The sequence below is a fragment of the Maniola hyperantus genome, chromosome 23 (assembly GCF_902806685.2).
Source record: "Maniola hyperantus chromosome 23, iAphHyp1.2, whole genome shotgun sequence".
Lineage (NCBI taxonomy): Eukaryota > Metazoa > Arthropoda > Insecta > Lepidoptera > Nymphalidae > Maniola > Maniola hyperantus.
The window spans coordinates 8,937,605-8,998,552 of record NC_048558.1 but is presented as its reverse complement, the minus strand read 5'-3'; the positions used below and the strand labels follow the sequence as shown (position 1 = coordinate 8,998,552).

Genomic DNA, 60,948 nt, shown 5'->3' with positions numbered 1-60,948 from the left:
AACCTTATATAACCTACCAGACCTTCCTGCCAAATTTCATGATTCTAGGTCAACGGGAAGTACCCTGTAGGTTTCTTGACAGACAGACGGACAGACAGACAAACAGACAGACAACAAAGTGATCCTATAAGGGTTCCGTTTTTACTTTTGAGGTACGGAACCCTAAAAACATGTCTTATGGTCATATACCATCCCACCTAATAATAATAATTGTTAAGAACTCTGCACTTGAAATTGTAGACGAATATGTATACCTGGGTCACACAAAATCCAGCTAAATAGATAGGTCCAATTTCGAGAAAGCATTAACCGTCGAATCTGAGTAATAGAAGGAACCAGAGTAACCGACCGAACAGTGGATTGCGAAGCTGAAGTGACAATGGACATGGTACATTATTCGAAAAACCGCTGGATCATTAATAATTTATCATTTACATAAACTTCAATTGTTTGATTTTATGATATTTTTGGAGCATAGGTATTTATAATAGATATAGCGTACAGAGTAAATATTTTTTAGGTTTGTATAAAGAGATCAATTTGATCCTGCTTTTTTATTAGAATGAAAATGAAACAGAAATTTGGGAAATCCAGAAACCCATGGTCGCCCTCGCAAACGGAGCTTTTCTACGCGTTATGCAACGTGTTTCAGTCGGCACACGCAGTTTAGCCAGTTAGTCAGTTCCCCGCGCCGAATATCAACACAAGTGCCCTTTTAGTGTTGTATTGTGTTGTGCTTTTTTGGAGGTTATTTACTGCGGTTAACGATATATTATTAATAGGTTAATCACGCGTACTGCGCCATCTATTGGTTTATCATTGTTTTTGTGATGACGTTTTTATAGTCAAGCTTTTACTTTTTTATTGAGTTCTTTAAAGTGGTGTTTATGTTGCGATTTAATTTAAATTAATTTTGAAATATTGTATTTTTTATAAATATTTTTGTTTCTTTCATTAATCAGGTTCTTTGAAGTTACCATTTTGGTTTTAAACTTTTTAATTAATCAAATTATTTTTTGTTGCTCCGATATTTAAATAACAATATGGCATAAAATAATTTTGAAAAATAAATTGCTGTAGGTACGGTACCTACCTACCTCACAGGTTTTAATATATTTTTATACCCTCTTTTTCCATAATAATATATGTATCTTTTTCAAAATATATTAGGTACGCGACAAGTCGAGATGGCAATCGCGGAGGGTACGCCCCGCACACCCGCACGCGCCACCTGTCACCCGTGCTAACCCGGTGCGGGCGAGCGCGCGTGTGAGGGGCGTCTCCCGCCTCATACCCTGATTGCCATCTCAACCTGTATATACCTATTATAAAGGATTAAATGTAGGTCTTTAGTATTTTAAAAAAACAATAGTACAGCAGCTAGCTATACCTACCTTCCTATTGTTCGTACGACATCGACACATACTTTTTTGTTTTAGTCAATGAAGCCACTCATTATGCAAATCAGTATGCAAATAATACTATCTAGACTAACTAACAGGAATTAGTTAGTCACTTGTAGGTACACGTTTTATTCTTTAACAATGGCTACGTCTGCACATGACCTAGCTACTCGTATAAGTCATCTCAGATCTCATTACAAAAAAGCTTTGTAGAACGTAGACTAACATTTTCGTTCTTTCGGAATTTAGATACCTAACTGCGTATTAGGTAGGATGGCAATGTTCATACCCTTCCGAGTATGCTTATTTTTATGCCGAAAAACTAAAGAGTTCCCACGGGATTTTTAAAAAACGTAAATCCAAGCGAACAAAATTATTATCTAGTATAGTAATAAATAAGAAGAAATAAATCTACTTATTGTCAAAACTGCTTACCTTAGGCAAGGTTTTTTTAAATTAGATTTTAGAAGATTATAAAAAACAAGGGATATTTTCCTCACTATTTCAGGTTTTAAAAACCCTTAAGTAATAACCACTCTTAACTTTCTGTAAGTACCTAAAAAGACTCTAGCACAAAGTCTGATTTAAAAAAATCTACTGCTCCTTGGAAGGGCGTGAACAGCACATCTTAGTTATGAGATTTTCAAGGAACACTCTCTGAAAAGTACCTCATTGTACGACATAGATTGTTGTTTTATGGATTTAAAAACGGCTGTAACTGAAATCTAAACATCGATTCACGTAAACAATTCAGACTCCGCCCGGCAACCGTTTACGCGTTATTTTCAGCTGGAAAACTGCAATACAAATGTTAATCTTATTCCTCCATTCATAGAGATTAAAATCCTCTGCATTAACAATAGGAATTTGGGCTAGAACAACGTCTAAGTACCTAAATATCCGATTTACTGGGGTTTGCATTTGATGTCAGTTCTTTTTCTGATTGAAAATTCAAATAGAAACTTTGATCAGTTGATAATAAGCTTCATAATTAAAAAGCTCGTGTTTTTGGCTCAAAAACAAAATATTACTCATGTGTATAGTTTGTGTTAAAAAAAAGTGCTTTGAGCGTCACTATTCGTCATTGTACCCTAGTTGTCGAGAAATCGAGAAGTGAAAAAATTTTGTACAGGAAAACAACTGTTCTAAGGCGCCACGCACACCGGTAGAACCGAGGCGTTATGGCTTTCTAGATAACTCAAACTAAGCTTTATTTCCTTTGGTCTACAGGCGGCGGTACACGCCAAGTCCAACCGCGCTTTTGCATGGCGCGAGACCTCCGCGTTTCATTTTAATTATACTAATTTCAACCCTATGACAAAATCTATAAAGCTGAGTGTAACTATGTAGTTATCAAAAAGACATAACTCAGACGCCATCTGCATGCATCGGCCCAGAGACTGTACAAAAAAACTTACACTCAACTATATCCTTTAAATATAGACTAGATGACCTATTCAATGTTTTAAATTGTAGTATTAGATCTAGATACGAAAGAACCTGTAAAAGAATACGAACTCTAAGCTAACAGTGAAGTGAAAACAGTGTTATATCGAAAAGTGACAATCAGTAACAATGATGACAATAAGTGAGAGTCAATTCTCTTCAAATAAGAGGTCCAGCATCCACAAGATCAATGACAGAGTGGTCCATAGAGACAGCTTCGATGACGTCACTAGCTCATCCAGTGTCAACAGCTCCCTCGTCACAAAAAGAGGGTTCAAACCCTCAGATATGTTCGACCCCAAAAAAAAAGAGTTCCTAACCAACCTCAGCTATAAGCTATTCCCTGTAAGTTGGGTAAGTCACATCTGTTCCTTTTAGATCTAAGCCAAGCTTCAGTTTAACCCGGTGCGCTACGAGGAGGTGTTTTGGAACCTACGCTATTCGGTATATACGTATTTATTTAAAGCTGTATAATTTATATTTTTAATTATATTGCCGATATATTACTACTTACTAGGCGACTAACATATTTTGCAATTTAGCATTATATTTAATGCAATTTTCTTTATTTTAGACAAGGTTAAATAAAAACAAAATAATCTTAAATTAGCTAAAGTAACGTTAAAAAAATAGTGCTAAAACTTCAGCTACGATCTATTATATTTAATGAAATTTTCTTTATATTAAGCAAGGTAAAACAAAAACAAAACAAACTTAAGTGGCCAAAGAGGAGGTAACAAAATAAAGTTCTCTGTAAAACTAGTAGGTTGGCAAATATGGGTTTAGAAAGTATAGAATACATAAATCAGAATGATATTCTGATTTTCTGGTTAAAGCTTTAAAATAATAATAATGACATTAAAACTTTAAAATTAATAAAATGCTATAAATTGATAATTATTCTGGCAGGTAGAATTTTTTTAGAAAAGAAACTTTGTCGTGTAGAAAAATACCAAAGTAAGATACCAATTTCTAAGAATGTATAAGAAGAAAGTACCTATTAATAAAGCTTAACAAAGTTATGTGAACGACGACCAGGCCACTTTTGTGCACACACAAAGGGAAAATTGAATAAGTACCTACTTAAGAGATTAGAAAGTACCTAACTCAATCTCTAAGTACCAACTTATTCAATTTTCCGCTCGTACAACAGAACTTAGATAACATAGGTTACGGAGTAGGACAGCCTTATTGCAGTAAATATAAGCAAAAACTATAAAGACACATGAAGTAAGTTAATCAAACGCAGTATTTATTATATTATTTTAGTGTCCATCAGGCATATTACGACTGCATTTAATGTTGCTGGCCCGTTTCCAGAGTCAAGTCGAAATAGATTGTTCCTTGAACGCTATCGGGATGATACAATATTGTTGTTGTATGTAATTTCTGCTGTTGCATGTGGGCAGATTCATGACAACTAGTGTTTGGCAAGTGCTAATTTATTAAGCTTATGCAAGTTAATGCTCAAGATGAGCTGAAACAGCTTTACACCGAACACTAAGGTACTGGAGGTATTTTACACCAAGCGAGGAAAAATCTAAAAGCAATCGTAAAATGTTAATTTCTGTTTTTAAAATTAATATCTGATGCACGACTTCGTCAACTTCTCTCGAAAGTCGTTCTACAAAATCTTATTCTAAACGCACGAAGCTGGTGACGCCATGATGAACACCGACTATAATATGACGTCGGCGTCGCATGGATTGAACTTGTAATGTATTTCAATAAGAAAACACCGTTGTTTACCAACCCGTGTGACGTCATGACAGCTCATGAATCTAAAAATATGGAGGCTAAGCGTTTTCGTGACGTTTGAAATCTGCTCTGTAGTGAGCCAGTGATGGGTTTCAATTAATCATAAGTGACGGCGATCTATTGTAATTTGTAGCTGTATAACTAGTACGGCGGTAGGTACAGTTCTTGCAATCCACAGAGGCGAGTGAACTTTACTTGTGGTTACGTCGTATACATGGGCCTAGCGTAAATGTGCGTGCATGTCGGACCAATCGGTCGCTCGCAAACGCACACATTTAGTGTACCTTACTTATACCGATACGACTTAAACACAAGCATGAGCCAGTCGCCCTCGTGAAATGCAAGAACTATAAATAGGGTCGGATGGAGAAGACAATGTGTCCACTTTCTTTAACGTTGAAACACTTGACACACATGTCAAACACACTTCGACTTTCTCGAAAATCAATAAGTAGTTGGCGGAAAGTCAAAACTTGGGTAAAGAGGTCGAGTCATCGCACTTCTTGTGTCTGATCCGGAAATAGCACTGAAATGTGTGAAGTGTTTGAAAACCTATGCCTTAAAACTTCGGTCAGTAGAGTAGGTAATTTTAGACAGACTTTACTTAACTTTAAGTTAATTTGTTAAAAAGTTTAGATTGCGAAAAAGTTTTTGGTTAAAAGAGCGAATGGAAAAGCTATTTTGATCTCAAGTGGAGATGCTTTACTTAAAAATTATACTTTAACCTTATTTACAATGAAATTATTCTTGTTTGTTACTTAGGTCTATAACTTTTTAAAGTTGAAATTCCATAATTTTTTTGATACTTTCATACCTATTTTAATAGTAAAAAACCGGCCTAGTGCGAGCCAGGTTTAACATCTAATAATTTGAACTTTTGCCAACAACTTTGAGCGCGTTAACCAGCTGTTTGTTTATTAGACTCGGGTTAATTTTTTAAAATCACCGTCAAAATTAGTTTAAGAAATTAACAATAACATTTATTGTTTTCCGTTTAGCAGTTCTGTCAGCTTTATTATTGTTATTATTGTATTGCATACTAGCAACCCGCACCGACTTCGCACGGGTGCAATTTACTTATGAAGAAAATAAGAAGCCAACTTTTCCGGTGGATATTTTAATCTTTCATACAAACCTTGTCATCAGTTCCCTTATTGCGAAAGTATGTTTGTTTGTTGGTTTGTCCTTCAATCACGTCGCAACGGTGCAACGGATTGACGTGATTTTTTGCATGGGTTGCATATAGATAAAAACCTGGAGAATGACATAGGTTACTTTTTATCCCGGAAAAACAAAGAGTTCCCACGGGTTTTTAAAAACCTAATTCCACGCGGACGAAGTCGCGGGCATCAGCTTGTGAGAAATAAACACAACAAAAAAGCGTACCTACCCACGGGGTTTCTAAAAAACCTAAATCCACGCAGACGAAGTCCTACTTAGTTAGTTAGGTACTTACGTTACCAAATAATGGGGCTGATTCTATTGCACCCTAACCTAAATCTAAACTAAATTATAGATTCTTTAATTTTAGGCATTCTATCTCCAAGCTGCATTTCCTTTTTGGTTTCAACTAAATTTAACTATCCTAAAAGGCCCTCTAAAAAAAAAGATTCCGACGAATTGAGAACCTCCTCCTTTTTTTGAAGTCGGTTAAAAATAAAGTTTGAGTTGAATAGTGAGTGTGGCCATTTAAGATAACAAAAACTGCATAAACAATTCTAGGTATCACTGAAATCATCAAGCTCTAGTGTGCTTGATTGATTCAAACTCATCTTAAATGATCGAAACGTTCTCATTCCTAGACCGGGCATTGAACCTGCACTCGTCACTCTTTCGCATTTTTTATAAACATAAAACTCTAGAGTGGGTATGTTTAGTGTTGGATTAAAAACTGGTACGAGTACCTATTTCTAATTTAACTTTTGAACAGTATTACGAGTACTTGCTCTAATTTAAATTTTGAACAGTATATTATTAATTATCAAGCTTCGAAATGTCTTCTCGTCCAAATTCCTCAGTTCTTGAAGTCAAACCAAAGTCAACTCAGACCAAAGTGCGTGTTGCCAGTGATGAAATATTATGGATCCTAACTATGGGCCTTCATCTAGTCAGTCACTCAGCGAGCGATATGGATAGACCTATTCTTGGAGTTTCTCTACGTGATCAAATCAGAAATGAAGAGATCCGTAGGGGAACCAGAGTAACCGACATAGTTCAGCGGGTTTTAATGGCTAGGGCACATAGTTCGAAAAGCCGATAGATATTGGGGTCCCAAGGGCGACCTAGCATTGGAAATCGCAACTAGGTGGAACGACGAAATCAAACGAGTCGTAGGGAGCCGCCGGTTTCAAGCGGCACAAGACCACGTGAGTTGGTGGAAGTCTCTACAAGAGACCTGTGTCCAGCAGTGGACGTCTATCGGTTGGGCCAGACATGAAAATACTGCAGTGAATGACAGATGTACCTACTCGTAGAAAGGTACCGAATGACGTCGGTTCTGTAGCCGTTGACATATTTATCTGAAAATTAATTAGCGATCCGATAGGCTCGAGTAGTTGGCAAGCGCGTTTAGCGTGTAATTAGTATACCTACTCTGCATTAATTACTATACGATTATAATGTTTTATTTTAGACAAAATTTCGCCAACGGCATGGTATTGCCAATAGGCGGCAATGGCCTAGTGATTAGGACGTCCGCCTCCTAATCAGAGGTTGGGGTTCGTTTCGGAGTTATGAGTACCAACTTAATTAAATATCACTTGTTTTAACAAACAAAAGGAAAACATCATGAGGAATCCTGCATGCCTGAGAGTTCGCCATAATGTTCTCAAAGGTGTGTATAAATCTGCCAATCCGCACTTGGCCAAAAAAATAATGAGAAAGGTCTCACTCTGAGAAGAGGCCCGTGCTCAGTAGTGAGCTGGCGATGGGTTGATCATGATGATGGTATTGCCTCATGAGTACTGCTAGAGGATAAGTGGACACTTAGCTCTACCTACTCGTATTACGAATAGGTTGACCATATTTCTTGAAAATCTTAAAATTGACCTAAGTACCTAGTTCTTATTGTAACGTGGTGAAACACAACAAAACATAACACAACAAAACACAAACACCGCACGCTTGCCTTGCGTGCCGGTGTTTGTCGTTGTAAAATCTCATAGTCTTAAATCTTTACTGAAATATATGGACGTCAAAGTCAATTATCAAAGAACTACGAAAGCGTATAAGTCAAGCGACGACCTCAATTTCAAAATTATAAAGAAATGATTTGCTTTCGATCATAAATTAGCGTAGCGGTTGGAAATATGCCAAAAGCGAAACTACTTGCTATAAAACGCTCAACAAAATTATCTAATTCGTATTTATTATGAAATACATATAAATGAAATGTTAGACTTTGTTGTGAAACTTAGTTGTTAAACTTTGTTGTGAACTAAGTTGTGAAAATCAATCAAATGTTTTTTGAACATTGCTCGACTTTTGAACTTTTACTTACGTGCATAAAAGTACAAAATAAGAGGTTACCTGTCGGTAGAAAAAAATATTAACAAATAGTAGTTAACTACCTACATTAAAATTAAAATAAAACGGTTACCTAATTTTAAATACGAAAAAAAAACAAATATTAAGTAATAGGTATTTCTACTGATATCAGTAGATATCAGAATCTAAAAAATGGATACACTATGATATTTATCGTAAATTTTTGAATAAATAAAATATGTACCTAGTAGTTAAACAAGTGATGTACCTACCTACATAATCTAACATATTTTATCGATAACACAGAACGATGCAGACTTGTCCGGAGTGGAATTGCCCCCACCAGAATATATTCTTGTAAGACTGTCCGTAATTTTGCATTTTCGTGGACCCATTAAATCATCAAATTGTAAATACTTGTTCATAATTTGGATGTTTAGAGAATCAAAAAACTACGTAGTGTTTATTCAAAAAAAAAATTGTATTTGTTTCATTCTATAAGAATATTATAAAATTATATTATGTTATTAACACTATCGCAGCTTTGAATTGGGTTTTTTCTAACATTTTTTAAATTAAAATGTTTCTAATTTGTGAAAACAGCATAATTTTGCTAACATAATATCATTTGGCTTTATATATTCACAAATTCAAAATCGTATTTTTGGGTTTTTGTAAATTTGGTTTTGATAATCTTTAGTTTAACAAGAAGTCTTAGGTCTCTGGTAAAAGTTCCAATATCTACGCCAATATGGGGATTGGGGATACAAAAATCTGTCTTTTTGATTTTGTATTTAGATTTTGTTTTAGAAAAAAAAATGTAAAATGTGCTCAACATAAGTAGCATTATAAATATCATAATTTTATTTTTATTTTGTACAAAAGTTTTTAAGTTTTAACCACAGACTAAAGGAAAAAGATAGACGGATCAAACCGCGCAAACGTGTTCATGACAGAAGCTATAGCTGAATCGTTCGAAATAAGTTTAAAAAATTGGAGAAAACTAATTTAATTACAAAAACCTTGTGATAACTTGTGATTAAATTAGTTTAATCTCCACTTAAATATTTTAATTTCTTTCGAACAACTTAGCGTGAGGAAAATGTAAGGGATGTAGTCATGTATCCTAGTTGATTGCTTTTGTTGTAGTTGGCTTTTCCAATTTCCAGGCCTGCTTCATGTTTTCGTTAATTACGTATTTTTCCTTTAGTTTGAATGACATGGTAAATATTGTGAGTAAACTAATCGTGGGTCGTATTACAGGAAGACTTGGAAAACAAGCCGATCATCGTCGGTGACAAGGAGGTGGATCTGAACAAGATCTTCACACCGGCGGCTGATGCTGAAGAGCATATCATCAAAAAAGACAGAAAATTCGGTAAGTTCCAGAAAACTGCACAATCTATTTTTCATTGGCTGACCAAAAGGTAAACAGATCACTCCTCGCAGAAATGCGTAAACGATAGCGTACAGCATATACTTAGGACGATTTTATCGCGAACTAGCGATGAAATCGTGATATTATACTATAGTGATAAATCAAATTAGAACATCTAAAACACTGGATAAAGCTCTGGGAATACAGCGTTGTTTACTCATTTCTCCGATAAGTTTTTTGTGATGCCAGCTAAGGAATTACGGTAGTCTTATTTTAAAATACCAAGCGATGAATAAATAATAATTTCCCTCTGTAGATACCTTTCTGTTCCTTAATAATAATATTCTGTTCCTTAATATAAAATAATATTATATTGACTAACTTTTCTTAATTAAAATCACTACCCATATTATAAATGCGAAAGTGTTTTTGTTGGTTGGTTTTTTGGTTTGTCCTTCAATCACGTCGCAACGGAGCAACGGGCCGAGGTGATTTTTTGCATGAGTATAGTTAAAGACCTGACATGAGCTACTTTTTATCCCGGAAAATCAAAGAGTTCACACGGGATTGTTAAAACCTTAATCCATGTGGGCATCTGCTAGTAACAAATTAATTGATTAATCACCCATTAACATATGATAAACCTTCAATGCGTTGCTGACTCTTTAGGGATTTGTTTGGCTCATCTTGGCCGGGGACTATCGTGTCCTTTGATAATATCCCTTAGGACGCTTACGTCGGGAGCTGGTTCCACGATCGATATATCAAAGTTTAAGCTTTCGTCCCATTGTAGTGTTCTAAACTAATGATTGACTGGCTCAGTATACCTGAAGGACTGGCTTGGAGAATGTGACAAAATAAACCGATCAAATGACAAAATAATCCGTAGCTCGGTATATAAAACCTTTCCAGGTTAGCGCAATTACATCCTAACCTGCCTCGTTGATAAAGCAAAATTACGAGCTCTGACTAAAGCCATCGTATAAAAATAAACAGTTAAAAATAAGAGTGAAGCAATTAGTATTGACACAACATAATGCCAGACCAAGTTGAATAATGAAGAGCAAGGCGAGACTCTTGGACTGCAACATTTCAAATATAAATAGAGATTTAAAAATAAACAATCTTTACTCTCGATCTCGCCTTCATACTTGTATATAAACTATTTATTTATCATCTATGATAATAAAAGTATTTGACACTAGCGTGCAACAAAGACTCCAAGGTTTTTTGTATAATAACTCTTCCAAAAATTGTGGTTTTCTAGAATTGAATGTAATGTTACTGGTATACCATATAATGCAAGGTGTGCAATAACGTCGTTCCAACCAAAAAAATTGGTATTTATGGAAATAAATAGTAGAAAATACTTTTAAGAGTCAAAACAATTAATGTGGTTATTGACTCTATTACTCTTCTACCGTCGTTTTGTGAAATAAAATTTGCTCCTTCTCGAAATAATTAATAATTCTTTTTTTACAGGCAAAAAAATTTAAAATATCTTTGCCTAACCTAATCACTTACGGTTTTCAGAGAAAACCTTCGCATCATCAGCGTTCTACGTCCCCGGCGTCCATCCCACGGTTAGAGAACAGATGGACCTTGCGCGATCCATCTCCAAATCACTGTCAGACTCCAGCAACCACATGAGCAAAGGGCAGAGCATGTACGTCAATAGGAAGAAACGATCTGTTAAATGGGTGCACGAAGGACGAGGTAAATTGACCAAAAATATCCCGTACTCTAATGCTGAGTTTAATAGGCACAGAACCTACCCCTGTCTCCACTCCAAAAATAATTATTGGTTAATTCCAATATAATAATATGTTGTGTATTCTGAAGAACTGCTTCCAACTCTGTCTTATGGTAAACGTAGATCTTCTTCCTCCGTTTTATTTATTTCTTCGAATAAGTAATTTTATTTATTGTTTAATATCATAAACTATTCTATTAATAACTATTCTATTGCGGTGGTCTCGATGAGGTTTTAGATTTAATTTTATTTATTTTAGTTTTAATTTAAGGTTGTTTTTTTAGATTCGAGTTTATTTTCGAATTAAGTAATAATATTCTTAGTCCTTTTTGTAATCAATGTACTAGGTAAAGATAGTAAATCCGTGAAATTATCTGATTCAAAAATTCAAAACTATGCTCCGGTAGTTCACAAAATGTTTAGTGACCTTTTTTGTAATGGCTTGTCTCTTAAATTGCGAGTAGTCTACTACACTCTGTAAGTCTTCAGATAATATACAGTATCATTTTTCTAATATCAAAATGTTTTGTTTTCCAGGTCGCAACACATCAAACCAGTGTACCACAGCCACACCAGTTGCCAACCACGACACGCCATACCGCCCGCCATCCAGTCTACGAAACCAGAAGACATATCCAAAGTCTGCTCTCAAACACACTTCAAATATACCAAAAATGGAACCTTTTCCTGTCACACCTCCATATATAGCTGCTAAAAACGTTGAAATACCAGTACCTGTGGCACCAACTAAATTAAACGATGTGTATGCTGCACCAAAAAGCCCACGTCTGCCTTTAGTCTCTGGTCCAAATTTCAACGTGGCGCCGCGTGGTTGGGGCGAAATGAAGGACTATTACAGACCTGTGGCACTAGATGGCGTTGGAAACATTTCAGGTGCCTATACAGATTATTAAGTTTAGAAAGATAAAAGTAAATAAACCATTATGATTACACCTTTTTATGATATTTGGTGTAGGTACAACGCGTAAAAAACTCCTCACGAGCCATTTTAACTTTGTGTCAAATTTCATATCGAAAATGCGATTTTAGTCCTTATTTTAAAGATGAACCCGTACTTTTGGCATACTTTTGACTATATAGCCCGTACAAAATGACTCCTCACACGCCATTTTAACTCTAGGTCAACTGTCATGTCAAAAGTACGGTTTACCTATAAAATAAGGACTAAAATTGTAATTTTGACATGAAATTTGACAAAAAAACTAAAAAGTTTAAATGGCGCATGAAGAGTTAAATTTTACGCGCTATAAATGAAGAGATATTTTGAGTAAGATATTGATATTATACGAATGACAGTTGTGGAGACCATTTATCTGGCATTTGGGTCGGGCCGCTTTTATTAAAATACGACCAAAGCTTATTTTTCATAATAAACATTAGCATTATCACCTGGGTTTAGTTTTTTTACATATTGTTTCTTTGCAAGAGCTCTTTCTATCTTTATCCTATAGTCTGTGCAAATCATTGTAGTTGGTTGGTGCAAATCTATTTTATCACCTATTTTTAAATTATATTTAAATTTAAGCAAATAATAATTTAAAACATAAAATTTTACTAATTAACACTAAGGTATCTACTTACATTCGAAAAGATGGACAAAGTTTTACATAAAAGGTAAAATTAATATTGTTTTTCGAAAATAAAATAAGACATTTTACTGAATTGTTTTTGTTAATTTCCTATTAATTTTAAGCATTTATTTATTATTTTAATATTTATGTTATATTATGTACCTACTTATATTTTTATGTTATTATATTAAGTAATATTTTTTGTTCAATTCTACACCGTAGTCGAATAACTAGTCATAAATGTATTAAAAATATCATAAAGTAATTAGTAAGTACAAACAAAAGAGGAAAAATTATAATTATTCATTTAATTAAAAGTATTATGTTAAAATACTACTAATTTTAATGTTACCTATATAAGTTCTTAAACATAAGTTTATTAAATATTTAAAGGTTTATTAATTTATGTTGTGCATAATGTTATTTATTTTATGTGTCTGTGGTATTTTATTAAGTTACCTATTTAAAAATAAAATATATACGTAACAATTGGTTTTTTTCATTTAATAAAAGCAAGTTTACAATGTTCGGTAAACAACTTGAGCCATTTGGCTTTTATATAATGTAGATACACTATATAAGCAAAATCTTTTATAGAGGTGCTATAATTTTTATAGCACCTCTATAAAAGATTTTGCTTTTTATTGTAAGAAGGAGTTCAAAATAATATTAATAAGAAGTGTATTCAAAAGGACATCCGTAAAACAAAGGCGTTCGTACACAGGCGTGACACAGAATATAAATATTATATTATAGTAACAGTAGTGGGGGAACTCCTATTTTAATCTTGAGTCTACTATATATGTCAAATATTAGGCTATGGTTACGTAAAATGTTAATAAGCAATATTTAAAGATTAACCGGGATTAGTATTACGGGTTAACCCGTATAGCGGTTATTCAAACAAAGGGGTTACACGTTTAACCGTGGGGTTAACGAATCTCGCGACAGGCGTAAATCTCGCGATCATTGCTGTCAAAACAGCGGCTAGAGACACAGCAATAACCACAAAGCAAAATAAGAAGAAGAAGAATAGGGACAGCAATCGAGCTTTAATTTACCCTCTATCGGACAATCTATGAACTGTCGCATAGCTAATGATGTCGCGTTGCTGTCGCTACTGCAACGTATTGCGTAATCAGCCCGCTGCTGGTTAACCTTTTAAGGAGGAGGAAAAATCCCTAATGGACTTCTGTCTATCGACAGGGTGTGTCCGACTCGCACGGACTAAAAAGACCTCCACCTCTGCGAGATCAGCACGGAACCGTGTAACATTACTTCGTGCTGACCCTCTGGTTGCTCTCTCTCCTTTTTTTCTTGTTTTTCTCTATCTTCCCTTCTCATCATTATGACTCTCAGCATCTGACCGTATCTGTGCCACTCATTCTCGCTTGATACCATACGGGCTACCAGATTTTGGGCGTTGACACTGTCACTTGCTCCCTGTGCTGCTTCTCTAAGATCCGCGCACGCGGGACTCTCAAAAATCGCGTGTCTCGGGGTGTCTTCCTCTCCGCAAAAGACCTTACCTTAACCTTTTAAGCTAGGGCTACTTTAGTGCAACCTGCGTCAATTTGACATGCATTTGACGCCTGCCAGTGACATCGAAGACTCGAGGTTTTGTTAGAAGTTCCCCTGTCGTGAACTGTGGTAACTGGTAACTGGTAACTGGTAACAGTGAACCAATCAGTCTCCCCGGAAGTTACACAGACGTAATACCCCCACAGCAAAAAAAAACGCTTATTGCAAATGTCGCGTATATTTATAGGAAAACTATAGGAAGTTAGTACATAGGTAATAGTATCGTAAGGACAATAATTATAGTTCTTGTGAGTATAAAATGCGTAAAGCAGAGTTTAATTTTTTTTTTTTTTTTTTTTAATAGATATAGCGAGCAAGCGAGCAGGCGGGTCACCTGATGTTAAGTGATTACCGCCGCCCATGAACATTTGCAGAGGAGCCGCCGATGCGTTGCCGGCCTTTTAGGAATTTGTTGGTCCGCCCCTTGAATAACCCCATGTTATAATCTAGTGGGAACACCGCCGATGGGAGTTGGTTCCACAGTTTGCACGTGCGTGGAAAGAAGGATCTGGCGCAGCGGACGGTCGAAGTGCACCAGACACCCAGAATTCCTTAATACACCTCTCTGTTCGCCGCCAGTAAGTGCTATTTTGTTTATCTAAAGTTAATATGGAGCATTTCTAGGGATCCGTATCCGCAGGATGCCAACGGGACCCTATTACTAAGACTCCGCTGTCCATCCGTCCGTCCGTCTGTCTGTCATTGGGCTGTATTTCGTAAACTGAGTTGATATTTTCACAGAAAGTGTATTCTTAACAAATAATAAGAGGTAGGAGCCTAGGAGGTATGGCAGTAATTTGTAGTTTAGAAAAGTCGACCGGCAGACAGAAATCTAATGCGTTGATTTCGCAATACCAATATCCTCGAAAACTTTCTTTGAAAGTGAACAACTTGATTGTAGAGTTCCGCAAAACTACAAACAAAACCCTGAATTAGGTACCATATGCCTATTTATAAGCTACTTAGATTACCAGACCCAGATTAAACAAGCATATCTTCGCTTATTTCTGTTTTAAAATTTAAGTTAAAAAGTGAGAACTAAAACTGTATTAACTCAAAAATATGTTTTTCTAAACCACTTAATATTAGGTGTTTCAAGTCGATAGTACAATTGTCATTTTAATTATAAATCAGCATACATAAGTAGGTGGACGGATGACATCAGATGAGTCGCAGGGAGCCGCTGGATTCAGGCGGTGCAAGACCGTGATGTGTGGAAGTCCCTACAAGAGACCTATCTCCAGCAGTGGACGTCTATCGGTTGATGATGATGATGATGATGATATGTTTAGTCATAAGTGGCTTGGATTTAATGACATTATTAATTTCAGTCACTAAACCAGTGTTCGGATATAGCTACTTATGGTTATTAAATTGTCGTATCTCGAGTTACGATATCCAAATTGATAACTTTTGACTCTTAAGTAGTGATTTACTCATATTTTGGGCCAAACCAATGCAGGCCAAACCTTTCAAAGATAGTAGTGTAAGTGTTCTCCAAATGGGCCCAAAGACATACTACATTCCTTATACATACAATTATAATTATCTATTGTATAAACTGTAGGTATTGTATATAATTATGTATTGTATAATAGATACCTTAATAAGCATAGAGATGTATAATATGCCTACAGCGGATCAGTTACGTAGATTTAGGTTGTCAAACTCTTAAGTAAAAACTCTGATTTTCCGGGATAAAAAATAGCCTGTATCCATAGTCCATCCCCGGGATTTAACCTACCAAACATCAAAATCCGTTCAATGGATAGGCCATGAAAAACTAGCATACAGACAGACAAATAGACACATTTTCGCATTTTAATTTTTAATATTATAATAATATACATACCTATTATAATAATTGGAATGCATTGTATAATTTTTGCATGCTGAAATAGGTAACTTGAGCGTTTATCAATGTAAAATTATTATTGTTGGCTTTCTGAATAAATAAATAAGTAGATAAAATATGTCTAATATATTTTTGTGTTATTTTTGTTTTTTTGAATAGGGTAACTATTTGCCTGTGTCAAAAATAAATTATTTCTCAGTGATTATTAAATAGAGGGATCTTCCAAAATATGTAAAATCCACGCCTTTTGTTAGTTTTAAGTGTAATAACTATTTTAAATTATCGATAAACTAAAAAAAGCATGTCAAATGACTGTGATGTCACATTTCAGTATTTCATAGTAGCTCGCATACTAAGCGCGTGTTTTGACGTATGATAAAAAGTTACTGATTTGACTAGTTGCCAAATACCGAATTATGGTGGCGGAAATTTTTAAATTCTTATTATTTTTTATTATAGCGTCAATAGAAATACCAGCACATTCTGTGAAAATTGTAACTCTCTGCCTATTACGGTTAACAAGATACAGCCCATTGACAGACAGACAGATAGATAGAGGAGACTTAGTAATAGAATAGGTTCCCGTTGGCACCCTATTCCATATAGAGACTCCTAATAATGCGGCGCGGCGATGCGATGGGCTCTAAGATTCTTCCGCATAATATACTTAGAATAAAAAGCATACGACTTACGAGTTTGAGTCGATGTTAACGATTATTTTTATTACAGATGTTAACCGGGACGAATTACTTAGCACGCAATATACATTAAAAAATCAATAGAACTGTTGATGTATAGATGTTTTAGAATCTAAATAATGATTTTTTTTGTTAGAGTTAGAACCAAAGATTACATTACAATAGGTATGTTGAGTACAAGCAGAGATAATATATTAACAAGTATCTCTGGTACAAGCAACAATGTTTAATATAAATAATAGGTACATAATATAACGTTACGAAATCAGGGTTCCGTACTGACATTGATATTTTAAATTTGTTGACTAAAATAACAATTAAAATAATTAGATTAAGGAAAATATTGTGAGGAAACTAATTGCATCCCTGAGAGTTCTCCGTATTTCAAAAGTATGTGAAGTATGCTCATCCGCACTTGGCCAGCGCAGCGTGGTGGACTATGCACAAACCGTTCTCATTCTGAGAGGCGAACCGTGCTTAGTAGTGAGCTGGCGATGGCTTGATCATGACGATGATGACGACCGACACCCGCGACTTTGTCCGCGAGAACAACCCACGGGGTTTGCTAAAAACCCCTTGGGAGCTCATTGATTTCCGGGATAAAAAATAGCCTATGTCCAGGTCTTTAACTATACCCGTGCAGTTAATTACGTCAATCCATTGCTCCGTTGCGACATGATTGAAGGACAAACCAATAAACCAACAAACAAACACATTTATAATAATAAAAGAAAAAGATGACCTGACTTACTGACTGGCTGATTTACTTACTGATCTATCAACGCACAGCTCAAACTACTAGAAGGATCGGACTGGGCATGCAGATAGCTATTAATATGACGTAGACATCCGCTAAGAAAGCATTTGTGAAAATTTTACGCCTAAGAGAGTAACATAGGGATTTGAAATTTGTGTAGTCCACGCAGACGAAGTCGCCAGCATAAGTTTGTATTATTATAAACTAGCTTATGCCCTTGACCCTTATGATCCGAATGTTTGAGCTGTGCGTTGATAGATCAGTTAGTCAGTCAGTCAGTCAGTCAGTCAGTCACCTTTTCCTTTTAATTATAATATATAGATGAGTAGTGATTTTACTTTGGCTTGGAAACACATTTTGGCGACTACGGAACCACTGCTTTTATAAGCAAAACTCCTCGTCATTTTAATTCAAGTTCATGCACGCACACATACGCAACCGTATGTTTCCCGTCAGTGTGTCCGCATCGCGCGACCACATTGGGTTTGTAGTGAAATTCAGCATGGTGCCTTAATTTCGTGATAAGTGAATTATTTCAAGTGTAATACTTAGCACACAACATAATAATGTAAGTAAACTTATTTAAAAATCTTTTCTTTTTAAAAATTTTTTTTGCTTTCTTTTATTACCTAGGTAGGTACTAGCTTTATCCCAGCAAATTCTTCTGGAATAGGTACATATCGCTGTTTGGACTGAATAATGACACAACTCAAAAAAACTAACAGGAAAGCAGTTTAATTTTATTTCTGCTTTATTTTATTACCTAGGTAGGTAGGTACTAGCTTTATCCCAGCAATTTCTTCTGGAATAGGTGCATATCGCTGTTTTGAATAAAATATAATGACACAACTCAAAAAAGCTTTGTTAAAAATTGAAAATAAATTATTTTCACAACTTTTTATTTAATGAAGATAAATTCATAATAATGTGAATATATTATATTATTAAGTATTATTATAGCACTCGGTAATAATGTAGGCAATGTAGCTAAAATATTTATTTTGAAATCAGATACGTAGTTTCGGAATTTACTCAGAATGAGAATGGTTTGACCGTAGTCTACCACGCTGGTCAAGTGCCAATTGGGACACTTCACACGCCTTGAAACATTATCTGTGACATTATGGAGAACTCTCAGGCATGAAGGTTTCTTCACGATGTTGTTCTTCACCGTTGAAGCAAGTGATATTTAATTACTTAAAACGCACATAGTTAACTCCGAAAAGTTCAGAGGTTCGATCTCGATCGCATATCCGGTATCGAACCGCCAACCCACCGAAAAAAAGGCTGACGTCTGAACCACTATCTATCGGCTATCACCGTTGAATTCACATAGAAATTAAAATACAGCCATTAACTTGGCTTAAAAGTAGACACAAACTTATCTTATCTAAAGTTAATCAAAATTCTTACTAAGTAGGTAGGTATATTTAAGTATGTTTATTTCCTTTTGACATAGGAAAGTTCTTTCTTTGCCCATTTTTACAATTACATAATATTATAATTTAATTAGGTATACCTACCTAAGTCCCGCAAATTGCTAATGCGCGTGGCCGCCATTTTATTGACGTCAGCACTAGACTGAAGTTTCGAGTTGATGATATATTTTTATTTCGGCTGAGGTCAAAATGACGTCATTCCGATGTTAATGAGACATGGTTCCAGCGCAATAGCAATTTGCGGGTTAATCTCAAGTTAGAAACAATTTATGTTCTATGCAATCACAAAATTACGAATTTTGTTACATTACGCAAACTGAAAAGAAAAATATTAAAGAGGCTGTGCGAGGGTGTGGGGCGTGCCCACCCCGATTGCCATCTCGACCTGTCGCGTACTATGCATTACATAATTATTAAATTATCAAAAAGCTGGCCAAGTGCGAGTCGACACGCGAGGTTTGCGTATATTTATATTTTTCGACATTTTGCGCGATAAATCTATTATACATAAAAATAAATAAAAATCTGTTTTAGAATGTACAAGTCATACATATATGATACCCCATTTGGTAAAGTTATCTTACTTTGAAAATTGAAAATACTAATATTTGTTCAGGAACACATTTTAAATTTTTTTCTGTGATGCAACACAAATTCACGGTTTTCGGATTTATTCCTTTACTTGTGCTATAATACTTACCTTTATTGTAGGTCAACGAGAAGTACCCAATAGGTTTTCTTGACAGACATGACGGACAGACAGACAGACAACAAAGTGATCCTATAAGGATTCCTTTTTTCATTTTGGGGTACGGAACCCTAAAAATGCGGAACGAGCAGGATTCGCAACTAGCGTCTCCCCTGAGTATCGCGCCCGAAGCACCCTGAAGCGCCTATAGTTTGATCACTAGCACTAAAAACAGACTGACAGACAACGAAGTGATCCTATAAGGGTTCCATTGTTTTTAGGTACGGAACCCTAAAAATTAGGCCACGGTTCGCTAACTCCCCAGTGCCGAAATTTTAACTATGTATTCAGCGTGTCAGTAAAACACTTAAAATTATAAAATAATGAACTTTTTTATTCTGGAGAATCAAAGAGTTCCCACGGACTACTATCAAAAGTCGTGGGAATTCTATGCTATATCACAGAAGATATAATAGTACTAACGGCTATAATATTATCCTACCTATACAGAACGCACCAGCCAGAACGCAAAAACGAAGACAGATGATAAAATAAATAAAATAAAAATAAAAATCTTTTTTATTCGAATAAACGCGATAGTACTGAATATTACGGACATGATACCACGGATACCACAAAAAACGCGAAAAAATTATTAAAATCTTCTTTTTCTTCTTCTTCTTCTAAATTTATAATAAAAGGATTGACTGACTGACTGATCTATCAACGCACAGCTCAAACTACATGGACGGATCGGGCTGAAATTTGGCATGCAGATAGCTATTATAACGTAGGCATCCGCTAAGAAAGGATTTTTGAAAATTCAACCTATAGGGGATGAAATAGGGGCTTGAGTGTAGTCCACGCGGACGACGTCGCGAACATAAGCTAGTTCCAAATAAAACACCTGACTGATGCTAGATGTCAGCGAACGTTGCGTAAGTAGGGCACTCGAAGTCAATGCCGCGTCATAGGCGAGCTATTGACCCGAGTTTTGCACGCTGTACCCGCAATGGGTTTGAAAAATACTAAATCACTAAAACTACAAAATGAGGCAAATAGTAATTGGTATTGGATTGTGTTTAAGTAGTATAACAATAACGCTAAGTTTTTGCTAGCGGGTTACACCCCATACTAATTAATTAGAGCTACTCAATCACTTCAAGAACAAGGAAGGAAAACTAGCCATGTCAGCATTGTAAAGTCTTCGACCGAATGACATTGTCTTAGAACAATAACACGTGTAATTATAATTAATACCTAATACGAATAATATCATAGAGGAAATTGTTGTATTTATTTAGATATCTCTACATGGTATAAAATAAAGTCGCTTCCCGCTGTCTGTATGTTTGAACGCGTAAATCTTTTAAACTACGCAACGGATTTTAATGCGGTTTTCACCAATAGATAGAGTGATTCAAGAGGAAGGTTTATAGGTATAATTGTATATTGGTTTATGTTAACATGTTGAAATATGACGATATTTGAACAAAATGGAAGAAATCAAGCTTCCATCGAAAATTAACAAATATTACGCGCAACAAAACGAGACGGAGGCGGCGGCGGCGACCTATGCAAGTGACACTACATAGCATAACTATCTACATTGCCACCCATGCAAAGCCGGGGCGGGTCGCTAGTCTTAGATAAATATGTAATAAGATAGATTAGGTTACATTGTAACTCGGCACACTCTGTATTTTGTGATCTGCAGCACCATTGCGGTACAATGACAGCTACAATGTCACGATCGCAATCACCTCTGATTGGTTGACGCTCGCTCACTATTGGCTACAATGCATTGTTGCAACAAGAATCGTAAAAATTCTGCCAATCAGAACGATTGAATGTAATAATGTTTGATGCAGGTTTTACGAAATCGACCTAATGGGTCCATGGAGTCTTAGTCAAAGTCAAAGTCAAATCATTTACTCAAAGTAGGTAGGTATAATACAGTAGGTTCGTGGCGGTGGACGTCTATCGGTTGATGATAATGACGATGATGATGATGATGATAGTACAGTACGCGGATAGGTTGAGATGGCAGTCAGAGAGGGAACGTCCCGCACACCCGCACAGCCCCCGTGCTGACCCGGTGCGGGATATCGCTGTTGTACGGAGTGACCCCCGCCTCATACCCCGATTGCCATCTCTACCTGTCTCGTACTCTAGGTACGTAATAATGTTAATTTAGCGCTGGCTCACAAATGATTTACGTTTTGACGTTTTGTTGGTGCCCGCGCCTTCGTAGTTTGTACCAGTCTATATTACTTTACTCTATGGTTTGTACGCGTAATTCACTTCACGTCAAGCCTACGTACAGTGCGTACAGTCCGTTCAGTTATTTTACCTCTGACGTTATATTTTTGGCACCATTGCAAATCACACAATAATATGCCCTATGGTCTAAGGAATAAAGCAAAAAAAGCAATGGTGCCAACATGACGTCAGGGGAAAAGTTATAGTGAACGGACTGTAGGTAGGTATTATATCTTGGACTTTTTTAGGCATGGGTCGGCTCTAGCCTCTTGTAGCAGACTCGCTGCCCGCGGGGCAATACAACTTCTTTTGTTGTGAAGCAAACACAACAAAACGGGGCTGAAATTCGGCATGCAGATAGCTATTATGACGTAGGTTTATTATGTTATTATGTTTATGTTTTGTCCTTATCACCGTGGCCACTTTTTTTTGTTTGTCAAAATGTATTTGTACGTGAGTATTTGACAAACAACGTGAAGTGTAGAAGGAATGACATTTCACAAGTAAGAAAATCTGCTTGAGCGAGAGGGACTGAGGGGGCCACACTAGTTGCAAATCTGGACATATCTGTGCTAAGAAAGGATTTTTAAAAATCCTTTCTTAGCGGCTGAAATATGGGTTTGAAATTTGTGTAGTCCACGCGGGCGAAGTCACGGGCATAAGCTAGTTAGGAATAAAACCAATCCACCAAAAAAATTAAGAACTTTTCGGCGAATACACAAACTATAAGATATGGGTTGCGAAATTATTTTAAGGTAAGTAACTAACCTTCAATTACCTACCAATTATTTCAAAATATTTAAAAACCTGTTTGATTGCGGGCGCGTACATACTTTATTATCTGCGATAACTTTTTAATGTACATACTTAAGCTTAGCTACTCATATTATCATAAAAGCAAAAACTTAGTAGGAATATAAAACATTTAACTTTATATCAACACCAGCTGATGCCCGCAAAATCGTACCCGTGAATTTAGAGTTTTAAAAATCCCGTGGGAACTCTTTGATCGTTCCCCGGGATGTGAGCTAACTCTGTACTTACCTTTCATCAAAATCGGTAAAATTTTTGGCCGTGGAAAGCTAGCAGACAGACAAACACAATTTCACAAAACTCAAACTCAAATTATTTATTCAGAATTGGTAAAATTTTACGCTTCCTGATTGTCATAAATCCTTATTTGTAAGATGATATGATATAGTGGTGATAATTAATACGTACTTAAAACTAAAGCTACGAGGTTTCCAAACGCGCCCAGGTCTGAGAAGAGCCCACAACAAACTCAGCCGGGTATTCTTTTTATCACCACTTTACAAAATTATTTTGAACTATCACAAAGCCGTTAAGCAACTCATTCCCAAGCTTGCTTATCATTTAAATAATCCTTTACATTGTAATAGGATTTTTCAATGAGTTTACGTTTTATGAAAACTTTGAACTTGTTGAGAGACATTTCCAATATGTCTTCTGGAAGCTTATTATAAAAACTTATAGATTTTTTAACATTAAATAATATTAAGTATGGAAGTATGGATTCCTTTTTTTCCCGCGATCTCGTTCGCGTGATATTATTACATTTATAGTACGCGGCAGAAAGTAATGTACATCGACCTTTAGAATGATATTTCGGCTTTGTAGAGCGTTGTCTCTGTCACTCATACCTATATGACGTTTTTTTTAAATAGAGATAGCGAGCAAACGAGCGGCGGGTCACCTGATGTTAAGTGATTACCGCCGCCCATGAACATTTGCAGGACCAGAGGAACCGCCGATGCGTTGCCGGCCTTTTAGGAATTTGTTGGTCCGCCCCTTGAATAACCCCATGTTGTCGGTCGGTTTGTCGGTCTGAACGACAGAGGCAATGCTCTACAAATCTGCTATCTCGTTCTAAAGGTCGATGTACATTACTTGCTGCGTTGCGATTATTTATTTAGCTACGAGTATCTAACAGTGAAAGAATTTTCAGAATCGAATCATGAGTTCTGGAGATTGCCGCCAATCCGTACTGGGCTAGCAATTACAATGGGATTGGTAGACTTCACACAACTTTGAGAACATTATGGAGAACTCTCAAGCAGGCAGGTTTCCTCACGATGTTTTCTTTCACCGTTAAAGCAAGTGATATTTAATTACTTAAAACGCACATAACTCCGAAAAGTTAGAGGTAGGTGCCCAGGATCGAACCCCCTACCTCAGACTAGAATCGGACGTCCTAACCAGTAGGCTATCGCAGCACATGGCCAGCGTGGTAATCTATGGCCAAAACCCTTCTCACTCTGAGAGGAGACCCGTGCTCTGTAGTGAGCCGGCGATGGGTTGATCATGATGATTTGCTTGACGCTGGCCCAGTGCAGATTGGTAGACTTCACACACCTTTGAGAACACGGAGAACTCTCAGCATGCAGGTTTCCTCACGATGTTTTGATTCATTTAATTGGTTTTTTAAAAACGCACATAACTCCGCCCGGGATTGAACCACCGAACCCGGACCCCCGGAAAAGGAGGTGGACTCTTAACCACAAGGCTGTCACCGCTTAAAACGCACCTAACTCCGAAAAGTCGAGGTGTATGACCGGGATTGAACCCCGGAAACTCGATTAGAGGCCGACGTGGCAGTAAATAACTTTCGGATGTGGCATGCAATTCCGAAATACGGTGTTTTACACCAAGCAAGATAAAATCTAAAAATGCATTAACAAGATAGTACTTATATTTAGCAATAAGCAATCGAAAAATGTTAATTTCAGTTTATAAAATTACTAGATGATGCCTGCGACTTCGTCTGCGTGGATTTATTTTTTCAAAAATCCCGTAGAAACTCTTTGGTTTCCGGCATAAAAGTAGCCTATGTCACTCTCCAGGTCTTTTACTATATAGGTACCCATGCAAAAAATCACGGCGATCCGTGGCTCCGTTGCGTTGTGATTGAAGGACAAACCAACAAACCAATAAACAAACATACAAATACACTTTCGCATTTATAATATGGGTAGTAGTGATATACCTACCTAATGAATTTTATAATTCGTTTTAAAGATTTTATTTTTTTATCTGTTCTACAAAATATTCTAAACGCTACGAAGCTGATGACGCCATGATGAATTCCGCCTGTGACGTCACATGGATTGAAGTTGTAATGTACATATTTCACTTTGAAAATGTCGTTGTTTAACAATCCGTGTGACGTCATCACAGCTCATGAAACTAAAAAGATGGCGGGTAGCGTTTTCGCGGCGCAATTTGAAATGCAAAATTTAAATGTATTTCAAATCAAATGCACTTATCGATCGAATGAAATTTTTGTAAATTTTTTGGTAGTTAAATTATCACTTTAGGATAAAATTAAAACACTTTTCAAAAATTTTGTTATTATTTTTTGATACAGAAATGCATCATCTGTAACTGAACTCTACTAGATATTATTATCCATGCAAAAATCACGTCGATCTGTTGCTCTGTTGCAACGTGATTGAAAGGCAATCTATCAAACAAACACACTTTGGCATTTATAATATGGATAGTGATTGTTATATAAATATCATGTAAGTAGGTATAAATAATAATTAATCTTCTAAATATTAATAACCTTAGTCGGATCGACAAGCAGGAATAATTATTATCGGTCGACCTTCGCTAGAGACAGCAATACATCGTGGCTAACAACTAACAAGCTGTTTGCATTGAAGGTACAAAACAATCAGAAATCTAGAAAATACTTTATTCTACTTCCGTTCATTGTATCGGCTTTAGCTGCTGTGATAGCCTTGTCGTTAAGACGTCCACCTCCTAATCGGAGGTCGAGAGTTCGATCCCGGGCACGCTCCTGTAACTTTTCGGAGTTATGTGCGTTTTAAGTAATTAAATATCACTTGCTTTAACGGTGAAAGAAAACATCGTGAGGAAACCTGCCTGCTTGAGAGTTCTCCATAATGTTCTCAAAGTTGTGTGAAGTCTACCAATCCCATTGTAATTGCTAGCCCAGTTGCAGCAATAGTTGAGAAGCAAAACATCGTGAGGAAACCTGCATGCCTGAGAGTTCTCCATAATGTTTTCAAACGTGTGTGAAGTCAACCAATCCGCACTTAGCCAGCGAAGTAGACTATGGCCAAAACCCTTCTCATTCTGAGAGGAGACCCGTGCTCTGTAGTGAGCCGGTCATGAGCCGATGATGATGGACTAGCTGCTGTCCGCGTATCCTCTCGCAAGTCTTTCAAGTTAAAGGCGCGTAGATGCTGTATAGATCGAATTCGTGAAAATAGTTTCCGAGATTAGCCCGAAGAGCCTTCTAGCCAAGAAGCTAAGAGCGCTTGCCTAGAAGATACAGGGCATCTTCTAGGCAAGCGCACTCTATCTTAGGCTGCATCATCACTTGTCAGCTGGTCTGATTGCAGCCAAGCGCTACGTAGTCTATAAAATAAATAAATAAAGACTAGCGAGTAGTGACCCGCCCCGGCTTCACACGGGTAGCTTATTAAAATTTTCGTAAGGGTCTAGATTTTTTAATGAAAATATAATAGAGCCTATGTCACTCAGGAGTCAGGAATAATGTACCTTTATACTGGTGAAAGAATTTTCATAATCGGTTCAGTAGTTTCAGAGATTATTTACTACAAACAAACTTACAAACTTTACCTCTTTATAATATTAGTATAGATACATAAAATATGTAGTGACAATGACTTCTACGATGGTGTAGTGATGATTGAATTTACTTCTGTACCTAAATGTATAATTTTTATTTTTTTATTTTTTTTATGATAAATAATATAATCTCTGAAGTGAAAGAATACCTAAGTAGGACCTAGGTATTGCAGCAAATAACTAAGTACTTTTAGAAAGAAGTTTATGTAATAGCATTTATCGCTTAACCAATCATTTCATAACGCCCGTTACTGCAAAGGTCTTATCATCCTAATTGCTATTGCTAAACGTATTGCTATTCACCATGATCAACCCATAGCCGGCTCACTACAGAGCACCGGTCTCCCCTCAGTATGAGAACGGTTTGGCCACCACGCTGGCCAAGTACAAATTGACAGACTTGAGAATGAGAACATTATGGAGAACGGACACGACAGACAGACATATACAACGAAGTATCCTATAAGGGTTCCTTTTTTCCTTTTGAGCTACGGAACCCTAAAAATAATAACTACATAGGTATCTACTTCTTTACGTGTGAATTTTGCTTAACTATTATATGCGTAAATTTTTTTTATGTTAATTTTCTTTTGTTAAAAATATTAACGAAGTAGGTACTTATCTAATAAAATATTACGACCATTTTAACGGTCATGAATTTGAATATTTTGCAAATATTGAAGATACTTAATTGGTTTTTTTTCTTTACAGAGTTCAGATCACGGAAGCAGAACGATGCAAGCTTATCTGTCATAATATATTTTGAAAAAATAAAGTATGGCCGAGAAGAAAATTGAGATCGTTCCCACGAGGACCATGGCGTGTGAGAAACAGAAGCAGCCGGTGTCGCCATTTTTAAGACAGGTATTCCACTCGCCTCTTAACCGGGAGGTCGGGGGTTCAATCCCGGTCACGCACCTCTCTCGACGCCTCGGAGTTACTATGTGCGTTTTAAGTATTAAGTAAATATCACCTGCATTAATGGTAAAGGAAAAATCGTGAGGAAACCCGCATGCCTGAGAGTTTTCCATTACGATATCAAAAGTATGTGGAGTATGTCAATCCGCACTTGGCCAGCGTGGTAGACTATAGCCAAAACCTTTTTTTACAAAAGATCATTTGACAAATATTCTATTACCAAATATTTTACTTCGCAAATGTGCTGAATGTTAAAACATTTTTTTTAAATAGAGATAGCGAGCAAACGAGCAGGCGGGTCACCAGTCAGTGATTACCGCCGCCCATGAACATTTGCAGCACCAGAGGAACTGCCGATGCGTTGCCGGCCTTTTAGGAATTTGTTGGCCCGCCCCTTGAATAACCCCATGTTGTAATCTAGTGGGAACACCGCCGATGGGAGTTGGTTCCACAGTTTGCATGTACGTGGAAAGAAGGATCTGGCACAGCGGACGGTCGAAGTGCACCAGACACCCGGGTGGTGAGGGTGAATTTCCTTATCCAACCACTTCCCAGTTCCCACCATTGAAAGTCGTTGGTCGAGCGGATTAGAGGTCGTCCTTATTTTGTCCAGGCACTGCGCTTGCCTAAGTATTATGTTCTGGGGCATGAGCATGATCATCATCATCATTAGCCTGTGGACTTCCACTGTTGGACATAGGCATTCCCTAAATAGCGCCACCACACCCGGTCCTCAGCCTTCCTCGTCGGTCCGTCGTGCTAGAGTGCGTCCCACACTACGCTTGCTTATACGTGGTCTCCACTCAAGGACTTTCCGGCTCCAACAGCCAACGCCTCTACGTCAGGCATGACCTGCCCACTGCTACTTCAGCTTGCTAATAGTTTGGGCTATGTCAGTGACCTTGGTTCTCCCGCGAATCTCCTCATTTCGGATCTTATCTCTCAGAGAAACTCCTAATGAGCGTGATGTACAAAGTTAATCACAGAGCCTGTGAACGTGCATTTGGCGATGCTGTTGCTACGGATGCTATTCTACCAAACTAAAACAAAACTAAACAAACTCGTGATCAGCAGAGGACTTCTAAATTATAATTTTGTTACCTTTCTATAGTTGCAAGCAGTGAGTGGTGTGGTGATGTACATGATCGGCACCGGCGCCAACATCGCGTACCCTGGCGTGCTGCTGGAGCAGTTGCGACAACCTGACTCCGCCCTGCGACTGACGCCAGAACACGAGTCCTGGATAGGTGAGACCAGACCTTTTCTTCTTCTAAGCAGATTTGACTCCAATTATGGCTCCAGGATCAAGATTTCCCGGCAAGCTTCTTACTTCTTGGGATGAACGCCGGAGCGTAACACAGTTTTGCATCTTTTCATCAATCTGGCAGGTTGAAATGGTAATCATGGAGAGAACTCGCGTCACACCCCGCACCCGCTAACCCGATGCCGGCGAGCGCGGGTGACGTGCGGGTGTGCGGGGCATCCTCCCGCCTCATACCCCGATTGCCATCTCAACTTGTCACGGACTATAGGTATCTGCAAAATACGTACCTTACCGTATTTAATCCACGCAGCATCAGGTCAAATACTTAAGGATACCATTACGTACAATACAAATTACAAATTCCATACCACCATTACAAATTCCTAAAAGGCCGGCAACGCATCGGCGGCTCCTCTGGTGCTGCAAATGTTCATGGGCGGCGGTAATCACTTAACATCAGGTGACCCGCCTGCTCGCTTGCTCGCTATATCTATTAAAAAAAAAAAAAAAAAAACGTTTTCAACCAAAATACTTATAGTAACATAACTATAATTTCCGTGATTAGAACGAACAAGCAATTTCATGTCATGACGTCTTCATGAGTTACATACATAATGACAGCTGTTTATGTAATTTGCCAGCTTGAACCGTGACTAGAATAATTGCTTTGTGACAAATCGTTTTGAAGCGTGTTGGCATCTGGAGAATACGTTCCCTCACTATTGCTATAGATGGACAGAACATTCCGGTGACCACAATAATATACCTACTCGTATATATTATATATACGAAGGAGTGATACAAATGGATCCGCGACATGGGCCTCGAAAGTTTAGAATCACTCATTGGGTGATAGAGAGAGTTATGCATGGAGTTCTAAAACAAATCTGAAATGAGGAGATGCGAGGGCAAATAGTTCGAAAATCCGTTAGACATTGGTGTCCCAAGGTGCTAAAATGGTGACCTCGGACCATCGGAAAGTGCAGCATTGGAAGACTGTCTACAACATAGCATCCTCAGATAGACATGCGGCATCAGACGCAAGGAGCCGCTGGATTCAGCTGCGCAAGACTGTGGCGTGTGGAAGTCCCTGCAAGAGATGTATGGCGCTGTGGATGTCTGTCGGTTGATGATGACAATGATACTAAAGAGAATGTGTAATAGTGTCCTCTAGAATAGACCTATATCAAGTTCAGCAGTGGATGCATGACAACAATTGAGATTGTAATAATGCAGGTTTTACGAAAACGAACCCGCTGTGCACCAGATAAATGCCTTCCATATCCAGCGACTTGCCGTCACCCCCTCTCATAAACTTCATAAGAAGGTGGAAAAGTAATTGATTATTTCCTTAGTATTTAATAGCATGACCTTTGTCAGTTACTTAATAGGTTAACCCATAGGGTGATCTAATAGCAAATTTATTACAGTGACTATTTTTTTTTCGCAGTTTTTCTGCCAAAACTCGGTGACATGTTATTAGATGACTTGTGAATTTTGTGATATGTCTTGATTGTTAGCCGCTATTGCGTAAACCACTTCAATAGGACAAAAAACAATCGAACATTACTTACCATTACAAACTTGTTTTGTTTTTATAAATTGACAACTGAGTTTAACTTTTTGCTTGCGTCAATAGAACTAACATAAAATATGAATAGGTAGTTAGGTAAGAAGGTACTTATTACGAAAATAAGCATGTAATAAATCTATTTATCCACAAAATTTGCAACCAAAACCACAGAATATATTAGAATATACCTATCAGCTGCGGCCTGCGATTCGTTTGATGTAGCTTGTCAACCTACTGTAAGATCTACCAACGATGCACTTTGCGACGCGAATTTGCCATTCTGGCACCTTGCTGTTGGATAGATGCACCCCACCGTGCATCTATCGAATTTTTAAACTATGTACCCTACCCATAACTATTTCAGCTTTGCAACCCGTTTAGGTATGTCGATTACTCTGATTTGATCACGTAGAAAAACTACAAGCATAGCTTGCGCATCATCCACTGAGTGACTGGGCTTTCTTATGAAGATGTCATCACTGGCACCACGCATTGTTCAAAGACTTTGGTCTTCAAGCAATGAGGGATCATGAAACCTCTCGGAATGGCATAATTATTAAGGTGATTCCTACCTCTGTGGGCGCAATACTGTAAACATCATCTGCAGTACTGGACTGGGGGAGACATTGAATTTAGACAAACATAACTCAAAGCTCAGTGTTCCTCCTATACAAATCAGATTAACGCCACGCCACTGGTTTACTCAAAAACTTATAATCAGGGTTACACAAACCAAAAAACCAAGTTTAATCTTTTTTTTGACCAAATGGGTATATAGGCTTGCGCAATTGACTGTAGTCACACCACTCCCATCATGTGAATCAACCCCCCATCGGCGGTGTTACCACTAGATTACAACATGAGGTTATTCAAGGGGCGGATCAACAAATTCCTGAAAGGCCGGCAACGCATCGGCAGTTCCTCTGGTGCTGCAAATGTTCATGGGCGGCGGTAATCACTTCATCAGGTGACCCGACCCGCCTGCTCTTTTGCTCGCTATCTCTATTAAAAAAATTAAAAAAATATCCAATTTCAGCATCCATCCTGGGCCTGGCTCTGATCTCTGGTATCCTGACAGCACCATTCTGCCTGCAGAAGCTTGGTCGAAGACTGACAAACCAGCTCAGCACGCTGCCAACCATGGCAGGCTGGGCATTGCTGCTGACTGCTAAGGATCCTATTGCCCTACTCATGAGTAGATCTCTGCAGGTAATTTCTATCTATTGGCAATAAAAATAATCGATTGCAGCATCAATTTGGGCCTGATTCTAACTTTTGGAGAGCATGACAGTTGAGAAATTATTCACGCGTGGGATCAGGTATAAGTAACTATAATAATTACTAATCCCTGGTAGGATTGATTATATTGACTTTGTTGTTGAGTTTGTTGTAGGCTCTTCTCAAACCTGGGCGCGTTTGGAACCCTCGTAACTTTAGTTTTAAGTTTACGTAATTAATTATCACCATTACATCATCTTACAAACCCAACAATTGACCATGAAAACGTGTACAATAGTATTGAATTGAATTTGAATAAGTTAATTGACTTTATCTTTGACCTGACGGTGATGTACTGCTAGTAAAAGCTTGATCTGATAAATCAACTCAGTGCCTACTCTTCTTATCCTGCAAAGGAAAGGTTCTTTTAATAGTCATTTTAATCCAAACTCTGTTTCAAATTGTCTCTTTATACTAACGAATACATATATCTATATAATACGTTAAATTGGGAACGTGCACGCATAATAATTTATCGGAGTCAATGGAGTTAAGTGACACTACTTTACAATGTAAATACATTTACCGATAAAATATATCGATATCACAAACGGCCGGTTTTGTTCCAAGACAATTGGTAACAATTCTGAATGTGAGTAAAATATTAATCAAAATCAATTGACGAGACTGCCTCCGATATTTACTTCCGTGTTCATATAAGCTCTTTGACCTCATAAGTTATTCGTTAGTCGTAATGGATTGGTGCCCAGCTTCGCAACCCGTTGAGCTATGTCGGTTACTCTAGTTCTCCCACGGATCTCCTCATTCCCGATTTGATCACGTAGAGAAACTCCAAGCGCAGCTCTCTCCATCGCCCGCTGAGAGACCTTGAGCTTTCTTATGAGGCCCATAGTTAGAAACCATCTCTCGTAAGTCGTATCCAATTTATATCATCATTGGCAACACGCACTGTTCGGAGACTTTGGTCTTCAAGTACTAAGAATTTTGGAAAAGAAGACATCTCAAAGCTTCCGAAAAACCGACAGACGTTTGGGTTCCAAGGTGCTAGAATGGTGACCTCGCGTCGGAAAGCGCAGCGTTGGAGGAGGAGGTGCGTAGACAGACGGCATCAATGATCAAACGATTCGCAGGGAGCCACTGGATTTAGGGGGCGCAAGACCGTGGCGTGTCGAAGTTCCTACAAGAGACCTATGTCCAGCAGTGGACGTCTATTGGTTCATGATGATGATGATGACCATGTTTATACTGGCAAAATAAATGATTTTGATTCTGAGTGAAAAGTCTCGCCAGTCTGGGAGATTTCTTAATAAAAAATTTCAAGAAAATATATGATTTAGTATGAAATTTTAACGACATTACGGGATCTGTTGTTTTTACATAACCAATAATAACGTAAGTTGTAGTAACCTTGACATATCATGAACGATGCTCTTCTTATCTCGAGTGAGCTATCGTCTATCTGTTTTACATATTATTACATTAATTTCATTTCGTCATAATGTTTTGTAACATGCCCACTTCTTACGTCACAATGGTTTTGGACGTGGCTGGAGCTGGAACAAGAACGTATAGCGGAGATTTATGAATTTATTGAAGGGCTTTTTGGTCATCAGATTTTCGTTATAATTTAAATAGCTGATGCCCGCGACTTCGTCCGAGTGGAATTAGGTTTTTAAAAATCCAACTAACCTAACCTAACCTCGGCTTGCTGGGATGTTAAGAATATTTTCAAGACCTTATAAAGTCAAATATGGACGGTCAAAATCTGGATTTAAAATCATGTATTTCTCAATTCCAGGGGTTCGGCATGGGTTTACAAGCAGCCGCTGCTCCAGTCTCCATCGCTGAATACTCCGCACCAAAGCACCGAGGGGTATTCCTGGCAACCATCGCATTTTCCTTCGCAACCGGCATGCTGGTTGCCCACGTCTTCGGAACTATCCTATACTGGAGAACAGCTGCAGTGGCCTGTGGAAGCTTCTACGTCGTCTCTCTAATCCTGATCTCACTATCCCCAGAAACCCCACCGTATTTGGCTTCAGCAGGAAAATTCAACGAATGCCGAAAATCTTTCAGATGGTTAAGAGGCTACGACGAAGATGCCGAAAAGGAATTAGAAATCCTTCTCAACAGCCAAAAGAAACAGACGATAACCACACCTAAAGTCTCAAAGTTGAAGTATTACGCAGATGTAGTTAGGAAACCTGAGTTTTACAAGCCAACTATGATAATGATGTTCATGTTTGTGCTGTTTCAAGTGTCTGGTATGACTGTTATACCGTCGTATACAGTCTCAATAATGAACGAAGTAACTGATGGGCAAATAGAATCTTATACCAGTATGCTAATGGTAGATGTTGTACGTTTTATCAGTGCTGTGATAGCTTGTATTGTAATCAATAAGTTGAACCGACGTACAGTCCTATTTTCGGGGATATGTATCAGTGTAGCATCCTTGTTTACTACGTCATCGCTTTTGTACTTAAAAGATTTCGGGTATATACCTGATGCTTATAAATGGACGCCGGCTATACCGACTCTTTTATATATTTTCGGTAAGACTTTAGGAATCTTGCCTATACCTTGGGCGATAGCTGGAGAAATCTTCCCATTAGACTATAGATCTCTCGGAAGTGGTATTTCAGGTCTTACATTATCTCTCATGTTTTTCCTGGTAGTTAAAACTGCGCCTTCCTTGTTTAGTGCAATCGGTGTGAAGGGTACATTTTGTGTTTATGGATCATGTATATCAATATGTGGAGTTTTCTTGTACTTTCTACTCCCAGAGACTAAGGGTAAAACGTTGTATGAAATCGAGTGCCATTTCAAAGGGGTGAAAGATAAAGTAGTACAGATAGAAATGTGTGAAAAGGATAGAATGTTAGACTTAGAGAAGGTAGAAGAGGGATGATAGAGTGAATGAAAGATACAGGAAAAGCCTCCCAGCTTCAAAAAGCTGGCCCTGTAGTTAGTAGGAGTATGGATAATCATTATCCATATCCATACTAATATTATAAATGTGAAAGTGTCGGTCTATCTGTACTAGCCTTTAACGGTCCATCCGTTTTACTGATTATGACGAAATTTTCTACAGAGATAACTTGCATCCCGGGAAACGACATAGGACTTTTGGTCCCGGAAAATCAAAGAGCTCCCGCGAGATTTTTAAAAAACCTTAATCTACATGGAAGAAGTTACGAGCATTATCTACTTGATGCAGAGATAGCTTAGCTTGTATCTTTGGAGATTCACAGACTACTTTTTATCCGGGAAAATTCAGATAACCTACGAATTTTCATAAACCTAATTCCACGCGGAAGGAATCACGGGTATCATCAAGTGTTAATGTAAAATTTTGTTCTAGAATGGTTTTATGGAAAACATAAATTATATTGGTAAAAAACATGAAAAGTTTACCTTAAAATACTTAGTTCAAAATATTTCATGCTCCTTGAATTTTAAGATCAAATATGTGTAAATTATGCTAAGTTGAATTGATCAAGAGGCTACATGCTATTAGTAGGTTAACTTTATATGAAGAGTGAAACTCTTAAAAAAAAAAGCTTAATAAAAGATAAAAGGTCATTTGTTCCAAAACATTTTTAGATAATAGCCACTTGGTTTACACACATATCATGCAGGCGCCTATAATCATCTATAACGCGTTAAATTTAACTCCTCACACGCCATTTTCACTTTTTGTGTCAAATTTCATGTCATAAGTGCACTTTTATTCTTTAGTATTTTTTTTTATGGCGCGCATCTGCACCAAGCGGGCGCAATTTACTTCGCCAATGTCGTGTGGAATTAAAGAGACACAGTCTTTATTTTAAAGGTGAACGTACTTTTGACATGACAGTTGACACATAGAGTTAAAATGGTGCGTGAGTAGTCATTTTGGACGGAATTTACCTACATAATATATTGGCAATGCGATAATTCAAATAAAAAAACAATGAACGCAATCGATTTTTATTTTCGTCACTTATAAGTCCCGCAAATTGCTAATGCGCGTAGCTGTCATTTTAGTGACGTCAGCACTAGACTGAAGTTTCTAGCTGATGGTATATTTTTATTTCGGCTGACGTCAAAATGACGTCATTTCAATGTTAATGAGACGTGGTTCCAGCGCAATAGCAATTTGCGGGACTTATACTAAGTACACTTCGCAAACACAACACGATAGAATGAATGAGTTTACAGCGTTTATTGCATCATATCGTCTTTATAATCACAGCACATACTACGCACATAGTTTATACCTGTGGCCGAGTGGTTGACAGGAGAAATCTTACCAAACACTGTAACTGGTTCGAAACCAGGTCACGACCACGTCCGAATTGTGGCTTAATTGTACACAATCTCTAAACTAAAATGGCTATTACTTTCTCCATATTAGTATTACTTCCTATTACTATTAATTCTCCCTGCAGAACAGGTTAGAAATATTAATTAATAAGCCCATTAATCTTACTAAATAGCATAGCCTAGTAATTAAGACGTCCGTCTCCTATACGAGAGGTCGGAGGTTCTATCCCTCTAACTTTTCGGAGTAAGCAATTTAATATCAATTGATTTAACGGTAAACATCGTTAGGAAACCTGAATGCCTGAGAGTTTGCATAATATTCTCAAAAGTATGTGAAGTCTACCTCTCCGCTTTTGGCCAGCATGGCAGACTATGGCCTAAGCCCTTCTCATTCCGAGAGGAGACCTGTGCTCAGTTGTGAGCCGGCAATGGTTTGGTCAAGATGATAATTGTCTTACTGAAACTTATGCACTAAAATTGTGTTTACCTACAATCTATTACGTGCTTTATAGGAAAGGAAAAGAATGAGAAAACCCACGATGATACCTACCCTGGGGTAGCGGACTCTTTATAAAGTTACACAATGATAGATCTCATTGGACATACTTTGCCCGCTGTAGGATTTTATTTAATACAGAATATGAGAACTGCATCTACGCATTTCACCATTGATTTGTCCTTTAAGAGGTTCTCTACTCTTATGGTCTGCAGGAGTCAACCCTCGGAAGCTGTCCTCAATCTCTTGAAGTGTCCTGTCTTTCGTTTCTGGCATCATAAAGTAAATAACCACTAAACACGCTGTCACAATTCCAGCGTACAATAAATAAGTCAACGGTAACCCCATAGACTGAATTAGAACAGGGAAACATTTAACAGCAATAAAAAAATTCATAGACAAAGCTAAAACGCTGATACCACCTCCTAAAGCCCGATACTCCAAAGGAAATATCTCGCCCGATATCGCGAACGGTATCGAAGAAATGCCTACAGTTAAAGAACACATGTATAAAGCTATTAACACTATAGGTACCCATTGGTTATCGAATGGCAAAAAATCGTTCTGCTTACCATAAACATACAAACTCTTCCCTAAATAAGAAAGCACGCACACAGCACCACTGCTGAACAACAGAGTCCTCCTTCTCAACGTCTTCATCAAAAATACAGCTAATAAATTACAGATAAGTCTCTCCACATCCAGAAGCACCATTAAAAACTTCGCGTTTGCATCCGGCCCGACAACCTGGTGAATTATATCCATCGCATATGAACTCATAACATTGATCCCAGCAAATTGGAACATGGTATACAATAGAAACATGATGATTATAGGTTTGTAGAATTCAGGCTTTGTCGACGTTTTTCTTAAATACACAAAGAATCTTCTTATCTTCGTTTTAAGAGGCAGTTGTTCATCAATAACACTTGATTTCCTCTGCATTTGTTGTGCGGCAATCATGTTTTCAAATTCTGCTTTTTGTTCCGCATTCTTTCCCCTTAGCCAGTAGAAAATTTCCTCCCCTTCTTTAATCCTCCCTTTAGATATTAACCACGATGGAGATTCCGGATTATAAATTATAAGTAGGAGACTGGTGAATGTAATGAAGGAGCACATCAATGCGTTTTGCTCCCAACTAAAATACGCGCCTAGAGAATGCGTGAATAAAACTCCAATTGTTAGGGAAAGGGATACACTTGTTAAGAATGCTCCTCGATTCCTTGGATCTGTCATTTCTCCGATTATAATTGAGCCTAGAGGTCCAAGCATACCCATTGATATGCCTTGGAGGAGCCGTGCGGTGATCAGCCCAGCTACATTGTTGACTAAGAGGAGCAGGAACCAGCCGCTGAGGACGGGCAATGTGGTCAGCAAATGACACTTCTTCCTTCCCCAGGTGTCCATGAGTGGTGTGATGATGAAGTTCCCCATGATCAACGCGAAGCCCACGATGGAAGCTGAAACATTTTTAAATCATTTCATTTAATCTTGTTCCATGAACTTCTCTCTACCGGAACTCTCTAACTTCTCGTACCGGAACGCTAAATCGCTCGGCGGTACGGCTTTACCAGTAGGGTGGTAACTAGTCACGGCCATAGCCTCCCACAGGACCAGATCAGAGGAAATTTAGAAATTATAAAATTCCAAATTTTTCCCTGCTGGGAATCGAATCAGGGACCTCCCACTGATAAGACCACAACGCTCACCACTGCGCCAGGGAGGTCGTCAAACCTTAGGGAGGTGCAGTGGTTACAACTATAGTAAACTTGTTAATACGAGTACTAGTAGAGATGGAAATTGGAATAGCAGGGAAGATACATACCGATCCATGACTCTTCGCTGGTGGTGACCTGGATTTGAGATTCGGGTCTGCGCAGGCTGGGGATGAGCACGGCGGAGAAGCCGATGACACAACCGTGAGCGGTGATGTTCACTGCTACACTGGCAGTCAGGAAGCACTGGAAACAGAAGATGATTCATTTTTATTCCGATACAAGTAAACCCATGATTGCACCTGGTAAGTGATCATGCAGTCACCCCGCTCCCACTTGTCGGTTGTAGGGCCCGGATTTTAACCGGATGTTCCAACAGCAGAACATTTTATATGAAGCTATTCACACTTGTGTCAAACCGCTACTGCGACTGGAAAATCCGATTAAAATCCGGGCCTGACAAACGACAAGTGGGAACGGGGAGGCTAAGAAGGAGTGTGGCAGTTTAATGAAACCCATCGCAACGGAACGCTAAATCGGCTTTGAAATTGAATTTTAACACGGCTTTGCCAGTATGGTGGCCACAGCCAAAGCCTCCCAGATTAGAGCCAAATTATAAATTACAAATTCCCAAATTGCTTCTGCCGGGAATCGAACTTGGGAGTTGGGACCTTAAACATATAAGACACAGTGGTGAGTGCTTTGTATTATACCTACCCAGCTTGCGTTCAAATGGCACAAATATTGGAAGATCAGCTGTAGATATCAAAAACAAAGCAAATATGTGAAAATGCGCTGACAATCTGAAGTTGTGTTTAGTAGCAAGGTTAATCCCAACAGGACCTTCTATATTAACCTTGATATCTTAAGATGAGTGCAATAAGTAGAACACGCTAATCTTATCAATACACTTCAGGATGATCATTGACATTCAAAGACGTTGGATGAATACGTAGATACGCATAAAATGTTTGATCTAAGTAATGATGTTTCTAATCAGCAACGATCATCATTCTGCTGGTCATCATAGTCCTAATTAAAATTTCATATTTCATTTATTCATTTGGTTTCATGTACATTGGATGGTGGATGCTTAGAGCTGCTACATATACATGCGGCCCTGTCAGGGCATTGCAAATACAATTTATTTTAGGTATAATATCATTATTAAAATCTAAATATATAGAACGAAAGGGTGACTGACTGACTGACTGACTGATCTATCAACGCACAGCTCAAACTACTGGACGGATCGGGCTGAAATTTGGCATGCAGATAGCTATTATGGCGTAGGCATCCGCTAAGAAAGGATTTTTGAAAATTCAACCCCTAAGGGGTGAAATAGGGGTTTGTAATTTGTATAGTCCACGCGGACGAAGTCGCGAGCATAAGCTAGTTTAAGATAAAATAAGAAGATTTAGTTTTTATGTATGCGTAAAATTTATCACCACTACATCATCTTGCAAATGCAACAACCGACTTCAAAAGTGTAATTTATTACCTATTTGGAATAAACCATTTGATTTGATTTGAAGGATGTAAGTAATAGAACTTAGCGACCTGGAAAATATTCTAATGGTCATTTGCGACTCATACGCTCCTGCGCTCCGCCTAAAGAAAGTACAGAAGTCGGTAGTGAGTGTGATCTTTTACAATAAAAGACCGCAATTGATTTTAAACATGCTTTTACACAAATTTAAAAATCTATTAAGTCTAAGCCTAAATGTAGTCCTGGAAAAGCATATTACTTACACAATCGAAGATTATGTAAGTAAAAGAGTTTCTTGCTGGTTCTTCTTAGTAGGAAAGACATTTCGAACCAGCGGTAGATGCTATTGAGGATTCAAAAGTACTTCTGAAGGTTTATTAAATAAAAATCTTTCGAGGTACCTATTTCTGTTTCATTATAATACTTTACCTGCCGATATAATATACTTATACCTAATCAATGGACATCAGTTGGAAAAATATATCTCGACTCTAGTATCATAAGGTCGGATGTGTACTTCCAACCAAACTCACTTTTTTACATAAAGGTAATGAGCATTTCGGGCTCTTTCTGCCAAGCTGACACCAGTATTTCTATCTCTTTTCGTTGCAAAGATAAATACATGCATAATGTCGTATCTGAACACATTCTAAAAATTTGGAGAACCATAATTATATTTTTTGACTTGCGTATGTATGCACCAAAGCAATGGAGAAAAATTATAGGTGTATTTTGAGTTCAACCATTATGCTACGAAATAAGTTTATTTGTCATACTAGCTGGTACTGCAGTTACGCACTTCTGCTTCTAAAATATGTAATAATTTTGTTAGGTAAAATCACAACAGATGTTATGCTTCGAATTTTTTGTATTAATATTTGGACTGTGAATCATTTAAGACTTTTGCCTTGTAATATAAATAATTTTGCAATAAAATTCATGGAAGTAAGTTGAAATAAAGCTTTTTGTTTGTGACTACATTAAAGTTGATGTGATTAATAGGTAAGAGATCCATCCTATTTCACCAAAATTTTGGACTAAACTGCGGGAAAAAAGTAAAGAGCCAGAATAAAGCTGAAGACATTTTGAAAATGTAGACTAGAAAATCTTTTAGGACCACGAAAATCACACCATGGAAATCTAAACATATATTATAATAATACCCCACTAAGCAAAAACCGTGCATTTATGGTGTTTTTTATGAATCATAGTTCAAATCATCAGTTCAAAAATTTATTGCCCTAGTTGTTAAGGTAGCCTTAAAAATGAGAGTACCTAATCAATTTTTTTCTTCTTTGCCCGTCTTATAATCGACCGAATTTGATATTAATCGAGAGCAGAAATTATAAGGCACCTACAATATGTGATGATAGTGATTCTAACGAAACATTCCTAACTATAGGAAGCTTTAGATTATGTTAATTTAAATATATATGTAGTATAAATTAATTTATTAATTAAACAACTAATAAAAGTGAAAGTAAAAAAATAAAAAAACCTAACTTAAACACGAAAGAAACAGTTTAAAAAAGTATCTGTTAAAAAGAACAGTCGTAACAGAAGCAATGGAATTTTCAAGAAAGCAGAAAGTATTTTTTTTATTACAAAAGTGGCAATGCCGGATTTGACTAACAGTAAATCCTTATACCTGCGTAGTTTCTGCACCTTAAAAACGATTCATGATGCTACCAGCAGTGTTGCTACTTTAATGTGGTCTGAAAACATCAGCTGCAGCGGAAGGAATAAAACAGTATCTTGTCTTATTTCATTAATCTACTAGAGAAGAAACAAAGTATTCTCGAAATTGTTGAAGAATTGACTTTGTGGTCTGACAATTGTGTTCGTCATAATCGGAGCATGATAATCGTTATGGCTTACTTATGATTACTATAAGGATTACCACACTAAAAAGTGATAAATCACAAGCTTTATGCTAAAATGCAACATGTACCTACGTGGAGTAAGATGTAATCCATGCACACATAGAAAAAAAGGGAACAGCTGAAAACAATGCAGATTACTAAACTAAGAGATTGGTCACAGTTTACAAGAACATGCGAAGGAAACAAAACTTTTTGATAAGTTTGATTTGGCACTACAACATATTTTTAAAGACCACATCCCTTTACAAAGGTGATATATCAGGACCGTTTGTTATATATATAAAAAAAAAAAAATTATTAAATAAATAAACACCCGCAATAATGCTGGGTGTTATTATTTTATAAAAACTACTTTAAAGAAGACTTTTTTGTATTTCATTAGTATGTTATAGGTACATATAAACTTAAAATTCTTCCCCGCTTTCGCCCAATATACGACATAATGAGAAACCATTATCCACTGTAAAAAATAACCAACTTTTGCAGTAGGTACCTGCTGACCTCCATTCTTACTTTACGTACCTAATCATTATAAGGAAAATCAGGCTATGTTGGCATGTTTTAGATTTCTATATTGATGTAACCGTCATGTATGCAATTCCACAAAAAATGTTTGGCCCACTGTAGGTTTCTAATTACTTTGTAATTTTTTTTTCAATTTTTGGCTGCTGTTTTTAATTAATGGGCTTTATTTGTGAATTTGTAAATTTTATTTTCATTCATTCAGAAGTCACAAGGTTAACACGGATGCAATGGTCAGACTATCGGGCGAATGCAATTATTATGTTTCAGATCTAACTAATCAGTTTCAGAAAAATCAGATAGGTACATTGTTGCTATCTCACAAAACTCCTAAATGATTTTTGTGAGATAACTACTGTGATCTTTTGTCCGAATATTACTTATGTATAATCAGTTAAGACGTATTATGAAATATTAAGTAATAGATCCGACTTTTATTTCAAATTTGTAATAGTAAAAATTGCAGCCATAAAGTCGGTTTACAACTTATGCACACAATTTTTTAGTACAGTTACGAATATTACCAGCATAAAGTCGCATATCGTCCATTTTGAAGAAATTGTGAGTTTATATTTTATTTATTAATGATAAAGTATTTCTAGTAATGGTTAATGATAGGTACAGTTAAGTGTTACATATTACAAAAACAACTGAAATTGTATCTCTAGTAGTTTAGAAATTATGACCCGATTTCCCTAGCATTTTTGTTTTGGCTCTCCTGAAAAGTAGCAAAAATCCACATCCGACCTTATGATACTAGAGTCGAGATATGAAGCGGATGATTATACCTTGGTAAAGTTGATTAAAATCTAATCTCTGATCTAATACATAGATAACCTTGGTAATTACAAAAACGAAATGGCGTAATTTTAATACAGAGGTTAAAATTTATCAATAATTATTTTGATAAAAATCATTTAAGCACCGAACAAGATAAAAGAACAGATAAAAAGTTCTTAAAACTAACAATATTTCAGTATTTCACCGTTAAGTGAATACATATTTCAAATGAAGACAGAGTTGGTAGGTAGGTAAGTTTTTGGTTTCGAAGAATTCTGATCATAGGTAGGGACCTACATTTCTTGATTTGATGTGCAATGTTATCGCACTTGTAGTTGCCGCCTTTCTGAACGGACGTCACGTGACAACTGTCGGGAAAGTATTACGAACATGACCGAAAAGTGTTTCGAAAAACGATCTGCGAGACTTTTGCACTTTGGCTCAGATAATCGGAGCGTGCAGACTGCAGACGTGTTATATCAATCTGTTACATTGCACTTAATTAATTTGATTTTAATTGAAACGAGATGACGTAAATTGTAACTAGGATTAGGAGATACACACGTCAAACATATTATAACACTCCTCTTTTTGGGTAGCGGGTTAGAAATGATACAGTGTAATTAGACGTGATAGAAGTTCAAACTCATACTTGGCCTAATACTCATCACGGTTCTCCTCTCAGAATGAGAAAGGTTTAGTAAATAGACCAAGTGCGCATTGACAGACTTCACACCTTTAAGAACATTATGGGGAACTCTCTGGTTTCCCCACGATGTTTTCCTTCCACGTTAAAGCCGAAGCTCCGAAAAGTTGAAGCTGCGAGATTGAACCCTTCAAATAGGAGGCGGACGTCTTAACGACTAGGGCCTAGACTGTCACGGCTATTATATTTACGGATTATCAAGGAACTACCGAATAAAGACACGAGGCCGCGTCAGAGATTAGGATCATTATTTGTTTTATGACCGAAAATCCTACAGGCAATAATTAATACTTTATCTTTGACAGATAGGTATCACGCCGTTGTAACTAACTGGTGTTTTTTACAGCCGATATAATAAGATAAGTAGTCCTTGACTTACTGAATAGCTAAGTTAATAATAGTGACACTTTCTTTCTCTACAGCTTCTACAAAAAACTAGCTTATGTCCGCGACGTCGTCCACATGGACTACTCAAATTTCAAACCCTTATTTTACCCCCTTAGGGATTGAATTTCCAAAAATCCTTTCTTAGCGGATGCCTTCGTCATAATAGCTACCTATCTGTGTGCCTTTCACCCTGATCCGTTCAGTGGTTTGTTCTATCAGTCAGTCAGCTTTTCCTTTTATGTATATAGATTCGGACAATCTATCAAGTGTTAACGATACGTATTTATTTATATGGGGTAGTATAGTCATCAACATACTTTAGAAATAGATGAAGCTCTAGGATACTACCCTGCAGTACCCCACCCTATTTTTAGTTTCTTGTAACTTATACATAAATCGTACCAACAAGCTGTCAGATCAATTTTGGAAACTATATCTGCATGTTAATGTCAAGTTGAAAAATATGATAAACTTTGATAAGATGTTAATCTAGTAGGTATATTCTAGAGATAATGTCAATCTGTATGAACGTCCATCTTAGGACAATATGTAGATACTTTGTTGAGGCCCGCATAAGAAAAATATTCCGTGACTTATTATCTTTTGTCAAATTAGTGTACGTGCGCATAACATAATTAGGAGATCCCGGGTTTGGTCAGTAATCAGTATAGCTAGTGTTTAGAATGTTCTCGTTTAACTCCGAGAGGTCGGGGCTTCGATTCCGGGCCGCACTTGTGGAGACCCGTACTCAGCAGTGTGGACGATGATAAATTTGTCTCAGTTCTAGTCAAACTCAAAATTCAAACTCAAATTATTTATTCAGAATCATAAGAGCGGAGCGAGACCAATAATTAATCTATGTTCAGAATTTTAAAAAAATTTACGCTTCCTTATTGTCAATTTTTTTTATTTGTAAGATGATATGATATAGTCGTGATAAATAATACGTACTTAAAACTAAAGCTACGAGGGTTCCAAACGCGCGCAGCTGAGACTGTCTGTAGTCTGTCTAAAAACCTAAAGTTTATATCTATAGTAATGTCAGCCGGTTGTGTCTAACTGTCTAATAATATTATGTAAATGATTGCTAAGCCTATTTAATCACCTGAAGTTCGGTAACTCCTGGTTGTAAATTACCTAAGTAGGTACTTACTATAAATTATAATAATAGATAGGTACTTACTTATACCTTACAATACCAAAAAAATTCACTTTTCAATTAGGTTTCTAATTTTTTGCTGTGTAATCGCGACAAGCATCTATGCTAATATAAATTAAAAATATTAGAGACTCTAGTAATAGTTTTTATTTTCAGGCAAACAAACCTAAAGTTTCTTTTGAATGAAGTAATGTCTGGAACTAATGGTCCAATTCTAAAGATTCTTTTACTGATTTTATTATTAGATACTTATTACTTACTAATCTATATATAAATGACTCGCGCGTTTTTAAAATTCTTGTTTGTCTGTTTGAACGGGCTAATCTTTGGAACGGCTGAACCTATTTTGACGGGAATCTCACAGACAAGTACCATAGGATGAGATTTGTAGGTTGGCCTGCATTTTGATTTTTCTTAGTTTTAATCTGCGACACTACCTTACTTTAAAATCATGTTTTTTTCGTTTAATTAATTTACGGAATCTAAATCCAAACAAAAAAGCGTGATAGCCTAGTGGTTAAGACGACGATCTCCTGTTCGGGGTGTTCAGAGTTCGATTCCGGGCATGCACCTCTAACTTTTTGGAGTTACTTATGTGCTTTTTAAACAATTAATATTAAGCATAAGCTAGTATTACATATGAAACATCGTGAGGAAACCTGCGTGCCTGTGACTTCTCCATAATTTCCTCAAAGGTGTGTGAAGTCTGCCAATCCGCAACTTGGACAACGTTGTGGACTTCTTCTGAGAGGAGACCCGTTCTCAGTAGTGGGACAGCGATGGATTAATGATGATTCACTTCATCATCATCATGATCATTCCATCGCCGGCTCACTACAGAGCACGGGTCTCCTCTCAGAGTGAGAAGGGCATTTTCCATAGTCTACCACGCTGGCCATGTGTGGATAGGTAGACTACACACACCATTGAGAACATTATGGAGAACTTTCAGGCATGCGGGTTTCCTCACGATGTTTTGCTTCACCGATAAAGCAAGTGATATTTAATTAGGTAATTTAAATGCACAAACTCCGAAAAGTTAGAGGTGCGTGCCCGGGATCGAACTCCCGACCCCTGATTAGAAGGCGGACGTCCTAACCACTAGGCTATCACAGCTTTTTGATGATTCACTTACCTGTCTCAAAACAGGCGTGTAGCTCCGATTCCCGTCGGTCTTCACCATTTTTTTGAAAATCCGAAAAATCAAAAACGCATTATCTCTCTCATAGTCGCTAATCAACTACTATACACCTACACTGTTCGACGTATACTCTCATATTGGATTAATTGTATATATGTGTATAATGTCTGATATTTCTGCGATATGCGATTAGATATAGATCTTACTATGCGTTTCAAATGAGAAGACCAACGGCATATTAAATCTTGTGAGCTGCACATAATATAAAGGTTACACGCGCTTACACGCGCAATTGAAATTTCGCAATTCCAGGCAATTTAGTCAAAATTGACGTCACTACCACGGCCACGTATGGAGCAACCTGGAGCAATTATTTCGCATAACATTGCTGGAATTTTCAGGTATTGCTGGGTATTGCAATAGATTGCTTCAAGTGGTCGTGGCGTCATTATTTACAATTAATAATTTACTATTGGTAAAATGTAGGCTCATCTTCAGTAGGTATTTCGATCTAAATTTTTTTTTGTATTTTTTTGTATCTCTATTTTATGAATAAATTGATCGATTGGTTGATTGATAAATTAGTCTCTAGTCGTCTCTACAAAGCCGAAGTCTCGTTCTAGGTCGATGAAGAATATTTCTTGCCGGCTACCTACTATACATATACAAGTATGAAGTAGGTAGGTATGTCGGAACTCGGAGCTTCTTCTCAATTGAAAAGAATAGTATACCTACGTTATATACGTATGTGCTGAAAGTTGTTGACCCTGATTGATTCATAATGACACTGAAACAGTATCTACGCGCGAAATGCATTTTGATATGAAAAGTATTTATTTCATACATGAAAGAAACTGTGGAACAACTCCCTTCGGCGGTGTTCTCACTAGATTACAACATGGGGCTATTCAAGAGGCGGACCAACGAATTCCTGAAAGGCCAGCAACGCGTCGGCAGTTCCTCTGGTGCTGCAAATGTTCATGGGCGGCGGTAATCACTTAACTCAGGTGACCGACCCGCCTGCTCGTTTTGCTCGTTTATTTTATTTTTAAAGTTGAGTCCTCTCAGCATCATAATAAATTCCTCATTGCTGAGAGTTGTTGCTGAGAGGTGATATTTGATAATATCCTCGAGTTGCGCGACGCCGGCGTGTTTCTTGCTGGTCCATTCTTGGTTGGAAAGCCATTCCAAACCAGCGCGGCGGCGGTCGGTTCTTTTGACGATTCAAAAGCACATGTCAATAGTTTAAGTGGTACCTTACCGAACCAGTGGTAAATTAAACCTGACTATTCATAAGCACTTTTAAAAAGTTTACATGAATAAAAAAACATTCTATTCTATTCTATTCTATTCTAAGAATAAAAATCTGTCTATTTCTATTTGCAATTTTCACAGCCCATCCGATTTTGAGGAATTTTGACGAATTTTAATGCAGGATAGCTTGCATCACCTAGTGAAAAATCTATATAGGTAAGACCACATACCTATACATATACTTTTTACCCCGGAAAATCAAAGAATACTGTTAGGTATATAAAGTCTAAACTATGGTTTAGATAATCACAAAGGTATTCGATAAGATGTAAGTACTTACCTACCCATTGTTTGAATTGTTGAACAAAGGTAAGCAATACACTTACAAGGTGGATTAAGGTTTAAGATAACTAAAATGTTGTTAATTTGTTATTTACCGATATATAGGTAGGGTACTTAGTTGAAACATTATAGGCGTCTTGTACATGAAGTAGGAGCCGGACCGAAAGTCATTGTATATTATAAACAAATAAAATAAAAATCACATAATAGGTGAGTAATTTATAAGCCGCGTACCTACACTGTTTTGTAGCTTGACATCGGACTTCTATTAAATTGAAACAATGTAAAAACATCATATTAGCGAAATCGAGATGTGCCCGCACAAGATAGGTTAGGTTAATAGTTAATACGTTCCTTTCTATTACTATGCGCCTTCAAACTTCTGAGGTTCTGAGCCATCACGGAATCTGATATTCGGCAAAATTCATAGCAAAATTTTACTACTTGTATCATCTATTGTTGACAAACCAAAACATTTACTTATAATTATTCAAGCTGCGACATCTATCGGTGGTTATTCTAAAATCTCATGTAATCTAAACGTTTTCCATTGAAATTCCATTTCATTAAAAGGTAAATTGATAATAATGTAATTTCATATTATTATTAAGCCAATTTAATATAAATTACTGTTAACTTATAATTGATATCGTTAAAATCCAAATGTCTAGTACCGCCATCTATTGATGAATAGTATTTCGTACTTTTGGTAGTGACATCTATTGACAGTTTTATTTTATATGCCAACAGACCAAAGTCTATAAAAATGGTGTTTGGTGAAAAAACCTAAAGAAAACTGCTTGATTTTTAATACAAGAAATTAAAATGAGACTATCTGCGATTTTGAATAAATAATGAGTAGGTGTATTAGGACACAGGCAGTAAGAACTGGAGTAAATGTATTCTGTGGTAGGCACTCCGCCCACGTCCGAGACTGATGGCCGATTTTTGTCGGCAAAAAATGAAGCTTAGGTTGGCTAGAAACAAATCTAATGGACTTCCGTGCACGGAATTTATTATTTTCGGAATCTTGTCCGTGCAATATACCTAAGTAAAATAAGTTCCTATGGAATTCTGTGCATGAAATCCCATTAGATTTGGACTTGGCCTAATGGTCTGAGCGGGCCTGAGTGACATTAAGGGCCTGCGCAGACGAGGGACTATCTATTGTCCGCCGAGGACAAAATATCATAGTAGTAATAGATGACTGACTTATTTGGCCTCCGCGGGCAATTCCCTCGTTTACGCAGGCCATAAAAATAAATAAAACAAAAGTTTAAAATTAAAATAAATTATTTTTTATTCAAAGTAATCCAACAGGTGATCTTAATCATAAATTAAATCTTACTTAACCAAAATAACAGGTGATCACATTCAATTACTCAATACTCGACAAAAATAAATAATCAGTCTTAAACACAAATTAGTATCACATTCAATCAATACTGTTTGTTAGGCACTGGAAGGTTTAGTCCACTTCTTCGACTGTAGGTCCGGCCGCGCCGGCGCCCTGAGGTCCACCTGGAGCACCGCCTGCCCCATGTAATTTGCTCATAATGGGCGAGCAAACCTTCTGGATTTCCCTGAGTTTATGTTCATACTCATCCTTATCTGCTAATGTGTTGTTATCGAGCCATTTCAACGCTTCATCGCACTCGCTTTTCGCGCTGCTTTTCTCCGCATCAGATAGCTTCTGGCCAGCATCATCCAAAGCCTGTCTCACACTGAAGATGTATGACTCCAATTGGTTTCTCGCAGTCACCCTTTCACGCTGTTTCTCGTCTTCTTCTCTGTACTTTTCTGCTTCGGATAGCATGCGATCTATTTCAGCTTGAGACAGTCTTCCTTTATCGTTCTTTATCACGATATTCTTGCTTCGTCCTGTGCTGTTTTCTTTCGCAGATACATTGAGGATTCCGTTAGCATCTAAGTCGAATGTGACGTCGATTTTGGGGACTCCACGCGGCGCGGGCGGAATACCAGTCAAGTCGAAGGTTCCTAGTAAGTTGTTGTCTTTGGTCATAGCTCGTTCTCCTTCATAGACTTGGATGGTGACAGCGGGTTGGTTATCCGAATAAGTTGTGAAGGTCTGAGATTGCTTGCACGGGATTTTGGAGTTGCGTTCAACGATTTTGGTCATGACTCCTCCGGCTGTTTCGATGCCGAGCGATAACGGTGCGACGTCTACGAGCAAAACATCTTGGATCTTCGAATCGGTCTCACCGCTCAAAATAGCCGCCTGCACCGCCGCGCCATAGGCTACAGCTTCATCAGGGTTGATGGAAAGGTTGAGTTTTTTACCACAGAAGAAGTTTTGCAGCAGGTTTTGGACTTTAGGTATACGTGTCGATCCCCCAACTAAAACGACGTCGTGAATTTGGCCCTTGTCCAATTTAGCGTCTTTCAAAGCTTTTTCGACAGGCTCCAAAGTTCCTCGGAAAAGGTCCGAGTTTAGTTCCTCGAATCTCGCACGGGATACTCTGGTGTAGAAGTCGATACCTTCGTAAAGGGCATCTATTTCTATGGTGGCTTCGGTGCTCGATGAGAGCGTTCGCTTCGCGCGCTCGGCGGCGGTGCGTAGGCGGCGTAACGCTCGTGGGTTCGCGCGTAAATCTTTCTTATATTTCCGTTGGAATTCCTCAGCGAGATGATTCACCAATCTGTTGTCGAAATCTTCGCCTCCCAAGTGGGTGTCCCCTGCGGTGGACTTCACCTCGAACAGCGAGCCCTCGTCGATGGTGAGAATGGAGACGTCGAAGGTACCTCCACCGAGGTCGAAGATCAAAACGTTTCGCTCACCTTTTAAGTTCTTATCCAAACCGTAAGCTAACGCCGCTGCGGTGGGTTCGTTGATTATTCTCAAGACGTTAATACCCGCGATCGCACCCGCGTCTTTCGTGGCCTGACGTTGAGAATCATTAAAATAAGCTGGAACTGTGATCACCGCGTCTCGTACAGACGACCCCAAATAAGCTTCAGCTGTCTCCTTCATCTTCGTCAGAACCATACTGCTGATCTCCTCTGGCGCGAACGTCTTCTTCTCCCCCTTGAATTCCACCTGGATTTTCGGCTTCCCACAGTCGTTGACGACTTTGAACGGCCAGTGCTTCATGTCCTGTTGGATTTTCGGGTCGTCGAATTTGCGTCCGATCAGCCTTTTCGCGTCGAAAACCGTGTTGTTGGGGTTCAACGCGACCTGGTTCTTCGCTGCATCGCCGATCAGACGCTCCGTGTCGGTGAATGCGACGTAGGATGGTGTTGTACGGTTGCCTTGGTCGTTTGCGATTATCTCCACATTCCCATGCTGCCAAACTCCAACACAGGAGTACGTCGTACCGAGATCAATTCCAATAGCTGGCATTTTTCTTCAATACTAATTCTTATAAACACACGTAGAAAATATATAAACACTTCGATTAAAGTTTTATAACACTTGTAAAATAACTGCACTTCAGTTCTCACCGAACTCTCAACTTTCGTCTTCACTGTTTCGTATTTCGAATTATTCTGAGTTTACGCGCCAAGCGCGGCGCTTATATATTAAACTAATAGGAGGCCGAGAAAATTCTACCTTGATCGAGAATTAACCAATCAGAGAGCGATGTATGTCGATGGTTCTAGAAGCTGTTCTGTTGACCAATAGGAACGCATTACGTTATCTGACGTTGTGAAAGAATGAGATGGGTATATCGGAAGAAGAGCATAATAATGTTACCATCGTAGAAACTTTACCAACTTTTAGGGAAATATTACAAGCATGCTTTTGAACTCATGTGTAGAAAACTTACATTAAAATAAAGCAATCTTGCTCCAAACTATGAAAACTATGCTTGCCTCAATCAATTCAAGCAATTTTGAAATTAATCTTATTATCATATTATTACCTTGACTTCGTCCACGAAAAATTTCCAATTTTGTGAGGGATAAATTTTTTTAACGGTAATAATTATTGTGCTCGATCATTATTATTACTAGCCAAAATCAGAAAAGTCTAATCAAAATCGCTTCCGGCATTTGAATTTTTGTAGATCCAACAAATAAATAAAAACAGGCAGGCAATGTGTTTGCGCATGCGTAAATGAGAAGTAAAACATATTTTTTTCTTTAGCTTAAATAGTTTGAATTCGGAACTATACCGAATTGCGCTTTCCGCGCTCACAACACAGAACAGTTATCCGATTCGGATTTTTTACAGCACTGCGAGCGCTGTAAGCGTCATTTGGAGCAATTTTTTTTGCCTTCATATTAAAAGGCGCCCGAAAGCGGAGGCCGAATTAGCAAAATATTTTTTTTAAATAATTAACTTGTTTCATTTTTTCAATAGCACTATATATACCTTGACGGGGAGTGCCTTTCTGGCCTCGTGTTATAGACTCTATAGCCAAACCTAGACGAGGACCTCTATTATAATAGAGGTGCTCGCCAAGGCTCGGCTCATATTCGACCAAAAAAATGCTTACTTCCCGGTCTCGTGCACTATTATTTACATAAAAATAAAAACTATGTTAATCTATTCTAAAGAATCGCATCCAAAGGGGTAAAAATTAAAATATTATTTTTGCCATAGTGGAGATTAAAAACCTGTAACCCTGGTATCATTGGCGAAAGCTCCCGAACTGTAAGCAAGTAAGAGATGGCAAATGTTTTGTTTACATACATCAGAAGGGGACCACACTGAGCCCTACTTTTATGGTTGTGTGTGATTGTTTTGATTCTTTTGATATTATGGAGGGAAGGGGCTACCGAGTACCGACTGAATTTTCTAGAAAATCGAACCATGCAATCTTGTTACATCTAGCTGCCTTCCGTTTTAGGAAGATATCTACCTAGTAAAAAAATAAACCGATGACAGCTGCAGTTTATTGAGAAGGATAGTAAACAAAATCAAAATCCATCTAGGCCAACGAATAGGAGCATTCGATTGCGTTGCGCATGATGCAACGTTGGCTCAAGTCAATAATTGGATGGGTGTTTATTTTTATTACTCTCTATGCTTTCAAATTCAAATTTTATACTGTTCCTTCGAGAATAATCGCTCAGTAAACCTACCTACAAAGTTAAAACAAAAACATCTTGAACTGTGTATGCTACCTCAGGAATCATTACCATCTACGTCAACACATCGTCGGCCCACTACTGAGCACTGGCACAGAATAATATAATAGTACGGCACCGGTTGCCTCTCAAATGAGAAGGAGTTAGGCCATAGACCACCACGCTGGCCAAGTGCGAATTGGCAGTAGGAAAAGATAACTCTACCCTACCTAGGTTTACCTACTAAACTTACCTACTAAAATTAAATATGTCCCTCTCCGGGGAAATACCATTTTGTCCCACTGACGGTGGAGACGATGGGTTGCTAGCACACCAGTAGTCGCCTAAGGGAAAGAGGTTGCATCCGCGCTCTGGGTCTAACCTGGTCCAAAGATTGTCCATCGCCATTCAGCGTGGCAATGGTGCCAGCTTGATGGGCACCTTTGGCCCAGGGGCAACCAGGGGCGGACTTTTTGACGACGCGACGTGGTTACCGAATAACACTTCCCTATAATCAGTACCCTTATTTTAAATGCGAAAGTGTGTTTGTTTGTTGGTTTGTCCTTCAATCACGTCGCGACGTTGCAACGGATTGAGGTGACTTTTTGCATGGGTATATATGGAGACCGGAGAGTGACATAGACTAGGAACCCGTAGGAAAAGGAAAATCAAAGAGTTCCTACATGGTTTAAAAAAAAACTTCAAAAATCCACGCGGATGAGCTCAGAGGCCTCAGCTAGTATTCTATAAGAATATCTACCTACGTATCAGCTAATAATAAACAACTCTTAAAATATTGTAGGTACCTACCTACCTACCTACCTAGGTAGGTATAATCTGCGCTGGTTTCCAATTTTCATAATAAAATAATCCGTGGTTGGCATTTGGCAAATGGCCATAAATACCTATAGTCCGCGACAGGTCGAGATGGCAATCAAGGTATGAGACGGGGGTCGCCCCACACCAGCACGTCATCTCGCTCGTCCGCACCTGGTTAGTACGGAGGCTGTGCGGGTCGATTGCAACTCGACCTGTCGCGTACTATAGGTATCTAGGTGACAGATAAGTTATTGGGCTAGACCTACGATACGGGTCACCTAAATAGCACAGCTTAAAATAAAAAATTTCTACTGGGTAGAAGAGAGTTCTAGAGTTTTGTACGGACCCTGCGTTCAATAACGAAAAAATGTTTGGGGTAGAAGATTCTTGCTGTTACCTACGGATTACCCAAAAGTATCTATTTTCTTATTGAAATGGGGTGGAAAACTCTCGAATCCGCTACGGATACGGGCTAGGTAGGTAGGTAGGTATATTCGATGCAAAGCGACGCGTCGTCGTATTGATCGCCCAATGTCAAGAATCTAGGTCAGACCGGCGCGCGGCGCAGTGCTAGAATAGATCGTGGAATTTACTGGAAATCTAAATTTACTTCATCGCACGATTCATATTATAACGTACCCACTATATTCTCTGAATCGATATGTTAGTTCTATTCCGTGGCCTGTGCTGATGGTCTATGAGATGAGATGTGAATATGGAGCTTTATAAAAAGTAAGCATTAAGTGCCGTCATCTAGCGGTGGAAAGAATAGATAGATTTGCAGGCTGATTGATAGATGGCGCTGGTACATCAAAATATTAATTAATTTCGAAATAATAAAGGAAAGTAAAGAAGACACTTTTTTATTAATTTTAACTCTGTTTTCTATTTATTTATTATTATAGCCTTTTTGTTCCTTAATAATGTTTCTTACACTTATTAACACACACTTTCATTTATGTCTATAGTTTGTTATTATTTATATGTATTATTTATAATATTATGTATTAAGTTTTTTTTTTTTTTTTTTTTTTTTTTTAATTAAGGACCTCTCTATGAGTGTAGGCCTCCTCCATTTTTTTCCACAATTTTCTGTCTATAGCTTTATTGACCCAATTTTCTCCCGCTATGCTAGCTATTTCATCTGCCCAACGTTCCAGCGGTCTGCCTCTTTTTCTTTTTCCCCGGGGGCCAGACCAGGCAGACAATTTCTTTGTCCATTTTTGCGTATCCATTCTCGCGATATGACCTGCCCATGCCCATTTTAGTCTTTTACTATGTTTTAAAGCATCCACAACATTTGTTTTTCTTCTTATATCCGTACTTCTTTGTTTATCTAAGCGCTTTATGTTTAGTATACTTCGCTCCATAGCTCTTTGGCATGTTAGTATCTTATTTTTAGTGTAGTTGTTAAAGACCCAGGTTTGACACGCATATGTGAGACAAGGCAAGATACACATGTCAAGAATTTTCTTTTTCAGTTTTATGGGAAGGTTTGATTTTAATGTTTCTTTATAGCTCCAGAACTTGTTCCAGGTCATGGTCACACGTCGGTCAATTTCATCGCGATGTCTAGATTTTTTGAATGATATTTGTTTTCCCAGATAAATATATTCGGTTACATATTCTAGAGTTTCATTGTTGATTTGTATCGGTTTATTGGAATTGTTTGTCATGACTTTTGTTTTTAAGGTGTTTAATTCTAAGCCAATCTTTTTACTAGCAGAATACAAATCGTTTATCATTGACTCTAGCTGTGATGCTGTCTCAGCGAATAAAACAATGTCATCAGCAAATCTGAGGTTGCTTAGGAAGCTACCATTTATGTTAATACCTTTCTTGGACCAATTCAAGTCTTTCATGATGTTTTGAAGTACAGTTATAAAGATTCTAGGTGAGAGTGGGTCGCCCTGTCTTACACCTCTACATATATTTATTTTTTTACCTTTTTTGTCCAGTTTCACTTTACTTACACTGTTATTATATATATTTTTTATTACTTCAATAGCATCATTGGGAACATTGCATTCTTGTAGAGCTTTCCACATACTATTATGAGATATAGAGTCAAATGCCTTGGCATAATCAATAAATGCCAAGTAAAGTGGGCGTCTATATTCTTCATACTTCTCTATTACTTGTTCTAGAACATATATATGGTCTATAGTTGAGAAACCTTTCCTAAATCCTGCTTGTTCTACTGGCTGGTGTTCTTCTGTAAATAATTTAATACTATCTTCCAGGCAAGATGCAAACAGTTTATACAAGTTTGGTTGCAAACTGATGGGTCTGTAGTTTGAAATATCTGCTGGATTTCCTTTTTTGTATAATAATATAATATCTGACTCTGCCCATTCTTTGGGTATTTTTCCATTGTCTAAAATTTTATTAAAAAGGATAGTCAAATGAGGTGTCAGTAAAGTTTTTCCTGCTTTTATTGCTTCGTTAGGTATGCCGTCTGGTCCGTTACTTTTATCATTCTTTAAACTGACTATTTTTTTCATAATTTCTACAGTGGTGAATCTGTCCAACGTAGTAGAATTTAAGACAGGTATTTTGTCTATTGGTTCAATATACTGTCGAGCATATAGGTTTTTATAGAAATTTGTTGCTATATTTATTATTTCTGATCTAGAGAAAGTTTTTGTATTGGTCGAGTTATCATTTAAGCATGGTATCCACTTTTTACCAGTGTTGAGCTCTTTGGAGCTCTTCTTCGTGCTTCCTGAAGAGATTAAATGTTTCTCGATTGTATTCCATCTGTGTTCTTGATATTCCTTCTTAATACGTTTAAAAATATTTTTATATAATCCACTAAGTTCTTGCTTTTCTTCTTTAGTAAGTGATTTTTTATGTTGCAGTTCATTTCTTCTTTTCATTAAGTTTTTTGTTTCTACTGAGATTATACTTTCTTTAAGGCTTTTTACATTTTGGATAGAGTTTAAGCTTAAAATTATTGCTTGCTTAATTTTTGAGTAATACGATTCTACATCTTCATCGTCTTCCAAACTTATACATTCTGTGTTTATTTTGAGAGCCTCTACGAAGACAGATTCATCACTTTTTGTTGTAATTTTTATGTTTTGTTTTCTATATTTCGTTCTACTTTTTTTAGTGTTTGACAATATGAAAGTGCATCTAATGAGTCTATGGTCACTGGGAAAGGATAACTGCTTAATTATTTCTATGTTAGAAATTTTTTCTTTTACATTTGATAAGACATAGTCAATTTGACTTTTTGTTTTATTTGGTGAAAGCCATGTCCATAAGGTATTTAACTTTTTTTTGAAAATACTATTGATTATTACAAGGTTATTTTCAAAAGCAAATTGTAGTAGCCTTTCACCTCTTTTGTCCCTTTTTCCATAACAGTAGGGTCCTAAAATAGTATTCTCTTCCGGGCGCCTCTGTCCTATGCGGGCATTGAAGTCACCCAATAAGATATATTTATGGTATGATTTATCAATAGCATTTTGGAGCTGATCATAGAAGTTATTCATTTCATCTTCCTTTGAGTCAATAGTAGGTGCATACACCTGAATAATAGAAAGTGACAAAGTGTTAAATTTTAGATTCAGTATACATATTCTTTCCGATATTGCAATGAAGCTCTCAATAGTATCTTTCCATTCTTTCTTTATGAGGAATCCTACGCCATATAGACCTTTTGTTTCACCATAATAGCAGAATACATGTTCGTTATCCTCTGTAATAGAATATCCTGTCCTTCTGATTTCGGAAAGTCCAATTATATCATAATTAATTATTGACATTGCTTCTTTGAGTTCTAGTAATCTTTCATCTGATAGGAGAGATCTGACGTTATATGTACAAATGTGGAGTTTTTGTAATGGAGGGTTGTGGTCACTTACCCCCACGGGGACCGGCCGTATTGGGGGCTGCGGTGGAGAGGTCACGTTTGGTTGTCAAATATTATTTTGTGGTGAGGTTGTGGTATTGTGTACTGGAGAGTCATTGGTATTTGTATAATTTTTTATGTTTTCTATAATAATTGGATTTTTAGTCATGTATCTTTGGATGCTGGAGCTGTTGCTAGTTAGAAATGATTTTTTCGAATTTTTCTTCCTTAATGATCCTGTACTCCCCGAACATTCTGGTGACTCTGATAAGGTTCTCTTATTACGGTTTCCGGGGTCTTGGTTTTTTTCTTGATCCTTTTGTGTTTGATCTGGTATTATTATCAATTTATTATATTTTAAAATGGCTTTCTTTCCCATGTTCCTTTGTTCTTGTAGTTGTTCTTTCAATTTCTTACGCTCTTCCAAAACTTCTGGTGGGAAATCCTCTTGTAAATAATATGGTGAACCAACCAGATTTTTCTTGTTTTTTAAAAGCTTAATTTTTAGCCCCATTGTATTTAAAGTGGTAACAACAGGCCGTAATTTTCCAGTTTTCCTCCCCAGACGTCTAACATTTTCAATATTGTCCTCACTACATTTAATTTTCATTTTCTGATTTATTATATCTATCACTTTATTCTGTAATTCATAGTAATTACTTTCAGATTCCTCTATTCCAAAGAAAATGATATTTTTCTTTCGGGTTGATCTTTCCAGTTGTTGTATACGCCGCCCCTGTTGTTCTACGGTTTTTTCTAATTCATTGTATTTTGATTCAAGTTTTGTAAAATTTTCATTTATATTTTTAGTTATGATTTCTGGTATAGTCTGTCTTAGCTCTCGTAATTCGTTTGTCTGAATATCAAATTTCTGTTGTAAATTTTTCATTATAGCTGTGAGTTCATCCATTTTTCTTACAGGCTGTTCTTTCTACCAATTTTGATAGATGCTGTTCTACTTAGTTGAATGTTATAATAGATGTATATGTACTTTGTAATATGTCTATTATAACTAGCATTACTAGCTTGGCAGAACACACTATTCCTCTATGCCTTTTAAACTCGTTTAATTTTTATTCATTTTGACAGCGTTTAAGCTAAGAGTAATCAGGTCCTTGAATGATGATGCTAATTCAGGTCAGGTTGATCTCTGATCCTTTAATATTACTCAAATAAATAGTTACTTTTAGATTAGGTACACACTGATAATATTTGTATTTTTAAGGTTAGGTATAATAACTCAATTTTAGGTACTGTATTATTTGCAATTTAAACACTGTAATTATAGTACTTTTGATACTCAGCACTAATTTAGTTGTTAATGTAGGATATTTATAGCACTTTTTATCGAATTTTGGGCCGGAAAACAGAAACTTATACACAGATTTTTAAATAATTTTTTGTAAGATTTCATAACAATGTCCAACAACGTCACTACAGTTTAGTAGGTAGGATACAATTTATACACGAAACACTGGTTTTTTCTTTGATTTTCCTCGTAAATTAGCACTAATTATTCGATTTGCAACACGGAAATACGGTTTGTTGACTTCATTTTGTCACTGTAATTTTTAGGTTATAACTTTGTCAATTCGTATTTTGGGACATATTTTGCACTGAATTCTATAGTTCTTTCTAAGTTTTTTAGTTGCTTTTGTAAGTAAATCACATTTATTAGCTTGTAAATTCGATATTTTTCATAACTTTAACGATCTTTTCTTTTCTTATCTTCTGTTTTCTATATTTCTGTGTAAATTAATTTGTTTGGTCATGTAAACAAAATATAAAAAGCACCATCATATTCTTGAGATAAACCCTATTTTCTGAAATCGCCAATCATGAGGTCATAAAAATATGAGATCATTGTGTTATTGACCGACCGGCAAGCGAAGCGAGGTCTCTGAGTCTACTTGAGTGAAATTTCACTTGACCGTCCAGTCCAGTGTTGCCAACTCGGATTTTGAAAAAGGCGTAGACTACATTAGAAAAAGACGTAGATTTAGTAAAAATTTCGGATGAAAAGTTCGTAGATCTACGTACTTTTTTTCTGGGTAAAATGAAGAGAGTAAGGTAGTGTTTTGTCATACAATTTATTCATTTTCATCAATTTCACCCTCACGCAAATGAAACTCATACTCATATTTGTTAAAAAATTCTTGCAAAGGTCGCTGTTTTTTATATTTAATTTTTGTAAAAAGTAGGCCAGTTAGTGTTTAATTGAAAAGTCTGTTTCTTAAGTTTGTTTTCATTAAGTTGTTAGTCCGTTTGAATTTGAACTTTGAATCGAAATGCATAGTATATCTATGATAGTACGACATAGTGCATACAAGGCGCTTTTGGCACTTGAATGACATTGACAGGGGGGTGTAGTTGTAGAACAAAGGCTGCCAGCAAATAAAATCTCCTCAATTTTACGGAATATATTGAAAATGTCAATGTCGAAAGTCGAGTAAGTTTTATTTAATTTTAACTGAATAAGAAATTGGGAAAGCCGTCCCTGTTTCCAAATAGAGAAAGAATAATAAAAACCATTTATAGGCCATGGACTAGCTATATTTAGTTACCTGGTGCTAAATATAGCTACAAGATGCAGACACATTTATGCTGTACAATAATATATTATTAGGATATATCATGATGTTATTTAAATGGAATGGCTCTAATATTTAACAAAAACAGTCAATTTAAGCTTTTTTTACTTAGCAACACTGCATTTAAGGTCACACCGTGATACTTGAAAAGATGGCGGCTTTATTTTCGCCACGCGTCAAAAGAGTCTTGTCCATAGGTCTTGTCGCGTATTTCTGACAGTGACACTAGTGACAATTTCTGCAAAGCGAACGTTCCATTTTACACAGTCACACGTATATTGTTGTAACTGTGTAAAAAGGTTATTAAAAACTTTTTTTCATGAATGAAAAAGAAATTCAAATTATGCCCATTCAGCCTCAAAAGGCTAAGTAGGTATTCGATTACTTTGTACAATTTGATAAAAAATACGTAGATTCTGGGACTGAAGTTCGTAGGTTTGCAGGAAAGGCCTAAAGTTAGTAGATCTACGTAAAAAGACGTAGATGTGGCAACGCTGGTCCAGTCTGTCTATTTGTCAGAGCCTTAGCCTTCTGAATAATATATTATGTAAACTGATGGCATGCAGCTGAATATGGCATAAAAATATAAAAAGCTTTATTTCAGGGGGGCTCTCATACGAAATGGGGGCTTTAAAGTGGAGTTTGAATTCGGCACTATAATAGGTATGTCAAAAACGGCTACATATTAGAAACTGAAACTTGTGTATAATTTCATTTATATCCTGTACCTGA

The 60,948-nt window shown here is 37.2% G+C and overlaps 4 protein-coding genes across 12 annotated transcripts; 2 read left to right on the top strand and 2 right to left on the bottom strand.

Annotated features, from left to right (window-relative positions):
- Nucleotides 1-647: 647 nt before the first annotated feature.
- LOC117993192 (uncharacterized) lies at nt 648-12,902 on the top strand. 8 transcript variants are annotated; one of them, XM_034980944.2, is made up of 6 exons: nt 648-747; nt 2,886-3,194; nt 8,400-8,450; nt 9,357-9,471; nt 11,005-11,187; nt 11,762-12,902. In XM_034980944.2, the coding sequence occupies exons 2-6, from the start codon at nt 2,979-2,981 to the stop codon at nt 12,136-12,138; spliced, it is 942 nt and encodes a 313-aa protein (XP_034836835.1). In that variant the 5' UTR covers nt 648-747; nt 2,886-2,978; the 3' UTR covers nt 12,139-12,902. The 8 variants fall into 8 exon arrangements, with proteins under 8 accessions (XP_034836835.1, XP_034836834.1, XP_034836832.1 ...); XM_034980943.2 differs by having other exon boundaries at nt 649-747; nt 2,880-3,194; XM_034980941.2 differs by having other exon boundaries at nt 658-760; nt 2,880-3,194.
- Nucleotides 12,903-18,166: 5,264 nt separating this feature from the next.
- LOC117993198 (facilitated trehalose transporter Tret1-like) lies at nt 18,167-35,696 on the top strand. Of its 2 annotated transcripts, none has more exons than XM_069506598.1 (5): nt 18,167-18,275; nt 27,449-27,601; nt 28,767-28,902; nt 31,529-31,701; nt 33,530-35,696. In XM_069506598.1, exons 2-5 carry the CDS (start codon nt 27,515-27,517, stop codon nt 34,640-34,642), a joined length of 1,509 nt encoding a protein of 502 aa, XP_069362699.1. In that variant the 5' UTR covers nt 18,167-18,275; nt 27,449-27,514; the 3' UTR covers nt 34,643-35,696. The 2 variants fall into 2 exon arrangements, with proteins under 2 accessions (XP_069362699.1, XP_069362701.1); XM_069506600.1 differs by lacking the exon at nt 18,167-18,275 and adding an exon at nt 22,355-22,467.
- On the bottom strand, nt 35,276-46,471 carry LOC117993202 (facilitated trehalose transporter Tret1-like). The gene is made up of 3 exons (XM_034980954.2): nt 46,312-46,471; nt 38,361-38,496; nt 35,276-37,995 (listed from the first exon to the last, which is right to left on the bottom strand). Exons 1-3 carry the CDS (start codon nt 46,357-46,359, stop codon nt 36,668-36,670), a joined length of 1,512 nt encoding a protein of 503 aa, XP_034836845.1. The 5' UTR covers nt 46,360-46,471; the 3' UTR covers nt 35,276-36,667.
- A 2,717-nt stretch (nt 46,472-49,188) lies between these two features.
- On the bottom strand, nt 49,189-51,431 carry LOC117993347 (heat shock protein 68-like). Its single transcript, XM_034981149.2, has one exon. The coding sequence runs from the start codon at nt 51,272-51,274 to the stop codon at nt 49,382-49,384; it is 1,893 nt and encodes a 630-aa protein (XP_034837040.1). The 5' UTR covers nt 51,275-51,431; the 3' UTR covers nt 49,189-49,381.
- Between the last annotated feature and the right edge of the window lie 9,517 nt (nt 51,432-60,948).

Excerpts from the sequence above, each read along its gene's own strand:
- LOC117993192 (XM_034980944.2), top strand. The coding sequence starts at position 2,979 with ATGATGACAATAAGTGAGAGTCAATTCTCTTCAAATAAGAGGTCCAGC. Across the intron at positions 3,195-8,399 it reads TCAGCTATAAGCTATTCCCT|AACGATGCAGACTTGTCCGG; the intron begins GTAAGTTGGGTA and ends TCGATAACACAG. Across the intron at positions 9,472-11,004 it reads CAAAAAAGACAGAAAATTCG|AGAAAACCTTCGCATCATCA; the intron begins GTAAGTTCCAGA and ends TACGGTTTTCAG.
- LOC117993202 (XM_034980954.2), bottom strand. The coding sequence starts at position 46,359 with ATGGTGAAGACCGACGGGAATCGGAGCTACACGCCTGTTTTGAGACAG. Across the intron at positions 38,497-46,311 it reads ACACGCCTGTTTTGAGACAG|TGCTTCCTGACTGCCAGTGT; the intron begins GTAAGTGAATCA and ends TTCTGTTTCCAG. Across the intron at positions 37,996-38,360 it reads CAGCGAAGAGTCATGGATCG|CTTCCATCGTGGGCTTCGCG; the intron begins GTATGTATCTTC and ends AAAATGTTTCAG.
- LOC117993347 (XM_034981149.2), bottom strand. The coding sequence starts at position 51,274 with ATGCCAGCTATTGGAATTGATCTCGGTACGACGTACTCCTGTGTTGGA.
- LOC117993198 (XM_069506598.1), top strand. The coding sequence starts at position 27,515 with ATGGCCGAGAAGAAAATTGAGATCGTTCCCACGAGGACCATGGCGTGT. Across the intron at positions 27,602-28,766 it reads TGTCGCCATTTTTAAGACAG|TTGCAAGCAGTGAGTGGTGT; the intron begins GTATTCCACTCG and ends ACCTTTCTATAG. Across the intron at positions 31,702-33,529 it reads TCATGAGTAGATCTCTGCAG|GGGTTCGGCATGGGTTTACA; the intron begins GTAATTTCTATC and ends TCTCAATTCCAG.